We start from the raw sequence: 65,641 nt of genomic DNA, 5'->3' as shown, positions 1-65,641 counted from the left end.
AGCCTTGACTAACACTTATCAACAGGCTATAAAGGGCCCGAAATGAATGACTAGCAATGTGTATTTTTACTTTTACTAATTCATTTAAGGATGTACTTAGGTGATCTTAGGTAAAATCGAATAAATCAAGAACTTATAAGTGATACTATAAGCTGAAAGAGTATTAGCTAAGGATCAAAATAGCTAAAAATATTGATAGGTCATGCAGCTCCTTTTTGAGATATTTGATATAATAGATATGGCGGAAAAAGGCTGACTCAAACTTTTACCTTATATTTGCATTGGTATTATTTGGGTCTCAAATCAAAAGAAAGAAAATCAAGAATGACCTTTAATGAGTTATTAAGTCTTATATTAAAAGATAAACAGGTGTTATGAGGCAAAATATTTTACCTTGTTTCGTATTGAAAACACAAAGGAGTCGAAAAATCTGACACAAATTTCAAATCCTCACCTAAGTACATCCTTAACTTTTCCTTTAACAACTCTCTGCACTTATGGAGTCGATAGGTTTACAACGATAACGCCGATACGGTTAACGTAAATAGAAATATGATTTTTGGTAAAAAAAAAAATGTTTAAAAAAAAGATCATTGACACAACTCCTCGTCGCCAAATTTACCTCGACACTATTAGTTTTGTTTTACTAGTATAGTGGGAGATATTATGGAAATAATTGTGCAAATCGTAATACAAGCACGATATTGGTAAAAAGGTTGACTAAATGATAATTTAAAAAAATCACCGGCTGGCCATTTTTTCAAGATTGCCACAATTCATTTCGCAAATGGGGTCATATCGAATTGGCTACATTTCGTAAATCCCTGAAAGCTGTGTTATAGGTATAATACAATGTAATACACTTTTAAAGATTCTTTTGGTATATTTGAATATATTCACTGCAGCTGTTGAGTTAATAGCTTTTCCACCAGACACTTGATGTGATTACCGTAAATAGACGTATAACTATCGATGCAAACTAAAATAAAAGTTTAAAAAGAATCCTTGACAAAAAACATTTCTCTTACTTTTAAAAGAAAACATGTTGCACTATTTGAGGTTGTAAAATCGGTTAACTTAATACAAAGGGGACCACGACTACTCACAATACTTTTGTTTCACACATTCCACATTTTCTTTTCTTCATAAGATTAAAAAATAGTTTCTGTTTTATGGACAACAAAAAAAGACCCAACAACTAATAACTTGAAGTTAATAACGTTCAATAGGTTTCAAAAACAAACAACAACAATTTAATTTAAATCATATATTTTGATATTGTTCTTTAAAAGGATATTGCACACGATGTTCTGCAATGTATGGACATTGTAAAAGGACATGTTTATCAACAGAAATAGGTCTCACTGGACATGGGTGCTGTCGTCATAAAAAATGCTGTTACGGTAATTATTATTTAATATAAATAAATTTTAAATTATTTGTAAAAACAAATCTAAATGCTCATTTATTCAAAACGAAATTTTGTATGAATTGATAGAATATGAGTTAATTGAATGACGGTTGTTTCTGATGTTATAAGGTTTACATAATATAAATGTATATAAAAATAAACAGTTTTAGGATTGTGAAAGTCTTTAGCGCTTTTCCGAACTCTAAAGGGTTGTTTAACCTATATTTTAAAATACAAGAATATTACAAATATATATATAAATTTAGCAGATAAAAAAAACCAACAGGGACGCAAAGAAAATCAACTATGTTTATTTCAGACTATTTCGCAAACATTTTATGTCGTGCATGTCTTGTAAAATGCCACCTACCTTTTATATATTAACAAAAATGTTACTGAATATTTTTCTTTTTCACAGAACCTATAGCTTCATGTACGCCATCATGCCTCGGTATTTGTGAGACGAATGGATGTGGGTGTACACAATGTCAGTGTGAGTGTCATGCTAATTGTATTACGACCAACAGTACTACTTGTTGTTCAGACTATATATCAGAGTGTACTGATTTTTAAAGCATTTTCAATATGTATTGTTTATTTAAGTAACTGTTACCAAATTAATTGTTTTTTATAAAAGACATTAAAAAATTAAGTAATATCTCCTTTTTTCAAAACTCTAATTCCATATCTATACTTTTATTCTGTTTCGTTATATGCATTTCATTGGAGTTTCAAATAATCTTGTAGTTTAGAGATTGTAAATTTTATGTTGTTTAGTTGATATTTAGTGTAGTGATAGAAAGGTATATAGATAATATTTAGACTTTTATTTTTTTCATGGATCTTTTCGACATGTGTATTTTATCTGAATATAATAGAAGTTATGAGAAAGGAATAACTGACAGTGGGTTAAGAGAAATGGAGGAAAAAAATCAGACAACATCACACAATTGACAAAAGGACAAAGACCAAAACAAATAAGCACACTAAAAACTGTGTAACCCAAACGCCAACTCGAACAAGGCGTTGAATTCTGATGAATTTTACCTGGTTTATTTCTTAGTATTTAAATCTTTTTAAATAAGATAAGTAAATAGTGAGTAGTATCTTGGGAAAAAGGACAAAAAAATGAATTGCGTCAATTCCGAAAATGGAAAATAAAATAAAAAAAAATTAACCATATTTTATGTATATAGTCCTAATATTTCGAAAATAAAATATGTTTGGAACTTCATTTCTTCGAAAAAAGGTTTTCTTACATATTGTAGATGCAATTAAGTATAGCTGCTATGTCATCACTGTCATCCTTCGTTATGGTATGGTCTTTCACTAGTTTATATACAATTATTTTGACTTTAAAGAAGGCAAAATATTTCTAAAATTTTCAGATTGATGATCCTTTTTATGTTTATCGTTTGCCTCAGTTTGCTTTTAGACACAAAAGGGTTCATTTATACATCATGTACGCGTGTTAATATTTGTTTATATTTAGTGAACTAAGTCACAACTGCTCAGATGTTCTGTGCTTATATGAAATATGGTGATGTAAGAGTAGAGAGATATGTGACAGTCAGAGTCACTTACAAAAAACTCAAAAAGAAAGCATGTTTGTAGAAGATTGACATTTGATGAAAAAAAGATAAATATATACTGGAATACATGCATCTCTATATTTGAGAATACAGGAGGGACGTTCAACAACCCCTTCCAACCCCGAACTAAATATATATCAAAATAGTAAAACAAAAGAAAGCATGCATATTTCTTGATCTGATTTAATCATTTGAGATGTTTGATTTCGTTTCAAGATACACAAATAAGGATACAGAAAAAAAACAGGCAAGTCTCTAACCTCGATCATCACTAAGTTGCATCTTTATGTCAAAGTTAATTCTGACGCAATTATTTTAACCAATTGTTTTGACCAATGGTTCTGATTGCACGACACTCAGTTAATAATTAGCTATCTTCTTGTTGGTAACTATGGAAAGACGACATTTTGATTTTGAATGTATTAACATTTGCTATTGTAAATTTTGTATTCGTGTCTTTAATTGTTTGCTTATGTGCTTGGTCTATATGCCAGTGTGCTTGTTTATTAAATATTTGTTTGTTCTATAGTGATTGATAATATAAACAATGTTGACTGCCGTATCCCTTTTTTTATGACATTTGTATATATGAGGTTTGTTTGTTATGTGAACACATCGTTGTCAATATAATTGCATTTCATGCGACTGTTATACAAGTGAGAGGTTTAACTAGCTTTAAAACCATGTTTAATTCATCATTTTGTACATAAGGAAATGTCTATACCAAGCCAGGAATATGACATTTGTTCATTCGTTTGACAATGTTTGATGTTTGAGATTTTGATTTTTGCCATTAGATCTTACCTTTTTGAATTCGCTGCGAAGAACAGTATTTTTGTAATATTACTTTTTCTGTGTAGGTAAGAACCCTACTTCTAGATTGTGTTTATAGGAAACACAAGCCGTTCAATAGCGTTTGATTTCCGTACACAGTTGTTTTTGTACTGATATTCAACACACCAAAAAAAAAAAACTCCATTTAGACCTCTATGCAATATAGGAAATACAAAACGGTAGGCGGATGGCAAGGTAAGTTGAGATCACTTGTTTGATATCGAATTTTATGTAATATAAACATTTGTTTAAAACTAGATGTGTCAAAACGTCACGAATGGCCCCGTCTCAAAAAGTAAAAAAATCTGCAATTTCAATAACACATGTGAACATAAACATGATGGTAGTCTCATATATAAAAAATCAGCTCAAAATCTGAGGGAATTTAGAACAAAAGCCCGTATAACTGGGATTTTTTTTACAATTTTCAAAGTTGTATACCCTTATTTTTGGCAAAAATCAGCGGAGCTTGATCTGTGACTCCTCTTGGTTAACTCACATCCAAAAATCAGCCCAATATCTAAAGGTGTTTAGTTAAATGAATCCATATAACTGTGACTAACAACAATGTATCAAAGCCCAAAGCCCGTAATTTCGGCAAAAATTAATCGAGCGCAACGAAACTTAAACTGGATCTGTAACTCATCATGGTTAACTTACATACAAAAAAACAGCCCAATATCTTAAGGCGTTTAGAAAAAAAATCTTAATAATGGTTTATTTCGGAATGACGGAATGACGGATTGACGAAATGATGGAATGACGGATTGACAAAATGATGGAATGACGGACAAGGATAAAACTATATGGCATCGACAACTTCGTTGCGGGGCCATAAACAGACGTCAGTAGTTAACTGGTGATTTAGTCTTTTCAATCTAATTGACCTGAAGACACAACACAAGGCACCAACAAACATTTGAAAAGAAGTGAGACCGGAAACTTTTAAATGTTAGTCACCTCCTGCTGTGTATTCGTCACTTGCCATGCACATTCCTATTCAGTCAAGATATCGCAATCGGTAATGAGACACAATCGGTACTAACCAAAACGGTAAGAAAGACCAAATAAGTTAAACATCCTTTTCAATACTCTTTCCATAAGACTGTTTTAAAGAACCTCGTTATTTTGAAACAATTTCTTTACATATAATGTTTTGTGTTTTGGAAATCGTCCAGTTGAATTTTAATGTTCACTTTTGAAATCATCTTAATTTAGAATTAGGTCAATGTTTTTTCTCTTAAACTAGAGACTTTGTACTTTGAAAAATCAAAACAGAGAAATATCTAAACAATAACAATACTTCTGTGAAGAACGGAATGATATTGCCTTAAGGGTCATGCAACACATTTCTTTCTCGCCAATAGATATTCAAATACTACACACTACATGGTTTATTTAACAATTATATTGCTGCAATAGACATGCTATGATTTCACTTTTCGCATAATAAAATGTCTAGCCAAGAATGTTTTATAATAAACGAATCAAACAGTCATACTTGATGCAACATATATTTTGTACCAATCAAAGGCTGTGAGTTAGCTCCTAAAAGACAGGCGTTCCTTAACTGTTGGTTATGTCTATTTTGTTGGTTGTCGATTATACTTATGTATTCTTTGCTATAAATAAAGAGTCTTCGCTTGTTTCAGTGGATACTTTGTTCACATTTCAACTTATTTCATTCTTTGATTTATGTCCATTATATTTTTGAAAATTCCGAAAATTCCGGTAAACAGAGGTGGCATTCATACCCGCATTCAGGATAACATATTACCGTACAACTATATTCACAATGTATGTATATCCGTGGTGAATTTATAAATAATAGGCTGTTTCCAGGATTGACAGTCCAAATAGTTGAGCAATATTTTAATACTTTCTCTCTCTCATCTTTGTGTAATACGACTGAGGATAACAATTCGTCATGAATTGGTTCCAAAAAACATTATTATGTTTTATGTTGATGTTCATTCCCCCATAAATTTTAAGATATATTCATCAGTTCCAACTGATCTGCACGTCTAAACGTACTTTTCCGTCTTGAAATAAACGTCCTGTTATTAAAAGTTAGAAATATGATCGGATTTACCATACTGTTGAGTGGTGCGAGTGCTATAAGAATATCAAACCATCCACCGTAACCTAGATCTCCATACAGATTCAAAAGCCCGGCAAGGATAAAAGGCATCCAACAAACGATAAAAGCTGAAATGAAAGAGAAAACATGGTAATGCGCTGATTTAATGTAATATTTAGGTACAATCATACTTCATAAAAAAGTTTAAAAAAAAATACCGACAAGGAACAAACTACAATGTATACGTAATAACAAATCAAATTGACCGTTTTAAATGGAACCTTCGAATACATTCTTACACACATTTTCGTTTTTTACCAGTAGGTACAAACTATAAATGCAGGTATTTAAGTATCAAAAATATCACAATGTATATTAAACAGGATAGGACATCAAAATCCTCAAAAATTGAAGTCATCAAGTTAAATGCATCAAAACAATACAGTATATAGTTTTCATTCAACATCAACATCAACAAACAAATTGTACCATTTGAGAGGGTATGTAAAATTGTAGTTTCTTCCCCTTTATCGCTCTTGTATACTAGTAGACGTGAATGGAATATCAATTATAAATGAAGCATAATAACGTCAGTGAAGATAAGCCACATTAAGGCCATGTTTGCACTTGATCTTATAAGAAGCAGAACCTTTTAAAGTTAGTACTGATTTGAAATGCCTTAGACTGAAAAATATTGAAAGCACGATAGAATTATGCCTTCTAAAATTTGGAATAATGCGTCTCTATTGGTGACGAAAATGTATTTGTTCAGTAAAACCTAATAATAAATTATCATTTTAATGCGAATCGTTTAGAACGACACTTTTTATTGGACGATGGATTGCTAGATTTCTAACCCTACCAGTCCTTAACAAAGGATAGTCACCATGATTGTGGTTTTCGATTCTTTTGATTAAAATTGCTGAACAAAGTTAAAGAAAAAGGTCACATGTTATGCCTCAGAAATGTTTTTTGTGTCAATATTTCTAACATTCAGAAGCGTACGAAAAATAAAGATACGCCTTTTATTTATCGTTGACATCCGGGGTATACATATTCCGTCACATTGTTTAGATGACAAAGATGAAGTAACAGATTAGAGGTATTTTTATTTATGACATTTAAATGTAAAAATATTTACCAAAATCGAATGTATCTTACTTTTTTGCATTTTAATAATTATAACAGTATTTTGTTTTAAGATTGTTTTTAATTCAAAATAAAAGCTTAGTTTATAAAACCAAGCTTAAAAGACATTACAGTTATCTCCTATTGGTTGATATATTATGACTTACATGTTTTAGATCATTACCAAACTCAAATTACGGTGATGTAAATTTTTTCAAGGAAACTAAATTAATATCAGATAAGGGTACCGTGAGTGTATTTATCCCGTTTGAATTATGATTGACAGAATAATGCCATTTTACCAACGACGTAGAAATTGTCAATTATTTAAATACATTTTCAATACATAAGGAGATTGCAGGAGTTATCAGGTTACAGATTATCCTTTTGTTAGCTCAGTTGTTCAGTGCAAATTATGTACACAGACTTATTAATCTATTCTTTTCCTGACATTTTTTGTTATTGTAAATTTGAAAATAATGAAAAACCTTTATAAAAATCCAAAAACTTTAATGTTATCGATACCAGCAGTTCAATGCTAAATATAAATATATGGATTTACAAAATGGTTTATTAAATAAATTCGAAATAAAACCGGCGAAGCATTGAGGTCAATGACATAAGTTAATCATATCCGATGTTCAATCATTTGCGCAGTAATACACAGTGCGATGGAAATGTAGTGTTGAAATACCATTTTCTAATTCAATTTACAGCCAAGTTTGAATGTTTGTCAATAAAGTGTGATAAAGAAAAAAGAAAATACTATCTGAAAACCAATCCTGCGAGTTTATATGTCCTTTTATTGAATGAATTTGATTATAGTAAATTTTATAAGGAACTTTCAATTTCCTTTAATTTTGACACTCTATGATGATGAATGACCCATTTTATTTTAAAAGAAAAAAAATTGTTGACGAAAAATAAAAAGAGGAATGCTGTTATCGTTAATGGCAATCATCTAGCATTGTAAAATACGACACAAGGACAATTCGACAATACAATCTATGAAATAATGAAATTACATTTCTGTGGGGAAGGTTAATAAACAAGTATTTGAAAGACCCTTTTCATTCTTAAATTACGTGAAAAACTGATTGCATGGATATTAAGTTGTATGAAAGACGCCCAGCTTCAACAATAAAACGAAATGAATAACTTCTTTTGAATTTGATATGCAATCTAAAGTTATATCAAAATGATTTGCTAATCAAATGGCATTGATAAAATACTTAAGAATGTCTGTACGACGTCAAACTATCAGAGTTGTTTTCGCTGGTTGTTTTTGAATTGATTTTGCCAGGTTCATGTGACTTTTACCTTTTCTAATTTACATTATAATTCCGTAGTTCTGCTGTATTTATTTTCTTAAGACCTATATATCTACTACCATCTTGAAGTGGTCATGAAAAGACATAACCATTCGTACTATTTTGAGTTTAACCATTCCTACGTTGATATCATGGTTTGGTGTATTCTTTGGGATGGCTGCCAAATTGCATCAATAGTAATTGTGTACAGATACATTTGATATATAGATTGAATATGATATTCTGAATATGTTTTATGATGTCTAAAATTGATGTCGGTTCATATCAGTTTTTTTTTATCATGTGTGGTTTTAGAATGGCATGGTTAAAAGATAAATATATTTGTATTACGGAATAAACTGAATTTCATTTTTTGCATGATTTTTGTTCATTTACCAATGTTTTCTAAATGTGAAGTCGATCATCAAATTGATATGACAGTTAGAAAACAAGTCAACTTACTAAGGTTTCATTTATTTTTGTGGGTACCCATTTTCGTGGATTAAGTAAATCGTGCATTTTCGTGGATATTTGATTTCGTGGTTTTGCATTTGCAATGGTTGTTATTCGTTCGACATTGAAATTCAAAGGTAACCACCCAATCCATTTAAATAATAATAATAATAATAATAATAATAATGAATTCACAGTATTCACTAAACTATAAACTACTGTAACAGGATCGAAATATGAGTGACAATCATGAACCTGTTGTTCAACATGTTCGACGTGAATATCAAGTCGAATACGTTAGAAGTAGAACGATTCACGTACTTTGTTAAGTACAATTGTTTTGTTAGTTATATAGCAAGTTTTTATAAAAGAGGTTAATGATTCATTGGAACTATAATAACAATTATTTGTTAATGAAAGATTTGAAGTATCTTGCACATAGTATATGTCGCTATAATTGATGAACGAACTGAAAAAATTAGAGATACAAATAATATCTCAATCAAATTACATTCTGATGTATGAATACAGCGTTTGTGTATAAGATGTTTTGGCCTTGATAGCCTAAAACACTTTTCTGCTCTTAGGCGAGTTGTTGTCTCTTCGACATATTTCACATTTTAATTCTCATTATTATCAATGTATAACGCACATCCTACTTACTGATGCTGACTACAAATGTCATTATCGTACTTCTCCTATTAGCTTTGGAAAACACACGGCATCGACAATTGTTTGTAGCTTGCCTTATTAAACCTATAAAAACATAACCATTAATTTTATAGCTGTCATAAGAACAAATTATCAAGCTAGACATAGTAATTACTTAAATGCAGACGACGGCATACTTATATTAAATATTTAAAAAAAATCTATTTGGATTGGTTAAGATTGCGGATAAGACGGGAATACTTTGATCTGATACTGTCTCTATATAGTTTTATCAATCAAATAACTGCCTCGTGTAAAGAGAGTGCCACGCTCTTTGCACGTTAAGAACCCCTGCAACAACTCTTTGAGGGGTCCGTAGGTGGCCTGTTGCAAGGCAAAATTTCTTTCCCTATCCAATATACCCTCATTTTCCAGTGGCAGTCCAAATTTCCCCGACCATCATCCTAGATGGCCTCTATAACAACAACCTACCTATTGTATTTATTGTGAACTTGTTCCCGTTCTGAATATGCATGAAATATTTGCCACTGGACGTTTAGCAACCAACAATCAATCAATCAATCAATCAATCAAATAACAAGTAATGAAATAGATCCTTGATTTTCTTATTAGTTTGTTATAGACAAATTAACGGTATACAATAATCATTTATGGTACCAAAATCTACTATTTATAATATGTTTTTCTATAATCCCAACATCGTTTTGCTACGAGTATCAACTTTATCATAATTCGTCTTGATATACATGCAGATAATAGGTGATAACTATTGATGGGGTTTGCTAAGTTTTTATGTTGTGTTGTATATGCTGCTGTTTATATTTTGGTCGTTTTTGTTTTCTTTTTATGTCAATGTCGGTTTGTTTTCGAATCATTAGTATTAATATTCATTTGCTGTCTCCTGACTGTCATTTAAAAACTGTTCATAAAACGTGATGATTTAATTTTTTGTCACGAATCACGATTACTGTATAGGAACAATAGCTCTTACCTATTTCTGACAATCTTTGACCATGTTTTATTTGAAGTTTTTGACAAATGAAGAACATTATCGTACTATAACATAGTATAAGAACTAGTGATGGAATAAATAACAGGAAGGAAGCGTTGAGCAAGAGCGCTATCTGAAAACAAATGATCTTTTTGTAGAATCTGTCTTATTTTACACGACTCAAAATAATCAAAAATACTTCAAAAGACCAGCACTATATCAGTTAAAAGTTCAAGCAACTTAATAATTATTGGTTTCGAAAGGTGTCAATAGCATATGGAACACACAGTCATTTTTACGTTGACCATTCGTTGTTGGTTAGTCATAAAATTAATCGGAGACATAAATGTTTTCTCTAAATTGTCGTTTTTGGACGGACTTAGGTAAAATACAATAGACTAAACCCTTCTAGAACATACACTTCATCCAAATTGAAGCCCAACGAATCTTTTATTTTGTACAATAAAATCAAATATTGATGGCTTTTCTTTCTTTTATTCTTTAGCAATATGATTACGGTCGTTCTTCGACTTATACTTGTATATCACATTGGCTTTTTGTTTTGTTTACCGATATAGCTCTTTGACCTCTGTAAAGTAAATAAGTTGTTCAAATATAGAGTATGCCTATGCTTGAACTCATCGATATAACAGTCTTTACTGCGGCAACAGTTTAATTGTATAAATAAAATACTCTGCATGTTTTTATTTTGTTACATGATGTATATATATAATACTACTCAGCAGTGACGATCAAATCAAAATAGTTATAAAGCCAAACAAGTACAAAGTTTAAGAGATGAGAAAAAATAAATAAAAAAATGAAACTAATCTTCAAACTTACCTCTCGAATGCCTCTGAGATCAGGTGTACATATATTACATTCACAAATAGTAAATATTTTGGTCCAAACAAGAATTGGAATGTTTACTAAAAACGACAATCCCCATGGTATTGTAATCATCCATGTTTTGTATCTTCGTCGCTGACGGAGAATTGCAAGTGGATGTAACACACATAATAATCTGTCCACAGCAATTGTCACTATAAGGTATGTTGAGGCGAACAACGAAACATTACTGAGGTAAAACTTCAACTTACACATGGTAAGTCCTAACATCCAGTTTGAAAAGAAATGATTGATAATCAGAGGAAATATATGAAAAACTGCTACGGCGATATCTACAAAGAAAGATATATTTTAAAATAAGGTCGGTTATGTACTGTAAAACGTAAAATCGTAAAGATACTGAACGCTGAGGAAAAATACAAAACGTAAAGTTCCTTATACATTTTTTCTAAAATAGCAAAATCAAAATCTCAAATCTAAGGATTCTGCTTACAAATAAGCTTTTAATTAAGAAATACAAATGGTGAAGTTTAAATAATCACTTAGTTATTTTACCGAAGCCACCACGAGTAGGTGACCGTTACAGGATATTTTTTTCACAGATGATATCAGATATTTTCCTTATGTCGTAACTACGATTGAGTTTTTGATTGGGTTTGTGTTGCCTGTTATTCAGTTTTCTATGCTGTGTCTTTTGTACTATTGTTTTTCGGTTTGTATTTATTTTTAGCCATGGCGTTGTCAGTTTATTTTTTATCTATGAGTTTGATGCGTTTGAATGTCTATCTGGAATCTTTCTTCTTCTTTTTTCAATCTACATTATAAAATACCTGATAGAACAAGATGGAAAACAAATAACACAAGATTTGACTTCTTTCCTTTCTTTTGTAGTAAAATACACAATGACACATTCAATACTACTGTCACAACAAATTCTGTACAACGAATCCATTTAGCTATTTCCCATTCAATCTGTAAAACAAAATTGATTTCAAAAATGATAATGTATAGGAGTTAAAGAAATTAAATGAATTGCTTTACTTTTTCAGCCACTGTTAAATTGCAAACATCGTTAGTGTGAATAGTTGTTATAGCACACAGTGAATTATAGCAAATTATACCACATCTCCAAACAATTTTACCATATTTACCATGATAAATAAAGGTCGCCATACTCATACTAGTATATTCAAAGCTGATATAGACTATCAAAGCTGCATGTGCATAGCCTAGCGAAACATTTTAGGACCAGATATGCTCACTACATCTACATCAAAGTTGTCATTAGATTAAACTTAAAATTACATTGAAGCTTTGTATACATATCTGGCTTACCAATGTTTATATGCATGTTTGAGCAAACCTGGTGAAAACCATTAGAACGCAAATCATTAAAAATCTGAGTTGATTAATAGTGTTTAGTTTACCATTGTTGGCTACGCATAGTTCATTAGTTGTAAAGATGCTATGCACATACATAGTTTTTTTGAAATTATCATATTTGAACATTCTGATCATAAGAATATTGATTTCTGTTGAGAGTTGTTTTCTGGTATTTATTTTTTTAGCTTGAGACTGTTTGTTGCAATGAAGTCTTGACTGAGCAGTTCATTTCAGACAACATATATATAACGAATTGGCTTTCTACAGGTAGATATTACAATTTAATGTTAAAAAGAAGATGTGGTATGATTGCCAAATACACAACTCTCCACAAGAGACCAAAATGACACAGATATTAACAATTATAGGTCACCGTACGTCCTTCGATAAAGGGCAAAACCCATACCACAAAGTCAGCTTTAAAAGGCCCCGAAGAGATAATGTAAAACAATTCAAACGAGAAAAATAACGGCCTAATGAATGTACAAAAAATGAACGAAAAACAAATATGTAACACATAAACAAACGACAACCACTGAATTGCAAGAACCTGACTTGCAACAGGCACAAACATACATAATGTGGCGGTGTTAAATATGTTAGCGGGATCCCAACCATCCCACTTACCAATAACAATGGTGAAATAGTACAACATAAGAAATAACTAATGGTCTTGATAGTTTAAATGATCTTTATTTTATTCGTTTTCTCATAATTTAAATGTTTTATCAAACACTTCATATAAAAGATAAACATTGAAATTGACAACAGAAAAGGGTATTGCTCAATATAAAAGTCCAATATGTGTTTTGTAGGCTGTTTACTTATAATAGAAAAGCAATGGATATGAGGTATACATCAATGGCACTAAACCAGAACATACACACAAAAAAAAAACACAAATGAAAGGAGCATTTGAAAGTGAGGGCTTCATATCGGAGCAAAATACTCTCAACTCATAACTAATTTGAAGCGCACCCTTACACTCGACTGTGCGAATTTCTTAAGGGGGTATGGGAGTCTAAAATAAAAATGATAGAATTTGTTCATACTTTGCCAAAACGTTGTATCTATTGATACATGTTGAAAAATATAATAAAAATGATAGGTCACCGCGCATTTTCTCAAGCTACAGGACGGGACAAAATGACACATTTTGTATGGATTATACAGGAAAAAACACCATTTTGTGATTAGAAACTAAACAAAATGATAGAATTGTTAAATACTTCAGGAAAAGATAGCTTTCAGACACTGCTTTGAGAATATCAAAAGTAAAGATAGGGTCACCGTACGTTTTTTCCGGCTAAAATACAAAATAGGAAAATTCCATACAGAATCCTTCAGAAAATGCACTTTTTTAGAGTTACCTCCCCTTAAAATGCCAATTTAAAAAAACAAATAAAAACAACCAAAAATAATTAACATTTGCAAAAATATCAATATTTAGAAGTTATATTCTTATAAATTGGTACTTTTAAATGAAAATGTACATTAAACATCTGCATTCCTGCATCAAATTTTGCTAACTTGATGGAAAATCTGGACCTTTGATTCTCTGTTTTTTACAATCCAAGATGGAGGAAGACACCCATACCACCTTAACATAATAAAAGATACATTACTGTCTTTGAAAAATAATTTGGGCGGACTTTATTACATTTTATTCAACAATGAAAAGCCTGTCAGAAAGAAGATACTGTAAATTGGTATTTAAAAAAAAACGTCCCACGCAAAGTTGTAAAAATCAAACGATGTAGACTTTTATTTTGTAACTTATGTATTAAGTGCAAAGTGAAGAGGACTGGTGATCTATTATCTATGATCGTTTTTTAACTTTTTGCCATGGTGTTGTCAGCTTGTCATTGGCTAATGAGTTTTGTATATTTTATCCATATTTCACAGTGTTGCAAAGTCCCTAACTTCAAATACACTAGACATACGCTAATTATCAATATGTTGCAAATAAACGTCATTGAGCTTTCGATGCAGAAAATATTTGATGTGAATAAGCTAATCAAAGTATCAATACAAACTATATATCAAGGTGTACTTACATTACCCCTCTAATGTTTGATTCTAAATATCGAAAGCGATTGACAAACACAGGATTCCCAACAATATTACCGTCTTTTAATATGAGGGCACGGTTCTTAATGCAGAAAGCAAAGGTCACAAATAAACTTACAGGAAAATTTATCATAACACCACGAGTTCCACAGAATGATTTATTATCCGATATATTCATTGATGACATTGCAGCTGTTTTCAACTGTAGCATCTACAAGTAAAAATTTAAAATCGTATAAATGCCTTAACCATTGAAGTTAAAATAAATATTCTATATCTCAAAAGAGAAAGCGGATACGACAAGTAACGGATATCTTATCTTAACTTTATCGCTCACTCAATCTACAAAAAGCAATTTAACGTGAAATTTCAAGATTACCGATTGACAGTTATTAGTTCTTTTGAATGTATTAACAATTTCGTTTGCAAATAATCTATATCCAATTTGGCAGCAGTTCAATCACATATTAGGAATACAAACATGTTTGCATTGAATATGTTACAATCATGTTTTTATTACAGAAAAATTAAAATTATTCTTTTTTTTTATTTCCTCCAAAAATCAAAGTTCAGAAATCATCATAAAAAGAAATTGGAAAAAAAATAGTCATTAAAAATAACTTATGTATCACAAATAGTTAGCTATAGTCACATGAGTAATGATTGGTGTCATTATAAACTGTTGTCAAAGTGATGTATTTACATCGGCACACGATTAACAAGCTATGTTATTATATTACGCAACGGTTTATTTACAAGCTGTGTACCTATTAATGTCAAAGTTTTTACATAGCATCCTGTTTACTTTTATTTTTGTATACTTGTTAAACATGCACTGTATTTCCCGGTGAATTACACAAGCTGTAATGGTATTTTTATAAATGACACATCAATGTCATAAAGGCACGGGTATCCTGGTGTTCAATAGTCATAAATCGATTAAGCGAAAACCAACCAAAATCGAGGTCAACGCACCAACTATAAAAGTAAAAACAAAAGAACAACCTTAACATTAAACTGCAATAAAACAAACGCAAACATACATAGAAATGGATGATATAACAACTGCTATATTCCGTACTTGGCACAGGACATTTTACTTATACAAAAAATTGTTTAACCCTAACCCTTGCCCCATTTACTATTTGTAATCAATAGGACTTTATAAAAAAAAAAAAACATTATCGAAAAAACTACATACATTTTCATTATAGCTACTTTTGTACTTGACTACTAGAAATTTTGAAACCGATTGTAAAACGCATGTCATTCAGACAGTCAAAATACTTTTCAGTTACAATTGGTCTGTTTGTAGTGGGTGTTTTTGTTAGTTACATCATGTTATTACGTTGAATTATCATACCACTGTCTCGGTTAAAAAGGAAGGCATTTCCGCTCCCCAAAACCCCGATCAACTCCGTCACTGTTAATAGGAGTACGTCCGAAATCACCAACGTATTTTCAAGTAGTTGGTGTTGAAAGCTGTCGGTATAAATTGTTCTTCTTGTATTGTTTCAGTATTATCAAGCCATTCGTTTTTGTTATCCATATTCGACATTTTTAATATAGTCCAGGATGTTTATCAGTTTTCTCGGATTTTATTCTTTATGTTATGCCGTACAGTTATATGCAGTTTTCATAATATCTTCCGGTAATTTTGTTATCATTTCTACGAATATTATGTGTTAAACGTTTTTTAAAATGGTTTTACACTAGTTCTTTTTGGGCCCTGAATAGCTTTTTGATTGGTGTGAGCCATGGCTCCATGTTGAAGGCCGTACATTGACCTATAATGGTTTACTTTTATAAATTGTTATTTGGATGGAGAGTTGTCTCATTGGCACTCACATCACATCTTCCTATATTTATTGAATAACGAAAAGTTAACGATGCCAATTTTAACATTTAAGAATATTTACAACAACAAATGTAAGACACATTACATATAGTTTTGTTTAAATATTGAGTACAATGGAGACATTGTCAGTGCATATTTTGTTTCACCTTTTCCTTATTGCTAAACATGGATAAAATAGTTTAAGCTTAACATGGTTAAGTTATATTACACTTATCATAATTTATAGACAAAGGTGAACTATACGTAATATGTAAAACTTATTATGACAGGAGAATGATACATTATGTAACTAACCCATTACTAGAGAACAGTGACAATTCTTTTCTATATTTTCTCATATTCTCAATGTATATCTCATCATAATAGGATTTGTATTTTTGATACAAAATTAAAAAAAGAAGCTCAACTTGAACTGACTGTTGTGTATGACTTAAATAGAAAATAATGAATATCTAAAATTATCGCAATAGAGATGTTATTATGAAAATATATTCTTCAGACCATGTGAAGTTTAAAAAGTACACAATAGCTGTCATGTATTTGTCCTTGATTAATTGTCCATTAATTGACCAATAATATTCCTATGCCATTTACTTACTTTCTACAAGGTTAGTATTTGCGACTAAAAAAATGTGTTAGTCTAGCATTCACCTATACGTGTAGATATTTGCAATCAATTTGTTACCAATTCACACGGTTAACTTGTAATATGATACTTAAAAGTTCGGAGATTGGGAATTTGATGTCTCAGTATTCGCCTTTTAAGAATCTAAAGGCCTATGGGTAATCTCATTGTTCGTAAAACCATAATGAAAATAGCTTACGTTATTGGTTGAATTTCAATTGTTTATCACGTTGTTAACCAATAACAACGTTTTGGTGTACGCTTTTGGAAATATTACCCAGAATACATTAGATCCTAAAACTAGAGGCTCTCAAGAGCCTGTTTCGCTCACCTGATTCTATTTAGGATTTATAAATAATATTAAAAAATATAAAAGATTGTAACAGATACTTATAATAATGTTATAGGCCAAATTTGGTTTAATATTGTTATGTTTGGTTTCATTTCATTCAGTAGTTCTCTTAAAGAAGACAGTTGTATGTATTTCCTATAGGGTACCATGTTCAACTAAGCCCCCGTATGGCGGCCATCTTGTATAATGGATCGGGTACAAAGTAACAACTCTTAGTCAGCACTTCATAAGGAACATTCATGCCATGTTTGATTTCATTCCATTTAGTGCTTTTCTAAAAGAAGACATTTGTATGTATTTCCCATAGGGTACTGTGTTTAACAGAGTCCTCCCGCTGGCGGCTATCTTTGATGATGGATCGGCTACAAAGTAACAACACTTGGTCAGCATCTCATAAGGAACATTCATGCTATGTTTGGTTTTATTCTATTCCGTGGTTCTCTAAAAGAAGACATTTGTATGTATTTCCCATACGGTCCTTTGTTAAACTAAATCCCCCGCTGGCAGTCATCTTGGATGATGGATCGACTACAAAGTAACAACACTTGGTCAGCAACTCATAAGGAACATTCATGCTATGTTTGGTTTCGTTCCATTCAGTGGTTCTCTAGCAGAAGAGAAGAAGTTCAATATGTAAAAAGTTTACGACGACGACGACGGACGACGATGGACGACGGACGCCAAGTGATGAGAAACGCTCACTTGGACCTTCAGGCCAGGTGAGCTAAAAATGTGTATACGTCATCCGATCAGATAGTCAGATGACGAAAAAAAGTACGCATCTGTAATCATATCAACTGTTACTGTTCAATATACTGATACATTTATTGTCAGTTACATCACATCAATGTGGTAAATTTATATAGAATGTACACGCATCATAGCAATGATAGGAAATCATATAATTGTAATATGTTAGCAAATTATGCCAAAACGACAATGCAACCTTAACAGCGTACATATTACAAATTAATGCGAAGTGGAAGCAATTTCACTTTCCGATTTTTAAACTTTCAAATAAATCAATCATCATGATTAAAGATAATAGATTATGATTTTTACTTACCTAAATGCATTTGCTTCTAGATAAACAATAACTTGTAAAACCTGTGTAACTTCCTTCTGCTGAAATAAACATTAACATAGGTATCATTTGATTCACCTAACGAGACATGTCGTTTTTTTACGATTGTTATAATTTATCAAAAACAACAACCGATAAGCAACATGTTGTCTTATATAATTAATCATAATATGAATATGGGTTTGTACAATACTTATATACAAAAGGTAACACCAGGATACATATAAACAAAACAAATGTTTTAATTAATACAGAATTAAACCAGTGTGAAAAAGTCTCTTCCAACAACTGGCTTTGTAGACAATTTCAAAGCTGAATTATAACTAAAAGATGCAGAATGTATTAATCCATCCTCCGAATTGCCTTTGTTAAATGTAACGTTGTCACTTTCAAGCGAATAACGTCATAATTAATACATTACCTGCTTTGTTTGACTGTGCATTTATTTTCTTCATCTTTTATATAACAAAACAAGCTGTTTTAATCAACAAATCTAATCAATACCCAACTGGAATTAATCTGTCTTCAAAATATTTGTAAAGCCAATCTACAGATTAACCGAAAGACAAAGAGAAAAAAAAAACCAACAAGTTTAAAATGTTGTACGGCAGCTATCCAGTCTCGTCTACAAGATACTCATAGATGACGGTTTGAACAAAAAGTAATACAGTACGAATTTGGAGAGCATAGACTACGGGGAAAAAAAAAACTCGCGTCAGACTTATTCAGAAATCAACTTGATATCTACTTTTGGACAATGTGTATAATAATCAATGCAACTTAAAAAAAATGTATTTTCATCTTGCATAAATCGAGGGATTTTAACAGAGTGATTTATATAGAATTAAAATGCATCATTTGACAATTGAAATGATTGAAGACAGAATTAATCAAAAATATGTATAATCTCTCCAGACGACACTGTAATACTCTCTTATACTGACATATTCCTTGTCTCAAGAGTAATTACTCATGAGTGCGTGTTGAGACAGTATTAATGCACTTTCAAAATAGTTACCAAGCGCGTCAAGTTGTGGAAGTCATTATATACGTAAAATATTGAGATGCTTTTGATGGGAACATATGTTACAAATCGATTAAAGAGGCATGTGATTTAATTTATTGGACTCAAAAAAATCAAATTAATACAAGATATACTACCGAACTATAATTGTTGTAGTTTGACAGTAGATCAGTAAATAAGTAAAATTGACCAGAGACAATAATACACGCCATTCTATACATATTTAAAAAAAAAATACATAGTTCTTTGGTTGTGTAAAAAGTCATTTCATGGATTTTTTTTCTTAATCTTTTATAGTTTCTCCAATGTATGTAACTTGTTAAAATGCATTACATAGTTAGCAAGTGCAAATAGAAAGATATCTATTGGACATTGTCTAACCGGGCATTCTTGGGGTTGAATTTTATGCTGCATGTTCAATGGTGTAAGGGAGGTGTTAAATAACAAAGCTATATTTAAACTCATATGCGTTGTCAAACCGCGAAACTTGACGAAAACACTCAGTCACAAAATCAACAGCAAAACTAAGGACTTAGACAAACCCTAGCTTAAAAATAATAAAAGTTAATGGTTCCTAGCTTTCTTTGTTAAATATTAAACATGCATGTGCAGTGTATTTAGTACAACTATTGCCAAACCTGTTTTAAGAGAGAAAGACAAAAAGTGGTCTTTAAGACAGTTGGGCTGTTAGAACAGATTAAATTTATAAGCTATGTTCTACAGAGGGATCAAAAATGCGTGTTTTTAACACAGGTGTTTGCTCAGTGCAGGTGGTCTTTTAAGCCATTTTGACTGTATGTAGAGACAACCCAATAATTCAATCAAATAACTCATTGTTAGAGAAAGTAAAATATTTTTTAAATGAATACAATTAAAACAGCCCTAATATAACCAAAACGGCATATGTCATACTGGTGACGACGTTCTAATCATATAAATCGCGTGGTCTGTATTGCTTTTTAGCCCGGTTAAATATTGAAAAAGGCCGTATCAGCCCAAGGGCTCATACAGCCTTCTCACTTCCGTTGTCGGAATTTTATCAGTTACGTTTCGAAAAGTACAAATATTACAACAATGTCATCTGTTAAATAACAACAACAAGCTATGTCATAAGAGGTGCAAACGTTGTCATTTACAAGAGTGGAAGCGAAAGCAATAATGAACAATCAACCGTTAACAACTTTAATATGCCAACATTTGACATGAGAAAAATCAATGGTATATTGTACAGGGCAAACATATGGTATGGCACATTCAATTTTCATTTTAATGCTAACAAACCGCAGCAAAAATTTGAAATGACATTTGTTTAAAACTAAAATTGTTAATCAAATTGTTAATGTTACACAAACATTTTACTTTGACTTTTCTCAATGTTATTCAAATAGTTTGATTAAAATATTTACCGCAATTTGACAGTTCATACACATTTGTGTTTTGAAATATTGGCAACTCATCATATATCAATGATATCATACATGTACATGTTACTCCAGATTCAAAGCAAGTCATTATTAAAATCATTGACCCTGTAAACATGTATTGTGCATGTAATGCATGATTCATTGCCAGTCCGAAATTGAATTATTTGCCCTATATTCACATCATTGCCAGTCCGTATTTGGACATATTGGCCCTATATTCACATTTGATGTATGTAATACAGCATTCAGAACAAGTATGAATTGAAAAAGTTGGATTATTTAATAAAAGTGTTATTAACTGGCTGTTTCTGTATTGGCACTGGTATAGATTCTCCGTCAGTTGTTTTGACCCTCGACCCTACGGGTCTCGAGGCCAATACAGCAAACCTTGTATCTATGCCAGTGCCAATACAGAAACAGCCAGTAAAAACACCATAATATCAACAGATAATAATGGGTGAAAACATATAGTTAAAGTTACACGATCAACCTTATTATGTTAGATTGAATTTCAGTTGGAATTATATGGTTTGACATACGCGTGAAACTAACGTGCCGCTCTGTCTAATTGGTAATTCCTTTAAAAAGAGCATTTGAACTTCTATTTAATTCAAATCAATCCAGTTGTCAATGATATATATACCAGCAACAGTAATATATATGAAAAATATTAGATCCTTTTAGATTGAGTTAACATCAAATAACAGAAAGTTTTGACATTGACATAATAATAACGACATTAATAGTATACCATTTATAGAAGGGTGATGCTAATTAGATTGACAGGAAAATTATATTCTAACGTGTCACTTAGATATATTAGATAGTGCTTCGTATCCTTGCTAATATTGATACCAACAAGTCAATATTTATGAAAAATAAATGATTTGGTATTATTGGCCTTGACACAAAAACCCAATAAAATTCAAATGAAGTTAATTTAACAGTTAAGCACAACGGTACAGCCAATTAGAAAGCCACATATCGTAAAGCCAACTAAATTTTTTTTGGAAAAGTAAATTTTATAACAATTTATTAAAGAAAAATATCTGTTGAATAAAATTGAGAATGGAAATGGGGAATGTGTCAAAGAGACAACAACCCGACCAAATAAAAAACAACAGCAGAGGGTCACCAACAGGTCTTCAATGTAGCGAGAAATTCCCGCACCTAGAGGCGTCCTTCAGCTGGCCCCTAAACAAATATATACTAGTCCAGTGATAATGAACGCCATACTAATTTCCAAATTGTACACAAGAAACTAAAATTAAAATATACAAGACTAGCAAAAGCCAGAGGCTCCTGACTTCGGACAGGCGCAAAAATGCGGCGGGGTTAAACATGTTTGTGAGATCTCAACCCTCCCCCTATACTTCTAACCAATGTAGAAAAGTAAACGCATAACAATACGCACATTAAAATGCAGTTCAAGAGAAGTCCGAGTCTGATGTCAGAAGATGTAACCAAAGAAAATAAACAAAATGACAATAATACATAAATAACAACAGACTACTAGCAGTTAACTGACATGCCAGCTCCAGACTTCAATTAAACTGACTGAAAGATTATGATTTCATCATATGAACATCAGGCACAATCCTTCCCGTTAGGGGTTTAGTATCATACCAATCAATTATTCTTCAAAATAAACGATCTTCAAAGTTCACCTGTATGATTAGTTGTATTATTACCTTATAAGCCATATAACTTGCTTCGCGCCCTTACTAGACTTTACTGACCCTTTATTGATCCGTAGAGGGTCACTAGAGAATAGTATAACGACTTATTTGCACAGCACTTTCCCGACCAACTATTCAAATCACCAAAAAAATATTATGTCCAAATTTACAGTAGATGTGTGACGTCATGATACGCTTTGCAATCTTACTCAAACCCACATATTCACAACGATCACCACGATGCATCGTCAAACAGATCGCAACATTAACATTTGCCCAAGTTTCGGGATAGGAGTAATTAACAGCCAAAGAACTTACTATATACGATACATTTTACACTTTTTCGATTACATGTGTGACTTCAAGTAAAGACGTGTTGCAAGTATTCAGGTAAATTGAAGGGGAACATACTATTAATGGATCATTCTTTTGCAATTTAAAAACCTGCTAATCATTTCATTTGAAAAATAAATGTATATATGCGTATACAGAGAACAGATACATATTTTATTACAAACAAAAAGGAAACAGTTAATAAATCAATTAAATGAAAATAAAACCACTTTAGTTTGCCTAGAGTAGTTGTTGTAATGGAAAACATTACTGCACTCTTCACTCTGGCTTCTGAAGCATTATAAATGAAACTTATATCAAAACACAGTGTTGATAATAAAGTATACATACAAAACAAATGAGCTGATTAATAAACATGTTATTCAATTTCTTAAATTATTCTGAAAAGAAAATATTCGATAACTAACGATCAACAATAGTAAAATCACAAAATACTGGACTACGGTAAATATTCAAAAAGGAAAATCCCTTATCAAATGGCAAAATAAAAAACTCAAAAATATCAAACGAATGGATAACAACTGTCATATTAACAATGGTAACAACTCAACTTCAGAATGCAATATATCCGTTAGATGCGTATAAGGACAGTTAGCCCAAAATTGAAAAAAAATTTCATGTCCACGATTTTGAAAAAAACAAATACATTATATGACTTTACTAAAACATGGACGTTAGGATACATAATAATATCTTAAAATGCATAAGATGAAAAGGAATATGATTTGACAAAAAAGCTTTTTCATGTAACAATGATATCATTTTGTCATGTTTTATTATGTATATGAAATCTTCATCAGTGAAAAAGGGGGGGGGGAGCTACATACACGTTCAGTGTGCACGGAATTTTGTCCCCAGTCGATTTCAATTGTTAACGTAAAACATGTATTTACACGTCAGTTCAATTTATTTAATCAGTTTTTATGGTTGTCTGAATTGGAGAAAACTGAAATCTACTGTTACGAACAAAAACAAACAAAAGGGAAGACAAATATTTTGACACATGCTGAACCATTAACACAGTAATATACCAAACAATCACATACTTTTGAAAGAAGGAATAAAGTTTTAATGAAAATATTAATTTAATCTATTCCTGAGGTAAACATGGTAGAAAAGCCTTTGAAATTTAACAAATCAAAAGTTTTGTCAACTGTTGATTTATCAGTATGATCATATCAATGATATTTCATGTCAGCACAGAAGTGCTGACTACTTGGTTGGTGAACCCACGGGGATTAAAAGTCCACCAGCAGTGAAATCGACCCAGTGACCCAGTGGTTGATACATGTAAGGGACTTTCCGTCTTCAATTTCAGGTATTGTTTGGTATTTTCGTTATATTACTTTTATTATGAATATTGAATTAATTACATTCATGAAACCCTTTATAAATATATGAAAGAGAAGTAGTTAATAATCAAGCTGATTGCTGTAACTCGTGCAAACAAGTGAGTTAATCAAACGGTTAGTTATTTGAGCATTTTCACTAGGTAACACACTCTAGCTTATCATAAGAAATGAACGGCAATGGTTATCATGGATTGACTTAGATTTCTTAAAACATAAGAACAAAAAATGAAAAGAAAAAAAAAATTGTAGACAGCGAATTCATTCTCATCAAACAGCCATCGTGTGATTCCTTTTAAGTCATTGAGGTCATATAATATACTGGAAATTCAGAAATTATCACGTGCATTTATGATTACGATTTCGTCATTTAAACTAGTGCTATTAGAAATTTTGCGATAAGAAATTTGTTTTCTGTTTAACTCATATAAAAGATTTCAAAATGCGAATTTAAATTGTAACCCAGTCGCATTTTTGCAATAATAACAAAATTATCGCAATAACTTCTTAATTTATAGTATATCTCTTGGACAGTTGAGTTTATGGTTAATTGCATTTTGTCAAACATAATATCCTATGAGAATTTTACAACATTTGAAGATATTGGAAAATAGTTGTGTTTTCGTTAAAAGATACTAAGTTGAATCACAGATCATTATGCTGTTAAATGAATTATCAGATTTCAGATTTACAAATAAATACTGCATCATATCTGCAATCTTATCATTGTATTACTGACAGATCACTTGTGTAAAGCCAAATCGTGTGCATGTGCTTAATATTTCTATACATTAAAATGAAAAATGATCTGCAACCAGTATCCTGTTTGTGGAAGTCAACATCTGTGACAAATGACGTAATATAGTTCATTTGATCGAATATCTAAAGATGAAATATGCGTATATTTGACTCCATGTCCTCGAGGGGAAAACTTATTACTTGATTGGGATATTTCTAATTTATTTGATATAGCAAATTCAGTAATACTTGTGTTAAAACTGGTAAATAGGTAAATTCATTTCTTAAATTTGCGTACACATATCTCATACGCTTAGACTCGGTAATTCGGTTTTCACACATATATATCTAGATTTCGCACCTTTTCTCTTGTCGAGAAATTTACTGATCAGATCGACACGTATATTTTGCATTCATGATATGTTACTACATACAGTTATCTCTTTTTCTGATTGAACACTTTTATACTGATTTTACATGATCAGAGTTGTCACAATTAATTCATATCAAACTGATCAGTACAACTTCTCATCCCACAATGCTTTTTGTTTTATTTACGTAATATTAAGACAATCTTTATGTTCGTATGATTATAGCAAAGAAGAACATACATGTAACACGTGTAACCATAGAAATACGTCCATGTAATGTTGTCTTATTGCTTAAGCTTGAATTTGTGAGTAATAATATCTCACTTCATATATTTTTTGTAAGTATACTAAATTGTATTGAAATATTTTTAATTTTAGTTGTATGTTTTGTGAAACAAGGGTCTTGAATATTCACGAAAGTCTATCCTTGGAAGTACAGTCTCTAGCTTTGTAACGGTCACTAAACACGTAAAGGTGTTTTACTAACATTTTGACCAAAAAGAAAAAAAGTAGCTCAAATGAAAGAAATTTCATAAAAGAAAATATCATAGTGCGTCAACAGACAACATTGCGTAACATGATCGTGTCCTTCAACGTAACACCAACATCAGTGGTATGTTAAATTGAATTCCTGTGTCAAGTTTGATTATATGGGTTACCATACGTCTTAAATTAAAGTGCGTGATATATCAAATTGTTCTACCTTCAAAAGGAACATTTGAACTTTTGTTAAATTCAAAGCATTTCGGTATACTGGCAACACTTATAAATACATGAACCCTTTAAGATCCTTTTAAATGAGTTAATATCAAGTGACAGTTTTGACGTAAATAGAAAACATAAAAACAATAGTTGTATTCAGTATATAGAAAGCCCATGTAAACAAGAATGACGTATATTATTATTCACTTAGAAACTGCTCGTTGTCATTGCTTGAGTTAATATCCACAATTCAAAGATACAATACTGTTTTTCAACAAAACAAATACTCCGTCGAAAGGGGACGATAAATGGCTGACCCGTGTTAAGAGAGAGCCATATCTCTTGCACGTTAAAGACACCCTAAAGATTTCGAAAAAGAGCAGGCTAATGCCGTTACAAAGCAGCACTCGCACCCGCAAAGTGGAAATGGATTAATATAAGTTGCAAAACGTATTTCCCAATCCACTATTAATAAATATGTTTAAACTAAAATTAAACTTACAAAACAAATGATCTGTAACGTCGCTGATGAGTCTTGTGTAGACGAAACGCGGGTCTGACGTACTAAATTATAATCCTGGTAATTTTGATAACTATTGTTACGTTTTAGCTTGAGCTAAAGTACCAAACTATATGAATAACTAAATACTTCACTTGTCCTGTTGCATGTGTATATTTAAGTAAAATCTTAATGGAGGTTTGCGGGTTAACTTAGCCTGAACTAAGATAGATAATGGAAAGAGTTGTTTGCTTTTTTTTAAAAACAAAAAATGACGAACAATTCTTCAAACTCATTTTTGTTTTAAATCTAGAGCGTTGACACAAAATCAGATATCAATATTGAAGTAATCTAAAAAAAAAAAAAACGTTTGTTAAGAATAATTAGATCGTTCATTTGATAAATGTAAATATACAATTCATTCTGTCAGACATTATGACCAACCACAAATGTTTTCCCTTATGTTTTCTTTAATCATTGTGTTTCTAAAATTTATAAAAAAATCAAATGCTAATTTGCGGAATAGTCGCATTACAGTCAGTCTATATCAATTCTTGAAATGAACGCTGACGAACTACAATGTTGTAGAAACGATACGTATCAGAATATTAATGTTTCATTTGATCAGAAAGAATCAAAATATACAGAGCAAAACAAGGGCATCTCAGTCCTGAACAGAAAATGCTGCAACAACCACCTAGAGTCACATCTGAGAAAGATCAAATATATGTCGGAATGTTCCAAGAAATTCCATTGGAAGTCCAAAATAGTGGATATTCAGATCAAGCTACATGAAAAAATTTATCATTCAATTTAAGGATGTTTGCTCCTCTAGTTTTTGAATTTTTGACAGATTTTCGGAATCCTCTGGTTTTATCCATGTATTCCATTAAAATATTTTGCCAACTGACCCCTACTCTTCTTTTCATACTTTTATTAGATCAAGTTTAAAAAGCCGTATTTCAAAATCTTATAAAATTCTTGTTTTATTTTCATAGTTTTTGAAACAAAAAAGGTGCCAATGATAAATGTATGAAAAATCTAGAGAGAATTATTTCCCGCCAAATTTTCAAAGTCTTATATCTCCAAAACAAGCACTTGAACCCTCCATTGTTTTCTGCTTTTTTGTTTGTTTATTAATATACTATCAATTCATAGCAGTCTTTTAAAAAGCTTGTTATTTTTTAACAGAGTTGCGAACATCCTTAAACAGTTAATCATTACTTTATATTTTATAATGAAACTAGTAAGACGTTCTTTGACACCAATTATACATGTTATAATTACATCAACTTTATATACCGTTGTTTCTTTAATTTAGATTGATTGTCCAAATTTTCATATTGATCAAAACTAGATTTTGTTTGACCTAAAGTAGTCAATAAAATGGAATTCAATGATTCTGGCATACAGGCGAGAGGTTAATATAGCAATCAAACCGGTTTTTATCCACTAATTTCTACTACATTAGGATATATGTGAATTAGGTCAGGGATATGACATTTGTTTACCATTTGTTTGACGTATTTGAGCTTTTGATTAAAACCAGTTGATAAGGAAATTTCCGATTTGAATGTTCTATGGAATTTGGTATTTTGTTTTGTGACTTTATACATTTTTGGTGATCTTTATGTTAATTTGATTCCCTGAAACTGAAAAAAGTGTTTAGAACCATATAAAGACAGCAATGTACTAAACAGACAACTGTCAAAAGAAATCTTGACTCGGTAAGTGGTCACAAATCACAAAAGAAAAGACTCCTGAATAAACAATAACCAAATTTCCGGCACAAGATGGTCATTACGATTAGCAGTGTCTTTTCAGTGAGCTACGACCAACATATACACAATGTATGATAATAATACACTGAAAAACGAAGAGCTGATCAAAACACGAAAATAAATGTGTAGCAAAAGTCGGGCAAGGAATCATAAAGATGCATGAATAAAAAATAAAATCACAAAAATACTGAACTTAGAGGAAACTCAATTCGGAAAGTCCATAACCACATGGCAAAATCAAATAACAAAACGCATCAAAAACGAAAGGACAAGAACTGTCATATTCCTGACTTGGTACAGGCATTTTCAAATGTAGAAAATGGCGGACTTTAAGATACACTTCAGATTCATTAGTTTTGAAAATTAAAAGTTTGTAACAACAAATTTTCATAACACAAAATCGGTATTTGCCTTAAAGAGTTGAAATGAAAAAATAACATAATAACTAACCTGTTTGTACACACTAGCTCCCTTCTGTGTGATTCCTTTCAGAATAAAATCTATGATATAGTTGAGCATTTTTAAATATGCAACTGGCATATGTAATAGTTTCATTTTTCAATCAACTGACGTAAAAGGTGATGGATTGTATCATCATGTTTATATTCTACTTAGATTTAATTTTTATTTGAATTCAATTTCACTTTAATAAAGAGTTGTGCTGTATTCAAATCAAAAGTATAAATACGATATGGCGTTATAAATTGGCTACATAAAAGGGATTGCTGTACAGTAATTGAAAGCATTTACACAACTGGTGTCATTGACTTTATGAGGCCTGAATGCTTAAAATAAGCAGCTAATAGAAAAATATGTTACATGATTATTAAAGTGCTAGCGCTTTGTTCAGCGACATATTGAGACCTAAAATAACAACTGATTTCTCAAGAAATAAAGAGTTACGGAATTCGTGCTAATTTTGGTATTGAAAAAGATTAAAATTTAATATCTGTGTTAATAAATCGACACTTTTAGCAAAATTAACCTTAATTTAATCGTTGTAACCAAATTATAAATCCAAAAATGAAAATAAGAAAATTTTGTTTTAATTGTCAATCATACAAAAATTGACAAATTGACCAAAGAACAAGGATGGATTTAACAAATGCAGGTAATCATTCGTCGTTCGACAACATATAAAACGTTTGTTCTACGCTAAAAAGCTACGAAAGGTTCTGTTAACGAACTTGTTAATTATTTATATTTCCAAATTATTTTACATTCCATCATTACACATAAAATGGTGAATATAGCGGTTGGGAATGAGGACGGAGAAAAATATCAAATCATTAATTTAAAATGAAGACCTTGTCAATGCCAAAAAAATGAAATGTTAGGTGTGAACGATTCCGAAAAAGGTTATTCAAGTAAATTGCCTGTAACGCACTACATTTCTTAAAATTTATTTCGTTCAAGTGATAACCTTCATTAAAAAAACTCCCACTGGTCGAGTATTAATACAAACTTACGTTCAAAATCGAAGTCATTAAACGTTATTTAAAATAAACTGCATAAAAAACGGAAGTTTGCACTTTGGTTTTAAACAACGTAACATGAGTTTATTCTCAATTATGGCCAGAAGAAATGACGATGCACTTGTCAACATCCTCTCATTAACAAAAAAAAATCATTACCATGGATTAAAAAAGCTACAAAATATAAATCTTGAACGCCAAACGCCTTTTTACTTCTGTATATTCTACTTATATTGTTTAAGGCAAAACTCAATTAGTTAATTAATTGGAATAACATATATGTTCATATGCTTATTAATACCAAAAACAAAAGAAACAACAAACGGAAAAAAATACCACTAAACAAAAAAAAACAAAAAAAAAACGCCACGACCACTGATTGTAACAAGTCATTTAACTAACTGGAATGCCATGGTTTGGTGAATTATTTATAAGGTAAATTCACAAAAATACTAAATTCCGATGAAAATTCAAAACAAAAAGTATCTATTCAAATTGCAAAATCAAAAGCTCAAAAACATTAAACAAATGTCATATTCCTGACTTGGTACAGAAACATTCTTATGTAGAAAACCGTGTATTGAACCTCGTCTCATTGGCACTAATACCACATCTTCCTATATCTATATTATAGGCGAAAATGTCAAAAATACAGCAGTCTATTATGTGTAACAAGCCCAATCATAAAATAAAAAAGGAAACCCTCCCCCAAAAAACCAACAAATATGTAAAAAAGAAGCACAGAAAGGCATGAATATTTTAAACGCATTTTGTGCGTTTGAACAGCTTCTATCATGTCTATGGGTTTAACTTAATCAATAACACTCACCCCCCTCCCCGACACCCCCCGGGAATTCGGTAGCTTATGATGTGTTAATACCTGTGAACGTATGGAAATATTCAATTAATTAAGCACCTAAAACCTAAAACCTAAGTCGACCAGAAAACTGCATTTGTACGTTAGATTTATCAACAATAAAAAAAGAATGTTATAAATCCATTAAGTACTATATTCCTCAACTTCAAATAAAATTACATAAAATGCATTTTGACAGCATCCGCCTTTTTATTGCAACAAAAATTTAGGTTTTCCCTGTCGTATAACACAGCTGTTGTAGTTATAGATAGCGGAATTCAAGGGCGGTTCCGACAATCTCATTCGTGTTTACTGCCAAGATAAATACTATGAGATACAATAATTGAAATAGATCTTCAGACAATCGAAAAAACTAACAAATAAAGACATTGAAAGAACCGCAGTATATGTTTGTGTGTTTTATAGCGATATACCTTGTACCGTATGCATGCATCAATCAATAATTATTAAGATTTCTATTCAGATAAGGCTTATGTATCCATTGGTTCTTTATAACACCCTGGGGTGTTATAGTAGCAGTAAAATACAATGATAAGCTTTACTTAGAACAAAAATATAGCCCCATACCCCATAAACTTAATATTTACTTGACGTAAATCTAAATCGTTGTTTCTTTAAGCAAGTATTTCAGTATCAGTTATAAATTTTCACATAGACATTTAAAGTTTCTTCCAAACACGAACTGAAACATACCATATCGCATTATTTATAAAGAGTTATCAGTTACATTGGACTTTAATCTGTCACGTTGGGAACTATAATACAACGTTATTTTTTATATTAAACACCGGCCTGAACACGGATAAGAATATTCTTTTACGATATTGTCATTTTCTATGAAAATTGAGATGTACCGGTAAAACAATGCTTCAAGTGATAAGATCGGAGGTATGTGCCCACGATATATTACACGATTGGTTTGCTGTCCCATATGTATTTTATCATAACAATGAATTAACAATATATATACTTCAAGTATATTACTAAAGAACGTATTTTTTCCATAACTTTCAATCCACAAATTAATTTTACAAATTGAGAATGACAAGTGGCCCGATTGTCAAACTAGTAGATCTTCTAAAAGTATGCGCATTAAGATAAACAAAATGCATATTTATGGAATGAACTCCAAACATAGAGAATGGAGACTGTTTCCAACTGGCAAATAAAATATTTTACAAATCTTATAACAAATAAAAACAAAACAAGACGTTAGGATTAAAGACAAATCGGCAATATTATAGTCCAAATAAAGATGACGTCTTGAAAGGCTAATTTTATTTATATATTTTTTTGCTTTGACGCCTACTGCGACGTCATAACGCTAAAGGCATGTTATTACTTGGATTTGGTTTGATAGGGCAATATTGTATCCAATAATTTCCAAAGAAATGATAAAAGTTTCAATTCCATATGAAGCAGACGACAATCTACTGCTTTGTTTTAAACGTTTAGCTGTTTCACTTAAGGAGAGAATGACATAGATTTTTGCACCAACCTCGGTAAAATTGGAAAGACACAGATTTCAGGGTAGTTAGTTTTAGTTGGTCATCACATTCAGGTCCGTCAAATTTTAGATATGCATTTCAAACAGATGTATGTTCTTCCTTCACTTACCAGCTTTATGTGATCAACAAAATAATGTCACATAACGCATATCCATATAAGTATAAATAATGACTAAAATTCTCAAATTCATGTAAAAAGAGGAAATTACATAAACAATGATAAATAATACATCCTTAAATAGGACTTGTAAACATTTTTCAATAAAAATTTGACATTACAGCATTATCAAAAACTCTAACTGTTAAATTCATTTGATTTATATGAATATAATATAAAGGAGTATTCGAATAAATTTGATTGCGATGATGAATCTTGTTCATTTTTAATTCTTAAAAAAACCCCGATAAGCGATTTAATCAAATAATTGCCTTTGGGCACGAGAGAGTATGCATTACAGAGACATGCTTTTTTTCATTTATCAATACAACATAGCACACAGAAAATTGATGAAAATTATATTGGCGGGGAAGTACCTCTAACATGGTTTGGGTTATTGTTTAATACTAACAGTTTTCTCCAGTAGCTTTTAAGAAGATTCTAATAGTCAAAGTTCTACTTAGTTGGTATCACGTACTAAATTCGCGTAGTTATTTTCATATTTATCGTAACAGTTCACTAGCACACTGTGTTACTAATATAATTGGAGCTTAATAACAGTTAGGTAGACTTTGGACGACAAGGAATAGTCAATTCTCTTGGATGGATCAAGCATTATTTTCGTGATGGTACTATCGAAAATGACAGACAAGTACAGTGATGATCACACCTGTGTGAATACTTACATGCAGTATACAAATTATCGTATTGCACAAACCTTCATGTTCATCTAAAGATATGTATTTTACAGCATCAATACAAGTTGGAATGGATTCTTTTAATTTCGGTTTTGTTAGTGTCTATTTGACTTGACCTTTTCAATTAATGTCTATTCATGAGAATCATACATGATAATGGTAATTATTTTCACTTATTTGATAGCAATTACATTGATACACAGTTAAGATAAATAAAAGACAAGACATGTTTGTTTTGACAATATGCGTTTATTTTACATAGTTTGCAAAAAAAAAGTTTTGTATCATATCACGATTCGTGTCGTATTCCATAAGTCATATTGACATCAAGGATCTTAATGTAGGATATAGATTTTTGCTGGCATCTATTAATGCAATATAAAACTAAGATAAGATTTGTAGTGTCGGATTTGTTGTCATTAACGTCATCTTGATATGTATAATTAATGAAGAGGGATCGACAGCATACACTCTTATCTTTTTATACGATAAAACTGAAACAGGGTCTTACATTCAATGAAATGCATGATATTAAGATTGACTGCTATGTAAATCTGATCTTGATCGATAATTTGAAACAATACAACATTTATATTTTGAAAGGTTATTTTACTATATACATGGGTGACAACTTTGCAGGTATTTTCTCCTTAAATATTTTCTATTAATAATAATATTCTAACAAATAATGTTACGAAGTACGAAGAAAATATAAAGATCTAAGACAGTTGTATGTTATAAATCAGTTTTATTTTTCGTAATTTGTTTTATCATAAAATCGGTCCTTTATTTTTGGCGGGGCCTTATAAAGACGACTCTGATGTAAGGTATTTTATAATTGTTGAAAGAAGGCCGAAAGTTGATTAGAATTATCGTTTACTACTTCATTATAACTGTGTTGGATGGATGTCTCGTTATCAATCTTACCACATCTCCTTATTTTCATGTAGTTTAAGTTGTCTAATGCATTTTACATATTGCAGGCGATGATGTAACTGAGATCTCAATTTGTTGAGTTAAAATCCAGTTTCGGAAACGAAACAATAATGTGACTCCATGAAAGTTGAACAAAATACAAATGTTCGTGCATATGCAACTTGCAGCATTGGGTTGCATTTGTGTTAAAACAGTGCAGAAGATAAAATGAAATAACTCTTGTTAACTTTTGCAGTATTCGCTATAGATAAATCATGCTCCCAATACATATTTCCAATATAAGAACTGGAAGAAACATGTACAGTGATTAAATTTCATTTAAACAAGCATAACAGAAGGCACAACCGCATTTTGTAGTTACCAAATTGTGTCAACTGTGCCGGTAAATCATGTACTTACACTGTTAGATCTAATGTAATAATAATTGCATCTGTAAAAATAACGATTGAAAAACTAATATGACACAGGCTGATAACCAATAACACAGATGAAATAATTGGAAATGAGACTTGTGATTCATAAATAAAAGTTAACACCACAAGTGTTTGAAACAAAAACGTAAAAATATATCAGATATACATGACAAATCTTGAAAACAAAACTGTGAAGCACTTTTTGATGGGTAACAATTACCATGATAAGTCTAGTAACAATTTGTCCTAACAATGTTAAATCAGCATCACAAATCTTTATACCCCAAACTCTCTTCAGGACAATGTACAATCAGCCTACCGTGCGTGTATTTAGACTGAAACAACATTTCTTCCTAATTTGGCTAAAACAAAAATTCTTTCTGTTCATTGTGAAATTACTCTTGGTCTTCACGATAATATGTACAACTCTTGTGCTGTTGGGTTTTTAAAGCTATTTCTATCAGTTGTTTTCGAGGTTACTAGTATCAATCGTTCTTTTATAGAATGTCGGCCATTATTCTGAAGTAAATGGTACAACATTTAGTTGGTATAAACTCATCTCCATATGAGGACGCAACACATCGCTATAAGTTCCGTTCTATTGACATTCATCTCATGTCTAATGTTTCTCAAGGATCTGCCCTAGGGCCAAATCTCACTTGTCATTTGTCAATACAAATTGTCGAAATATTGAAAAGCCCTAACACGTGCTATCACTCGTGTTTAAACTACCTGATAGTTTGATTGAATATATCAAGGTGATTTAAAGATTTTAACTCTAATATATTAATTTATGAATTAAAAGGATCATGAGTTGAAAACTGGTCAATCGTTTTGATTATACGCTAGTAATGGACAAGAAAATTTGTTTTGAAATCCGGTTTCAATTAAATATAAAAACATTGGACGAATTAATGCATGTATAACCAAAAAATAGTTTTCATTTACCGCTTGAACCTATCGATGCCAAAGGAATATTCTATTGTGTGATTTTACACCGAAAAGAGATCTGAAATCAGAAAATTATATGATTTCAACAACTTCAATTTAGAAACTTAAACGTATGAGAAACATATATGTGTCAAAGCAGCCGTCGTTCTTATTTTAACTGAATTACGAAATATACATGAAGTGATTGCATGTTTTAAGAGAGAGACAAGACCATATTTATATATATATTCAGATGTACTACATTATGTACATATTACTCTTATTTTTTTCTAACTTATATATCTCTTCAACTTTGTACTTTTTTGGCTTTATAAATATTTTGATATGAGCGTCTCTGATGAGTCTTATGTAGACGAAACGCGCATCTGGCGTGCTAAATTATAATTCTGGTACCTTTGATAACTATTATAATCGTGAAAATTTTTGATTTTTTCTCTCCTTTTTTTTCGTACAAATGTATTGTCTTTTTATTTACCTAAAGCCGCAGTCCAACTAGACCACGATCGAACCACGCTCACCGCGATCTAAAATAAATTTAGATCGTGGTGGGGTCGCGGTATGAGCGGCATAAACATGTTAGTTTTCGTTGCTTTCACGATGCTACTACGTCCTAATTACGCTTCTACAACGATCCCGCTACGATTAAACCACGTTCTCACCACGCTTATTCCGCGACCTCACTACACTTATAAAAATCTTTCTACGCTCTTCACGTTCTCACTACGACCATAACACGAGTTATCCGATTGCAACACAATCTTACTGCGATTATAGTACGTTTCTACCACGATTATACTACGTTCCTTCCACGATTATACTACGTTCATACCGCGATCTTACTACGTTCTCAGCAATGCCGTCAATATCGTGTCTCATATTAATATAGTTCCATTTCTTCTATTTCTGAAACAATACAGTCATGCCACCAAAATCAACTAGAACACGTGGGCGTGGTGGTAGGGGTTGATGTAGAGGCATAGGGAGCAAAGTATGAACGCCATACTAAATTCCAAATAGTACACAAGAAACTAAAATTAAAAATAGTACAAGACTAACAAAGGTCAGAGGCTCCTAAATTGGGACAGGCGCAAAAATAGTGGGGTTAAACATGTTTGTGAGATCTTAACCCTCCCCTTATACCTCTAGCCAATGAAGAAAAGTAAACGCATTACAATACGCACATTAAAATTCAGTTCAAGAGAAGTCCGAGTCTGATGTCAGAAGATGTGACTAAAAAACAAAAAACAAAATGACAATAATACATAAATAACAACAGACTACTAGCAGTTAACTGACATGCTAGCTCCATCCTTCAATTAAACTGATACTATACACATAAGTAGTATAATACTTGTCATGAAGAGATGTCGGAACGACCAATCAAACCTAAATTATTACCTATTGCTGGTCCATAAAGCTCAAATGACGATATTTTAGTGAAAGATAGCAGAGATGACACAGATGTGTCAATATATATAGGAAGATGTGGCATGAGTGCCAATGAGACGACTCTCCATCAACGTAAAAATCTATAAAAGTAAACCATTATAGACCAAGGTACGGCCTTCAATACGGAGCCTTGACTCACACCGAACAGCACGCTATAAAGGGCCCCAAAAAATACTAATGTTAAACCATTTAAACTAGAAAAACCAACAGTCTAATCTATATACGAACGGGAAGCATGGTTGAGCCGTTAGAGCAAATGGATAAATACATTCAGACAAACAAAATCTAGGGATTTTTTTTTATATATTGTATGTGAAAATGACAATAAAAATGATGGTCGTAGTTTGAACGTAGTAAGGTCGTGAGAAGAGCGCGATGAGGACGGCAAGGGCGTGTTAGAATCGTACTATGGTCGTGAACAGCGTGTTAAAGTCGTAGTAGTTGGGTCGCATTGAGAACATGATGGTCGTAGTAAGGTAGTGATAACGTCGCTGTGAAATCGTAGCTCAATCTCTCCGAATAGAATCACACTTTCGCTACGCTCTCACTACGATTGTACAGCGACCTTTGCGATCTCACTACGATCTTACTGCGCTCTCACTACGCTTCTACTACGCCTATATATCGCCACGACCGCACCACAATTGTTTTGAACATGTTCAAAGTTGGCCACGCTCTTCACGATCTTGAAGACCTCACCACGACCGTGGTACCACCTTACTGCGACCTACTCGATCGTACCGCGATCATCAAAATTTGTATTTTTTTCACAGATCGTAGTGCGATCGTGGCCTGGTGGGACTGGGGTATTACCAATTGTTAAATTTGTTTTTCCCCCGATAAATGTTTCTCGGATTTTTGTTATATGAAAGATATTTAAAATCCGTTGAAACTTCATTTTCATCTTTCTTCCCTTTCATGAATGCTACCTACCGAATTATACTATTTACTGGATTTTGATAACATGAGCAACACGACAGGTCCATCATGTGAAGCAGGATCTGCCTACCCTTCCAGAGCATCTGAGATCACCCCTAGTTTTGGTGGGGTTCGAGTTGCTTATTCTTTATATTCAATGTTGTGTCATGTGTACTATTGTTTGTCAGTGTATTTTCGATTTATGAGTATGACGGTCCCTCTGGTATCTATCGTCCCTCTTCTACAGTTTTTAACATGACTTTTAAATGACAATTGTGTTATTGGTAAGAACATATGGTAATCTGATTGATGTAAAGTACTATCATGATATTATCTATCACAACATAATAAGTTTAAGGGTACGCATATATCTGTCAAATGAACACGTTTTAATGTAATTGGAAATCAATTCAAACGAAAAATCAACAACATTCTCAAAACTTACTCTTATCTGCTTTTGTTATCATATTTTCTCTGACTTTTTAAATGTTGTACATTTTACGAATCCGTTAACATCGGTAAATCAAACTTGCAAATTAATCTTTTATATAGCACAACTATTTTGTAGCAAATTACACATTTAAAAAAAAATCGGTATAATATGGCTCTGGAAAAAATAAGACATATTGGCCTACTAAGCAATCAGTTTTTAAATTTGTACTTGAAGAGAAATATGTCGTGAAAAGGGTTGAGAGTTAGATTTAAACTTTTGCACAATTTTGTACACCGTGTTACCGTGGAAAGTGGAAATTATTTGTTGAAAGTGGAAATTATTTGTTAGAAAAAGGAATTTAAATATATGACGTCTTGAGATACTTAGCCAAAAACTGAAATATAAGAACACATTTCGAAGAAATAAACTTATATTTACTACGTCATGTTGGGATATGCATGCACCGTCACTTCAGAGTTGACATTCATGTTTAGAATAACTAAACCGAGTTAAGTTTGTTTGACATTTGGATAGAAAAAAATCGACAAAAACGAATGAATCTTATAAGATATCCGATTGAAATTATCAAATCATATTTCAAATCATTGATAAAAGAGCAACACGTTTGCTTCAAAGAGTAAAAAATGGTACTTACCAATTCCAAAGCATCCAACTATATATCACTGACACAAACTGCTTGGAATATGTCTAGAACATTAACGTATGAAATTGATTTTCGTGGTCATATCTCATTATTACCTACGCATTGTTTGTCTTTATAAAAATCCGCAATGAAAACTTTGACAAATAAAAGTATCAAGCAGTCAACATAAAACGTAACACTTCGTATATATCACACGTGTTAACATGACTAAAAAAATCTCAGTATTTTGCAATCTTTTATTGATATTTTCGAAAGTAAGTGTCGTTATAACATCCATGTAATTACGTATATACTTTAATAACTGTAATTAATTGACTGTATTTGTTCCATGTCTTCTCTTGCAATTATGTCTGATGATATTGGCCAGTTTAAGATGGATTTATTTTCCTCAAACTAAAATAAAAAGACATCACTACAATATCACGGAATTAAACAGTGATATACAATTGAATATGTGATAGAAAACAAAAATGAATGTAGTAAGTTATATTTTGATTATCAATTGTATTGACAACAGATAATTTTTATATAGTATAATGCATATTAAACACAGCTTTATTCAAGTCCTCATACTGTAAAATAAAATACGGAAAAGTAATAAAAACATCATTTACATGTTACAAACTTGTGAGAACATTTTTAAATCAACATTTAAAAAACGAAAATGTACAAGCTACTTACAATATTCCAGCACTGAAATGCATATTTCAAATGTTTGTGTGATTATGTCTTTAGCAATGGTATAGTTTAATGTCTCGGAGACTATCATACATTGAGATGTTTAATTTATAAGAGCATATGTCTTCATTCAAAATGAATGATGATACATGTGATACTTTATATCCTGCTGAATCCAAAAGTGTCGTACTACTCATGGGAGTAATGCACTTTACATTTCTCCACAAAATCTCATTTCCAATCTTCATTTAAAATAAATTGAGGAGATATTTTGTATATGCAAATTGTCCTTTCAAGATCTGTTAAAGCCTTTGAACAATTTATTGTTGGAATACCAGTAAATCATTCATTTACGACCTGCAACGTGCTTTACATAATGACACACATCAAATCATTACTATGTATAGATTCACTGAACAAAACATCATAAACAACAAAATGCTGAGTTAGTTTGGTGTGACATGCAATTATCAAACACATTATTACAATATGATGTTTGTTCGCGTCAATAAAACATGAATAACTGTTGTTATTTTTAGAGTATAAAAGATAACTAGTTTCTGAGATAGATAAATTAAGCAGTATCAATCTTTTGTTTTTGTTTTCGAATGTCATCAACGTTGGTTTACTGCATTGTTTTGTTTTTGAAATTTTTAAAGTTTTGTAGTATAACTTTGGTAAATTTTTTTATTCAAATGATTTGAATTAGCGGTTTGTTTTTTACATTTGTTTAGCTGTTTTGATCTTGAAAATATTGGGTATTGATAGGTGTGTGTTTATCTTGTGTGTGTGTTTATCTGGTGTGTGTATTTATCTTGTATGTGTTCTTTAGTTATTTCTTTCTTGACTAATAATTTTTAATGTGTTTTTTCACGACCGGATTTGTTATTAATGTTCAATAAAAAAATCTATTGTAATCGTTAATCAGCTGTAATTGATTACAATTTTTCAAGTAATCATTGTAATCATTAATTAGCCAAAAATCTGATTACATGTAATTCAATTTAATCAATTACTTTTCAAAATACCCTGTAATCATGATTACTTTTTGATTACATTCTGATTACAAAAAAAAAATATCTTAGACTGTGATATGGTCAATAAATGAACCTTTTTGTTTTTCTGATATAATCAATATTCAACATGTTAAGATTGGTTTACTTTATATTAGCATGTTAATTGAAGTGTATACTTCAGTAAAAAATAAACTCTTACAGTATTGAAAAGTCACTGTTAGCCTAAGAATAGACATATAGTACTCTGGCCTTTTTAAGAGATATTATACATTTATTCACAATTTAAAGATGTACATATATTCATTTGATAACTGTCCAAGTAATACTTTTCTTTAACCCTGAATTATAATTTTTTGTTAATTTTGTGATTTTAGTCAACTTTGAATTAACAAGTAGGAAACCAATCAAAGTTTGTTTTTATTGCAATTAGTATAGTTGTTGGACAATATTTGATAAAAGATTAATCAGACATGTGAAAATTTATCTAATTAGCACAAACTAAATTAAAAGTTGGACAAATATCTTGTTACAAATAACCAAATTTTTGTATGTGTTTGGACTGGAAATGTAAAATGCAATGATTTTTAGTACTTAAATTTTGTTTACAATTCTATTCAACTTTTACATATTTTTTAACTGGTAACTTTATTTCATCCATATTTTAATTTCCATAAACTGCATCTTGAAATACATGTAAAGTCTTTAAAAGGTTAGAAGACAAACAGCAAACTTTTTATAAAGCTATATTTTATTGAAGTCAAAATAGTTCAGAGATCAATGATGATAAAGTGTAATGGGTCATAACCAGTGACACAATGTTCATGTATGTATGTAGTAAACTTTTGTAGTTAAGAAAATAGATGAAGTTTGAAGTTATCATTTTATAATATATATCAACAAAAATGCTATAGTTATATTAAACGTTTATTCATTCACAATGTTTTATTTTTTTAATTCATTGTAATCAGATGTAATCATGATTACTTTCCCAATGTAATCATTAATTTAATCAGACACTTTCAGAAATGATGTAATCATTAATGTAATTTAATCGTACAAATGACAAAGAAATTGTAATTTAATCAACTACATTGAAAGAAATCGGACCCATCTTTGCTCATAACAAAATGACATTAATGGCCAATGTTAAACCATTCAAATGGGAATACTAACGGTCTTATATATATTTATATATATATATAAACGAGGCATGAAAAACACTTATGAACAGCATTAACAAACGACAACTACTTAACATCAAATTCCTGACGTAGGATAGCTGTAAGCAATTGCCGCGGGTTTAAACTTTCTAATAGGTATAAACATTCACCCTTATTTGAAAAAAGTAGTGTAAAATCACAACATAGAAAGACACACTATAAAAGTCCGCAAAATAAAATATGTTCACAGTTTGAGAAGCAGCAGATACTTTTAACTGTTGTATATTATCAATTGTTTTATAGCAAGACGGTGTGCGTCGTATTTTTGTCCCAGCTTTTAACATGTAGTCAAAAGAAAGATAGTTTGGTAATTTAACGTTGATACATGTATCACTATAACCAACATGCAAAATCTCACCTGAGTAATTTGAAACAATAAATCATCATTCGAAAAGACTTTTAAACAAACGGAAACTTAAAAAAAAGTGGAATCGTCTAATTTAGATGGGCACCAATTATTGGACAATGTCAATGATTGATTTAAGTCAACAAGTATTCCAGCTTTTATCCTTAAAGGAAAAAAAAATAATAAAGCCTATCCCTTTAAATCATCATTGTATAAATGTTGATTTGCAAAGAACAAAAACATTGATCAAAGATCACTGTTCGTAAATACGTTACCTTATATTAACGAATCTCGTCTCGAGAGAGTATCATACAGATGTGCACAGAATAAGATTATAAATAACGTTGGATCGAAAGACAGTCTGAACTTTCTGTACCGTTGAAGACAAAATCCAATAACATTCGTAAATACTTACAAGATTATATCATCCATTTTTTTTTTAAAAGACAATCTCCGATCAGGGCTGTAAAACGATGTTAACTGTATTGAACATATCATTCTGGTGTGGATAGCGTTGCCTTTAGACAAAAAAGCATGACATTTATAATTTCAATAAGATTCATATATTTTATAGAAATGTTTATCTTGAAATGTATCATAATAAAACTTAAAGTCGATTTTTGACTTTATTGGAAAAAGAAAATACAATATTTAGGTACATGCACTCTTTAAGTTACAAAACCTATAATGACCACGCAAGACAATAATTAAACAACATTTCCCTTGTGACACTAGTTAAAAAAATGTTTTCAATTTCGTTCCTTAGTCAATCCCCGATTTTATATAGTTGATATGAAGAATATTTGTTGCTTTATACTAACACAGCTATCCTATTAAAAAAAGAAAAATTGTGAATTTTTGCGTAAAGTGGTTTGGTATTATAGTGCAACAGTGTATTGCGGCTTAGGGGTCTTGTTTTGTAATAGTTAGAGCTAAAATGGAATGTAGCATAGTTTTCCCGTTCCTCCCTAATTCGATTTTAATGACTCTTTACTTCATATAACTGATGTTTCATACGTTAATTGTGAAAGAAATATAAAGTATACAAATTTCAGCCTTCATTTAAACAAACAATAATTTGCACTTATCATATATATATATTAAGTTATATAGTATAGTAAATGTAGGTCACTGCAATGCAAAAACGTAATATTCTTGCTAATGTTTACATCAAAGTTAATACTGTACCATGAACGGTATATTATTGTGATACAGACATACCTGTCAATTTTTGTTTGTTACAGAGACAAGCAGCAACCAATACTAAAACTGAAAATGAGTTTCAAAGTATATATCAGTCCTATGTGTGGAAAAATGTAAAACTGGAATGACATAATAGACATGATAGATGTGTTACAAATTTGTAATGGCTATCACTGTGACTTTTTGTGTAGCATATAGCATCAAACAGAGAATACCACTGATTTCTTGTAACTTTGTGAGGGTGAAAGATATCGGTACTCTTTTACAACAATAACGTTTTTCCAAATACTGCTCGAAATATATTCTTAAGTATGAATAATATTTTGACCGATACGATCTGGAAAGTATTATTCGTAAATAAAGGCAACAGTAGTATACCGCTATTCAAAACTCATAAATCCATGGACAAAAAAAAATCGTGGTAACAAACTAAAACCGAGGGAAACGCATCAAATATAAGAGAACAACGACACAACATTAAAATGTGACACACACAGAAACGGACTAAGCATTAGACAAAATCCTTTGAGAATAACAATCAAACAAGCAGCAACCAATAATAAAATGAAAATGAGTTTCAAAGTATCTATCAGTCCTATGTGTCAAAAAATGAAAAACTGGAATGACATAATATACATGATAGATGTGTTACAAATGTAAACAGTCATTAAAATCGAAAAAAGGAAGAACTGGAAAACTATGCTACATTCCAATTTAGCTCTAACTATTACAAAACAAGACCCCCTAAGGCGAAATACACTGTTGCACTATAATACCAAACCACATTACACAGAAATTCACAATTTTCCCTTTTTTAATAGGATAGCCGTGTTAGTATTAAGCAACACATATTGTTCATATCAACTATATACAATCGGGGATTGAATAAGGAGCGATTGTTTTTTAAAATTGAAAACAATTTTTTTAACTAGTGTCACAAGGGAAATGTTTTTTAATTATTGTCTTGCGTGGTCATTATAGGTTTTGTAATTTGAGAACTTAAAGAGTGCATGTACCTAAATATCGAACTTTTTTTTCCAATAAAGTCAAAAAGCGACTTTAAGTTTTATTATGATACATTTCAAGATAACAATTTCTATAAAATATATGAATCTTATTGAAATTATAAATGTCATGCTTTTCTGTCTGAAGGCAACGCTATCAACTACAAAATGATATGTTCAATATAGTTAACATCGTTTTACAGCCATGATTGGAGATTGTCTATTTAGATGTTACAAAATCCTATGAGAATAACAAATATAAACTAGAAGTTGCATATGTTTTGGTCTTTTAATTTTGTCTTTATACACTTAAAAAAAATTGACGACCAGGTTCGAGTTTTAAATTTTGAAGTTTGCATTTTTTATAAATATTTTTTATAAATATGAGTGTTTCGACAAAATAGTTTGTTATATAACTGTTGGTTATAAATTATCGCAGCTTCAAAACATTCGTGTACTTTATATAAAATATTCCTCACTTTAGATATTTTAAAAATGGAAAACAACACGTTTAATAATTTATTGCGTCCTAAGCGCTTTTCTGGATGTACCTTCACCAGGAACGCTCAAAGCCAAACATTTACATGATTGGATTGACAGGATAACTCTGACTTAAGACTCTATACCTGCTATATGATACTAGAAGTTAATTATCGTTCTGATTATGACATAAGTGATGTACAAGCGTAACTCGTGAACAGTATAAGGTTGCACTTTGTAAATACAGCTGTTTCTCAAACCACGCCTCTTTTGGGGAGAACTAGAGTATTCATAGAAAATTAATTTTGTTTACATACTGGTTCCCAGTTATGCTCTCTGTGTTCCATCTCATAGAGACATAAATTGGGAATGTTACCAGTTAGTATACATGTGCATATTGTTTACATTGAAATCTGTGGTAACCCGTCCTTCGAGGTAGGGGTAGTTAAGAAAATTAGTGTTAGTCTAAACTCTGAAAAGTTCAGGGCATATAAACGTTGAAAATATGCCGCACAGCCCTATATTTTGACCTTTGAAAAAATTGTAGTGCATATGAACTTCAATTCTAGGATAAGATTTTTTTCAAAACTTCAGAGGAAAAGTGGTATAGTTTAAGCCGTAAAAGGAGTTCATATGGAAAATAGGTGTATTTTGATTAACATCGATGACATTGAACTATATGTCAATGTCAAGGGTATATTTCAGGGTTATAAATTTTGACCTTGAAATAATTTTAACAAAAGAGCATTCAATGTAGAAACGTTAATTGGGGTTTCGAAAGTACTTTGGTTTGCATTATATTGAAATGATAGTGATATGGAAGGATCAGTACCGTAGCATAACAAAGCTTCTTTCAATGAAACTGTATCAATATATAACTTTCAAAATGTCAATTTCTGATCAGTATTGGATTGTATATATTGTCCATGTACTTTGACTAAAGGCAAATTAGGTTATTGTTTACACAAGATAGAAATAGAAATCAAATCTAAACGAGAAGCCATTGTTATAGTGTTTGTTTTTTCCTATTCTGTTTTTGTATGAACTATATACGCTCTAATTCCTAATCATGAATTGAAGTATAGATGTTTGTTGTATTTCTTATCAATTCTACCGATCCTTTTTACATCTTTGTCAGTCTTTAAATGTAGTCCATGTACTTTGACTAAAGGCAAATTAAGTTATTGCTTACACAAGATAGAAATAGAAATCAAATCTTAACGAGAAGCCATTGTTATAATGTTTGTTTTTTCCTTTTCTTTTTTGTATGAACTATATACGCTCATATTCCTAATCATGAATTGAAGTATAGATGTTTGTTGTATTTTCCATCAATTCTACCGATCCTTTTTACATCTTTGTCAATCTTTAAAAAAATAACTCAATATATGATATTATCTTCATTCACAGTAAAAATATAGTATTTGTAATCGACGACTCCTTTTGATACAAGGTCAGTGTTTTAAGATAACATTTTACGATTCTACTACATTTTTTTTTCTTAATCCGGGAGTGCAATGCATAACTGAACATGTTACATCGAAGCACATGGTTCCTCTTAATTTATAATTCAGCAGTGGTTTAACATTATTTGTTTTTTTATGTTATGGATAAATTGCCATATTTTCCTTCATACTTCCACACTTGTGACGTTTCATATGTAAGCAAACTGGGGTTTTTGTCTTGCATACCAACTCTTATGGTTTAAATTAGTTACCATTTTAGGAAATTGCAAAGTGGATATAAGAGAGGCTTAAATAAATCCGAAGATATTGACGTGTTTTGTACATATATTTATGCTTAATACTGGTCAATGACATGTATGGCATAATGATAAAATCAAGACTATAAATTGACAGCCAAGTCCTTTAACCAAAGCCAAAATTGAATGTCATTTTAAACAATAAATATGTGCAAAAAATGTTCTCTTTCTTCAAATTTATCACATGAACATTTTCTATTGTATGTTTTAAAAAGAATATATGGTATGATTGCCAATGAAACATCCACACAAGAGACCAAAATGACACAGAAATGAACAACTATAGGTCACCGTAGGGTCTTCAACAATGAGCAAAGCCCATACCGCATAGTCAGCTATAAAAGGCTCCGAAATGACAATGTAAAACAATTCAAACGAGAAAACTAACGGCCTCATTTATATATAAAAAAAAAACCAAAAAAAAAACAAGTGAAACTGCGAGCTACTGCTCACTGATGATACCCCCGCCGCAAGTGGATAATATTAATAGTGTAAAAATATGCAAGTGTTCGGTAAACAGGAAGTTGTCGAGGGATGAATCTGAAAACGCATCACACGGTATATCTGACTTATATAAATCCTGAAACCAAATTTCAGAAATCCTTGTATTGTAGTTCCTGAGAAAAATGTGACGAAAATTTTCAACTTGGCTATCATGTGTAAAATCATACAAGTGTTCGGTAAACAGGAAGTTGTCAAGTGATCAATCTGAAAACGCATCACACGGTATAGCTGACTTAGATAAACCCTGAAACCAAATTTCAGAAATCCTTGTATTGTAGTTCCTGAGAAAAATGTGACGAAAATTTTCAACTTGGCTATCATGTGTAAAATCATACAAGTGTTCGGTAAACAGGAAGTTGTCAAGTGATCAATCTGAAAACGCATCACACGGTATAGCTGACTTAGATAAACCCTGAAACTAAATTTCAGAAATCCTTGTATTGCAGTTCCTGAGAAAAATGTGACGAAAGTTCATGGGACGGACTGACTGACGGACGGACTGAAGGACGGACGGACGGACTGACGGACGGACTGACAGACAGAGGTAAAACAGTATACCCCACCTTTTTTAAAGCGGGGGTATAAAAACGAAAAACAAATATGTACCACATAAAAAAACGTCAACCACTGAATTACAGGGTCCTGACTTGCGACAGACACATACATATATAATATGGCGAGGTTAAACATGTTAGCGGGATCCCAATCCTTTTTCGTTCTTTTATTTTGTTGAGGGAAGTTTTTTCGTACGGAATGCTGTCAAATGTGTTGTTAAGTCATTCAAACTTTTAACTACTAATTATATAATTATTGCATGTTTTAATATCTTTGTACGAATCCTGAATCGTTATTTTGTTATTCTTCAGTCAACAAAGTGTATTCATCCCAATTTTTGATTCGAGCGTCACTGATGAGTCTTTTGTAGACGAAACGCGAGTCTGGCGTATATATAAAATTTGAATCCATGTATCTAGATGAGTTTATATACTAATATAAAAACAAAATCAAAAGTGAATTTTTAGTTAGTAAGCAATGTTTTTTACCAATTATTTTTCGTTTCCTTTTACTATATGTTTCTGTTTTTAATAGGATTTATTTCGAATGACAAAAAATAATTGATCAAATATTTAAAAAGAGGACTGACCTTACGGTTATATGAAGTATTATGTTGTGCTAATGGGGTTTCAATATCGTCTTATATGAATATTACTTACAGTATTCCTTGAGGAAATCCATTTCCCGGGAATTACTCTGCTCTAATGAAAAATATACGATTAATCTGTCAACTTAGCGGATATCGTCTTGACAAAATGAACACATATTACTTACTTGCTATGTTTTCTTCCTTCTTTATAATTAACAGATATGACACATTGCTTGTGTAAATCGTAACTGTACTTAAGTAAACTCATCATAGATACCAGGATTGAAATTTTGTATTTGCGTCTGACGCGTGTTTCGTCTAAAAAAGACTCATCAATGACACTCGAATCCAAAATAGTTAAAAGGCCAACTAAATTACGAAATTGAAGATCATTGAGTAAGACGTTTGCTTATTGGACATTGACTGTTTACGTAACTGGCGGAAGAGAACATCGTACTATGATTTTAAGTATAATTGCGCACTGTGTACTGTATTGTTTACGCAATGCACAAATAGAAATGTGCAAACCTTTCAATAAAATAGAGACATCTTTTACAACACTCTTCAAAATAACAAGAGCACCTTGATTCCTCTTATGATTCCTGAAATGCATTTCCTTTAATTAAAATTACTCTTTAAGTGTTATTTACCTCAGCATTATTTATCATTTGTTTCACGCAATCATCGTTAAATGTAGCTAAATCTGATGTTTGCATTTATTATCTCTAATGTAAATAAAACAAAGCACACAATCCTCTTAAAAGAGAGGCGAAAGTTACCAGATGAACATTCAAGCTAATAAGTAGAAAATAAAATAACTACGCCCCGTGTACAAAAGAAAGAGGAAGACCAACAGACAATCAAATAAATTCAACACAACATATATACAACAAAGATACAAGGTACTTTATGTAGAATGCCAGGCGCCTGTTTTGTCAATATAATATTCATATTATGGACACACCATTCAAATAGTTTTATAAACTTTGATACATAAACTAGTGTTGAAATCAATTGTCAAAGTTTAACCATTACTTAGTTCAACTTTATGTTTGATATGCCTCATAACTAAAATGTATAACAGTTCACAGAGGCTAGGAAGACACAGACAGATTTTGGTCAGTTTTGAATTTTTTTTTGTTCCATGATAAAGTATTTTGCGTATGTACATTTACATATATATTTGTTTGTGTTTACCGCAAGGCTCATTCTTAGTGTTTAAACAATTTGAACAAACTTCGACAATGTCGACGTTATTAGTTTAGTTAGTGGAATTGCAGATATTTTCGTTTTGCAACAATGGATCAGTTTATTTTGGGTTTTGAGTTTTGGCTGTTTGGCTATGAGTGTTCCTGATGATGGTCACTCCAGAAAAGCGCTTCGGCGCATTGAAATTATTTAACGTATTGTTTTCAATTTTATATATGCTGATAATTTGTAAGTATGAGTGTAATGTTATTAGCAATGCACATTAATACGGAACTAGTTGTCGACAATTTACAAATAAGTTTGAAAATGTTAAATCCTGTCCTTTAACCTAGGTCAAAATCCTTAAATAAACGTAAACATTGCATCCGTTAATAGAGATATTGAGGTTTGTAATGTCCAATAGGAAAGATTGCATAAGGTAAGGCAATTGTAATTAACCATAACTTAAATCGATTAAATCGATTAAGGAGACACATCAAGGTGATAAATATCCTAACACAGAAGTGAATGACAAATCAAACCAGAATAAGAGATTGGGATGTTTCTAATAGGATTTATATCGAGCTATATTATCTAGCAAATGAAGACGTTTTTTATATAGAGCAGACCGTTGGTTGTCCCGATTGAATGTTTTTTTTCATTAGTAATTTTGAGGCCACAATAAGCACTGATCATTCAATACATTTAAATAATGTCACGTAGTTCATATTCTTGACAAGATATTTCCCGTGTCAAGTATGTTCATTATCAACTTTCTATACTTATTCGTATACTATAATTTAATTAAGAGAACTTACAATGCTAAATCTACCAACTTAACCCAGACACGTTGACGTATCGGATGTAGCTTTTATTATATCTGGTAATGTGTTAGTAAACAATCGCTACAGACTGTTTTTTCCATTTTTGTCTTTTCCCAGTTGTGTATTGCATGAACGTAAGTGTTTTTCTTCTGTTTTACTTTAAGAATAAAGTATCTTTAAACTTTGATATCTAAATTGAGGCATACTTGTCACAGTTAGGTCATATTTCTATTAAGTAGAAAGTAAAAACACAAAAATACTAAACTCCGAGGAAAATTCAAAAAGGAAAGTCCAAAATCAATAGGCAAAATCAAAAGTCCAAACACATCAAACGAATGGATAACAACTGTCATATTCCTAACTTGGTACCGGCATTTTCTAATGTAGAAAATGTTGGATTGAACCTGGTTTAATAGCTAGCTAAACCTCTCACTTGTATGACAGTTGCATCAAATTCCATTACATTGCCAACGATGCGTGAACAAAACAAACATACTCAAAGAGTACAAATGTCAAAAATAGGGGTACAGCAGTCAACATTGTGTTATCATCTTAATCAGTATAAATTTATTCCACCTTTTTATATCGATGTTTGTCAGTAAGATATGTTCAATTTCCCCGACCTTTCCTTTGCTTTATTCAATTAACATAGGCTTCTTTGTACTGTGATCATAATTGTTTATTCCAATCATATCAAACATCTCGTGTTCCAAAAAAAATAATATTTACACACCGTAATTTGAGTTTTAGACACTAAATAAATACACTAATGTGTAATAAGTTCGTTCGCTACTTTATGAATGTATGCATTCAACGTATGCGATTGTTTGCTTCTTATGAACCAAAATATTTTGTGGTTATTGCAGTTAATTGCTACTTATTTGTAAGCATCAACATACTGGATTTGTCTTTAAAGCAACTGAATAACATTGAATTTATTGGGAGGAAATAGCTTAAAATTCCTACTGTGGATTAAGCTGAACATTTTCTGAAAGACAGTACCTGACTAAATTATTCATCAAAACTTTTCAGATGTTTTCAAAATGAATATTACCTTTTTAAAGACTTAAATTCATTTGATTTTTGGGTCATATCCGTGCTCTTCAATTTTATACTTAATTTGGTTTTCAAACATTTTATTAAGTATTCTGTAGGTTAAACCAGCGATGTAGAAAAAAAATGTATAGTGAGGTACGTTCATAATGAAATTGCATGTACGACCTCTTTTCGAAACAGCAATTACTAATTTAATGAAAAAGACTATGGGGACTACCCTTATCATGATTTTTGTTTAGCTCATTGCGGTTTATAAGTATTATTGTAATTGTTGTTTGCATTGAATGTTCCTTTGACAATTTGATTTCTTGTTATCAGATAATTGCTTCGTCCATGTTTTTGATTAAATAAAATCACAATTCTTAACATTTTTTTAACACCTAAAAAGATAAATTAAGTACTACAAGTTGTTTATACAATGAAAAAGAAAAATATGTTGTTGCAAAATCGAAGCTTGCTTGGAGAAGGCAATTAGTAATTATGAAAATAAGAAGATGTGGAATGATTGCCATCTCCACGGAGGGCGGTCTTCAGTAGGATAAGTAGTCATTATAATCTATTACAATTTCATTGAGTCACTCTCTCCTCCTCCTCCTCCTCCTCCTCCTCCTCCTCCTCCTCCTCCTCCTCCTCCTCATCATCATCATCATCATCATCATCATCATCATCATCATCATCATCATCATCATCATCATCATCATCATCATCATCATCATCATCATCATCATCATCATCATCATCATCATCATCATCATCATCATCATCATCATCATCATCATCATCATCATCATCATCATCATCATCATCAATCATCATCATCATTGTGTATATTTAGATATTATTCGTGAAGGTATCAACTTCTACTAGACATTATGAACTTACTGTATGACATTAGTTTTGGAATAAAACATGATAAATTAATGCATCACTCCCTGCCTTATAAATACATAATCCATAAAACATAAAACAAAGTTAGGGAGCTTCTAGGTCATCAATCTTTTATGAGTAATTTGATATGATATTGTACTGAAGCAATTAAATAGTGTACTGTATAATTTTCAGAGAAGACGTACATTGACAGCCTGACTTCTAATATTAATGTTTTCTTAAGTGCTAATCATATCAAACAATCATCTTTATTTAACATTATTTGATAGGTTTAACGGAAAATCAACACAATTAGGAAATCAATGATATTCTAATGTATTAAATTGGATATGTTGGAATCAAACGGTCGGGGTCAGTTCTTTAGAATTAACAGATATGACAAATTGCTTGAGTAAATCATATCTATACGTATGAAAACTCATCATATATAGATACCAGGATTGAAATTTTGTATTTGTGGATGACACGTGTTTCATCTATTATTGTTGACATAACCTTCAATTAAGTATACACCGGCGAATAACAACAGCAATTAATGTTTTGAGGTAAAATTGAGCAATGCAAACTGCGTACTGATTTTGTTTATTTCTACAATTTCAACCACTGCAAACAAGACATTTGCAAACCTTTCACGAAAATCTAAAGAAAGGATATGGATATATATCACAGCACAATTCAAAATGACCAGACAGTTCCCTTCACTTCTCAAAACTTTAATTTTTTGATAGCAATTACAAGGTCTTTTGATCTTTAATAGAAATAGAATGTCCACAAAGGCAACATAAAGATATACATTTCTTCTTCCAAATAAGACAGACATATACTATTTTGTGTTTATAAATTTCACATTTAGTCAAAACATAAATCTATATATTTCACACAGTTATACTCTATCATCAAATCATTTCCATCTTAAAAAAAAAGGATAGTCAGCAGATAAAAGGTAAAAGGTCACACAATCTGCAATGCCTGAATTTTTCATTGTAAATGCAGTGTTTATTGTATAATAATAAACCAAAAATAGAACACATCGTAAATGTGTGTGATTCAAGGTTTAACGTTTCTTAAGTCACGTTTAATAATTCTTGTCAAATATGTTTGATTTGGTGATATCATATTCAACAACAATACATTTCACAGCCAATCAAAGTTGGAACACGTTGTTGAATTTTTTGTACACATGCAAACTTCAATGTTAAATAATTCAAGAAATTAATGATAGTGTTAAACAAAACAAACTAACCTTACATTGTAATAACATATACATGATATACGCATGCAATCACGTAATATTTATACAAGAAAAGAAACATTCTTGTCAGATAAAATACATTGCAGGTTAATAGCATTTAATAATGTGTTCAGAGTTTAAAATTATGTATTTATTCACAAGAACATTATAGATTGATGAACAAGTGTCGATACTGTCAATTGATATCAAATACTGTTTTGATATAAAGTGTATTTGTTCTTTCGACAATTATCAATGTATTTTTTTCACAATGTTAATCTATTCCATTATTCTTCATGATTTTGAATGTCTTAAACTTTAAACTGTGTCGTAAGACATACGATAAAATAGTTGACTATTTTAATCAAGCAATAGGTCAGTTTCTTATATGATGTTTGAAAGCATGAATGTAATGCTACAAATTGAACCAAGAACTAATGCAGAATATTACGAGACTAGTTGTCGAGAATATACAAATAAGTACTTTAACCTAGGTCAAAATCCTTTGATAAACGTAAACAATGCATCCGTTAAGAGATATTTTTTTTAATGTCAAATAGGAAAGACTGCATAAGTTTAGGCAACAATTATTTACTATAGTTTAAATCGCGCAAAGAAGACACATCAAGGTGACAAATGTTTTATTAGACGTGATAGAAAAGTCGACACCGCTGCTGGCGCTCGTGGTGGATGGAAGATGAATACGATATGATGTGGGGGTCATCTCCAAAAGTATAACTACTATTATGATATCAGTTTTTATAACCTGTATGACCACTGAAACATTTTATGTAAATAAACAATTCAATCATTAATAACTAAATGTTAATTTTAGAATAAATGACGTGGGATATAATAATAACCATACAGTCATGTAATTGTAATTATTTGATTAAAGAATGCAAAACATAATAAAACAAGTAGGTACTTCTTTGCCTTTGATGGAAAAAAAGGGGGAGGCATGTTTTTATTTTAGTTTCAGAATTAAGAAATTCTTGCCAAAAAATAAAGGAACAAAAGTTTTGTCCCGCTTTATCTCCCAATGAAAAAAAACATCGTTTTACTATCATTCTGGAACGATTTGAAAACAAAGATCAGAATAAAACAATTTATTTTGGAAACTAGACACAAGTTCATCTTTTACACAAGATGAATGCTCGATGACTCATTTTAAATGCAAATTTGGGATTTTTTGGTCACGTGTCTATTGACATACGCATTCAGTTGCATTGGTTCAATACAAAAATAATCTCAGTTTGTCTCTCGACATGTTTGCGGCACACAATTCAACTATTTGATTTAGTTCGTTCATTTGATGTCTCAAAAAAGTTCCAAACGACCCTGTTTATCTTTAAACGTCTGATTGCGTGTTCTATATACACACGCTCAGCGTTTCCTCCTTAATTGATGTCTCTTATATGGCGTACTAATTTGTAGTCAATAGACTATTGACCCACTGAACTTGAAAATGATTTGGGTTCTAGATATTCATTAGGGTAAGTTATGTCAAAATCGAGTCTAGAGTATTAACAAGGATATCAAATAAATAAACAGTCTTACAGTAAACTTGACCTTTGACCCCGTAAATTTATACTAGGATTCTAGATACTCTTGAGAACTAAGTATTACCAAGTCATGTCAAATTTCTAGGACGATTGAATATAACGTGTTAACAAGGGTGTTATGGACGAAAGTTGACAAACGGAAGGAGAGCTAGACGGTATCGTTACAAGATCCTCTCCAATTTTGTTAACGAGAGGATAAAACCCATTTGAATTGAAATGCAGACACATGTTATTTTAAATGATGGCAATTGGATTGGGAAGTTGGCGGGATCGATGATTGACGCGAATGGTTTATATGTATTTACATTAATGAAAGCCCGTTATGGGGTATACGATTGTAGCTTTGGGTAACGATGTTACTGAAACTAAAGTTCTTTTTTATGTCTTGATAAGTTTTTATTTCTTAAGTCGACACAAAGTACTAATATCAGTTACTGAACGGTAGCCCAAAGTAAATAACAACATCAGCCGAATGTTTAAATGAACCTTGAATGATTTAGTTGTTAGAATGACTTAGCTAGCTTTCGGTAAATGAAAGTTGTATTACATATATCAAATGAAAAAGTGAATCAATTGTCAAGTGTGATAGTTGATGAAAATTATTGAAATTTCAAAAACTTTTAATACAAAGAGAATATTTGTGGACGCCGCCGCCGCCGACGACGGAATGTAGGATCGCTATGTCTCGCTTTTTCGACAAAATTCTAAGTCTCGACAAAAATGTATCTATAAGACCTTTACCTGCCCTTTTTGTAATCAGTTTTTGACCACTCCTGCCTCCTTTAATGAGTATAATTGTTTAAGATTAAATTCATAGGTATCATACTCGCCTATCCATACGGGTAGAAAAAACAAACGCAAGCAGTAGTGCAGACTTTCCTAACACGTCTAATACAGAAGCAAATGACAAATACAACCAGTAAAAGACATGAAAATGTTTCTAATAGGATTGATATTTAGCTATATTATCTAGCAAACGAATACTTATTATTGTTTAACAGTATTGTTTGCAATGGTTAAACAACAGGTTGGCATTATTTTAAATAACGTGTTAAATATTTTGCAATTAAAGGCAACAGTACGATATCGCTGTAAAAGAAGTCATAAATCGATTTAGAAAAAAACAAATCGGGTTACAAATTAAAACCGAGGGAAACACATGAACAACATGAAGAACATAACAGAACATACATAAAACGATTTATTTTGATAGCAACGGTCATATTCCTGACAAAGTACAGGACATTATTTAGAAAACAATGGTGGATTGATGTTATGATGTTGGTAGTATCATGAGCAACACTATTGAACGAGGAAATGAATAAATAAATAAAGAGTATTACCAATTGAAGGATGAATAGAAAGTCACAGTTTGAGTAATACAGTTAAAGGGGAGGAATAAAATATATTTGAATTTAAACATTTCGACAAGCAAAACCTGAAGTTTGCTTGATAAAATGCAAACTAAGTTGTATTTTGTAATTTTAGAGGTAGTTTTACCATTACCATTAACTCCAAGGTATGGTGAGCCATAAAAGCAGGTTCAACCAACTATGTTTTCTTTAAATATCCTGTACCAAATCAGGAATATGGCAGTTGTTGTCAAATAGTTAGTTTTTATGTGTGTTGAATTGGCGTTGGTTTTGTTGCACTTCAGTGTATCTGTTGTTTCTTTGTTTTCCGTTTATAGTTGATGTGTTTCCCTCTGTATTAGTTAGTAACCCGGATTTTTAGTCTCGCAATCGATTTGAAATTTTTAATTAGTGGTAAACTACAAAAAATAGAACATAAAAAATGAACGTTTATAGATGTTTACGTTATTTTGATGTATCAACTATTCCTCTGATAATTATGTTTCTTTGTAAAAGACAATTGCTTGGACGTAATTTTAATGAAAAACAAGAAAAGACACAATAAGCACTGATCATTCAAAACATTTAAAAAATGTCACGTAGTTCATGTTCTTGACAAGATATTTCCCGTGTCAAGTTTCTTCTTTATCAACTTTCTATACTTATTCGTATACTACAATTTAATTAAGAGAACTAACAATGCTAGATCTACCAATTTAACTCTGACACATTGACGTATCGGATGTAGCTTTTGTAATATGTGACTTCTTTTTTTAAACAATTGGTACATGTACTATACTGTTTTGCGTTTTTATATTCCTAGTTGGTATTGTATTTACGTTAGTGTTTTTCTTCTACGTTAGGAATAAAGTACATGTATCTTTTACATTTTGAAATATAAATTCAGGCATACTTGTCACAGTTAACATAACTAAAGTCGTATTTCTTTACCTAAATTATTCCACTGTTTAATATCGGTGCGTTTTAGTAAGATATGCTCAGTTTCTCCGACCTTTCATTTCTTTAATTCAGTTAACAGATGCTTCTTTGTAGTTAAGGTTTCATAAACTGTGATCATCCGTGCTCTTTCACTTACTACTTCATTTGGTTTGAAACATTTTATTAAGTGTTATATCGGCTAAACCAGCGTGTTTAAGTTATTATTGGTCAATGAATAATAAACTCTGTTTAGTATTGTACCTTCAAAATGTAATAGCACGTATGACCTCATTCCAGAAGAATAATCATTATTGTGATAAATAGTACTATGGGGACTACCTGCATCATGAACACGATGAAAATAAATTAGCTCATTGAGGTTTATAAGTGTTGTTGTAATTGATGTTTGCATTGCATGGTCCTTTGATAATTCGGATTCCTGTTATCAACTAAGTACTTCGACACAGTTCTTAATTAAATAATACTGCAATGACCTAATGATATGAACTGCAAGAAATTTTAGGCTTTGGTTTATTCCTAAAAAGAAGATGTTTATTCAAATAAAAAGGAAAAACAAACATGATGCTGTTACAAAATCGAAGCTTACTTGGAGAAAGTAATTGATAATTATGAAAATAAGATAATGTAGAATTATTGCAAAGGAGACACCAGAAAACAAAAGAAATAGAAATTAACAACTGTTGGTCACCGTATGCTGAGTAGTAATTATAATCTACAACGGTTCAGCTCTTATATGACTTGTAATAATCTGATAATAGAGAGTGAAAAGAAAATGTAAGATGCTTATTTGTGTCGAAATTTACAAATTATCGTTCCTCTATTATTTTGTGTAGGTATCAACGTCCACTTATAAGACATTGTAAACTTACTGTATTACTTAAGTATTGAAAAACATGTGACAAACTCTAAATAAATAATCTGTAAGAGATAAAACGAAGTTAAGTAACTGCTAAACTATAGGTCTACAAAACCTTAGTGGATATGATATTATATCGGAGCAATCGAATAGTGTTACTCATGGTACTGTATAATTTTCATAGAGACGTACATTGACAGATTGACTTCTCACCGGAAATGTTTTCTTAAGTGCCAATCATATCAAGCAATCATCTTCATTTAGCATTACTTGATTGGTTACACGGACAATCAACTCAATTAGGAAATCATCGATATCGCAATGTATTTAACTGAATATGTTTGAATCAAACGGCCGGGGTTAAATATGTTAAATTAATGATGAAATTAGATAATTGATTTTGGGAATAGTTATACAAATATATAATAATAATGAAAATATTCCTAATAATTAGTATTATCATATACTTTACCAATACGTAAACAGAGAAAGAAGAAGGCGCTTTAATACAATGCTAAGGGAGAGTTGTGCATTCATATTTTTGCAATCAATTTTACGCCTGTCATATCAATATTGATCCGAAGATATCTAACAACAAGCCGTTGATACGTCGGAAGAAAAAACAAATAAATAATAGTTGCTGACTTCCAAGGTTGTTGTACATAGCACCAGTGTCCTTTTGTCAGAATGAAAAACACTACAATTCACAAATGCAATTACTTCAAATGATTACTTATTAAAGATAACATTGGAACAATACAGCCTCAATATATTAAAATGTCATTATGGTGTCGAATGTTGGATCCTAATAAGATAAATGTTTTTTCACCACATAGATTTTGCATGAATATCAGATGCAATTCGTTCAAGTAATATAGAGCTAAAAGGCATTCTTATTATTAGAACATAAAAACTTAGCGATAACTAATACTTTTGCAATACTATATATAAATAACATTGTTAGAAAAAGAGAACAATAAGTTGAACTTCGAAAAATAAAACGTCTATAAAATATGGATGTTTCCAAATACAACTAGGACATTTTGACTGTAATACTACGAAACGAAAACGATGATTTAGTTAATGTTAAAACTACGTATAAATGTCTCTAATCCAATCAAAAGGTAAAACAAAATAGACCCGGAGAGCTAGAAAACATAAAAAAACACCGAAAGAAACAAATGATACTTGTCTCCTATGGGATATTCTGTAACGAGAACATTCTTATATCTTACAAGTTTCATTCAAACACGTTCTAAAAGGGACCTTTTATCAAAAGCATACTAAAACGTATATCCAAATACCAAGTCTAAAATACATTGCTAACAATGCATTTAAAATATTCATAAGAATCGCGTGTGTATTTTAGTCTATTCGCCATCTAATTATCAATGGAAATTACATATGCTTTACACGTAGTTATTTTTAGTCGCGTAGTACGTCACGTTGTTAGAACCGGTTTGGTTTTCGCGGGTAATATATAAAAAAGGATCATGTTTTTGTTTTCAATTATCGAGGTTAGGCGGTGACCACGTTGACTTCTACTACAGTGTTGACATATTTACAGTAGTGTAGACCTGTTGTGCAATTTAGGGAGATCAATTGTATATGAACTAATTATGATATTTTTTTTTTTTAGATATTCTGTAAGGCCAGTGTACCATGATTTTTAAAACAAATTTTGGACGTTACGTATTGGCATTCAGTGAATCCTATGTTTTTGTGGACAGTTAGTTAACTGATGATTTAGCTTGTATAATGTTTAATAAAATGACATGGCAACCGTGCTGGACAAAATCAGATATGTGTATCTTATTTCATACCAAGAATGATTATAGTATACAGTTTGGGTTTGAAGACGGTTTCAGAAATGAAGTAGCAATGTGCACATACAAACTTTATGTTCGTTTGAGCAAGTGAATTAGAACCGAACTCTTAACGATCAGAAAACCAAATATAAACACAAATAGTTATATAGATCGACAGCCAACCCAACTCTTCTGTTTGATTTTATGTTTAAGGCAAAAACCAAAGTTTATTATTTTTATTATCTGTATAAGAATGATTGTTTGTGGATTGAATCAGTCAACGAAATAGTCCACCTTGGTCTCACTTTCAATGTTGACATTATTTTCCTAGCAAATGCTGATCAGAACTTAAACATGCGTAACCAAACTGAAGGTAACATGAATACGGATGTTTGGGGGTCGAATAAGTCGGTGGCAAATTATCATTGTAGCAGAGATATTTATTATCTTCGTTTCACAAATTTAAACCAATAACCAAAAATGGACTGCTGAAATCAAATTATTGTTTAATCACTTTTATTATTGAACTGAACTGAATTTATTATTGAACTGAACTGAATTATGTTCTTTTTTCATATCTTGTAGCTTATGCCTCTTTTAACAAATTCCGTTTAGTAAATTATAAATATTTATGCATAAACCGTAGGTTTTTTGCTGTTACATTGTGTGGAGCAATTGCATTGCGTGAGTGTAAAAGGTAATGAAAAGACATGCATAACATATTGACTCCTCACGGGAAGTTATTTTTAAAAAGGCAATCAAATTTAACGATCATCTTGATTTATCCAATTCAATTGGTTTCATGGAAAATCACCTAAATTAGAAAACCATCAATATTACAATTATTGAATTGGTGTAAATTGGTTAGGTCATGATATCATTTGGTGGTGCACTTCTTTTTTTTTTGCTACGGCCCTTTGAAAATGACTAATTTTGAAGATTTTCCCATTTTTCATCGATTTTTACCTTTTTTTGGGCTATTCTCCTAAAAAAAATCACCGTTCCACAATTAAACTTTTTTTCATACTCTCTACACAGATGGAGTGGTAGAATCTGAATATTTAAAAAAAAAAAAAAATAAATAAACTATAGGTAGGTGTTTATATGAGAAATTTTTATCATAATTTGACACTTTTTTGTGTAAGGAGTAAGTCAGGTAAAGGCTGATTTTGGACTTAAATTGTATGTTCATCTAACGAAATATTTTGAACACTTTTGAGTGTCTATTTCAATTGATTCAGTTAGTTTATGTGAAATATTTTAACTGATTAACTCATTTAAAACGCTCCAATTTAAGCTTGAATATGAAAAATCCCTCAAATATGCAACAAATCGTCACTTTTCAGATGATTTTGTCAACAATGAAAGTGGCCGCTTCAGTTTTCGTTCTCAACCTTTATATGTTATATATTATCTTTAAATTCAACTTACATTTCAATATTATGAATGAACACGGCCACTTTCATTTAAGGTGTAATACCACCATTGATTATCCCTTATTAGTCTTTGTTAAATTTGCACTTTTCAAACAAATGTGCAGAATTTATCTTTGTTTCGAATAAAGAAATACTTGGGATGAGTAAAGTTTTATCCTGTCTAGTACTATTGAAAAAAAATCACATAACATTTCATTGTATATAATCTGTACATCATTGGAAGTTAACCAATCAAATTCCTCCCCTTAATTTATCTGTGTACAAGGTTAAGTCACCATGTAACCTCAAGATTACAAAACTTTCTATAGAAATCCCAAATAAAAAAATACCCAAATACCCAAGACATATGTTTATGACACAGAAATACTTTTACTGCAATAAAATGTAGGTTAATAACCTACAACTGTCAAATTCAATGAAATATCTTTTTAGAACTACTTTCGTATACAACCGGATGTGACTTACCATGATATGGTGGTATTACAACTTAAGAAGACAACCGTCTAAAATTTAACTAGAATGCGAAAATTGTGAAGATTTCAGTAATTTAGCATGTCTTAATGATGTTAGTACCCGATATATGTGCATCGTATTGTCAAAAAACAGCCCATATTTGTGTAGCAGGAGCATTCTACTTTCTAATAAATAGCTTAATTATTACATTTTCACAATTTTGTAAAACTGCTATATTTTGGGGCCAAAAGGGGTCTTACTGAACCTTCTCCTTTACCATACTGTAAATTTTGTATTTTTGTGATTTTTATCAGTTTTTAGAACAAAATCCATATAACTTCAACTTTTTTGTTATAAATAATTGAAAAAATACATATTTAAGAAATGTGAAAAGACCAAAATGATATGGGATGTACATGATTCCTGTAAAATCATTTTATGTATCCCTCACCCATTATCTCTAAATTTTGGCTAAAAATACAGACTTGATTGGCCGTAAAATTTGAAAACTGGATAACTCAAAAACCGTTCATTGTAAATACAGTTTTTTTTCACATAGTTATATTTGATTATAATTTTTTTTAAATTCATTGATATTTTCAACTTGTAGCACATGTTTTGGAAATAATTCAAGAACGAGATTTCAACGAGACTGAACGAGACTGAAAAGCCAGAAGAATACATCCTTAAGGCTAAAATGAGAAATCAATTTGTAATTCCTGATTTCAAGCTCATTGAACTTCAAACCATTCGCCTCGGTTCATTGTAAAATTAAGACCACAAATACAAATTGCTTGAAGGGGTAACTGATAGACAATAACAATAGAATCAACGTTAAAAGTTACTTTGTTCTGTCAAATGTTGTATCACAACAAGATGGCTCGCAGTTAATAGCAAATGTTATATCTCATACTAGACGATTTTGTATAAATCTAATTATTCAGGAAAAATAAGCAAGGCGCTCTCGTATTTTGCTTTCAATCTGTTGCTTACAGTCATTTTAATTATTCACGGACACTTCCGCTGCAGTTCTATAAATTATACGTATCGTTCTCAGAAAGTAGGTAAACCATAGTAATTATATTGCACTTTTGAAAAATAAGTATCTTCCAATTTGTCTGTATTTGAAAAGATATTTAAGAAAGGAATGATGTTATTTTATCTAGAAATAACCGACAGCTTCTCACTATTTGAATAGTAAAGAATATCAGTATTTCTCTTATTTCATTCCGTTAAAAAAAATTTCTAATTTTTCGTACAATAAGTGCGTCCTTAAAGATAAACAATATTTAAAATAACATAGTTTTTGTTCAGTCGGTTTATGTAATTAAGTTCTTTGGTGTTAATACAAATAATGTCAAGCCAAAATTTTACATCATGAAAATCTTTCACAAGAATATTTAAAAAAAATTACTTTAGATCAAAGTTGATATTCAGTCATTTGTGAACGAAAAGCGCGTCTGGTGTACACATTATAATCCTGTTTTTTTTATGATTTGTTTATTATCTACTATGTTACATCCTTTATCATTTTTGTTTTGTTTTTATGAGAACAAACATACACACGAAACGTGATAATATATATTCATTGGGTGTAATTTAATTTAAACTCTTATAATTTAATTTTGGATGCAATGCGTCTTCTGATTTGCTGACGCTATTTTGTTATGAGCCCATAGACATAATTTAGTCATGTGGCCGTGACGTCATCAACGTTTTTTCATGGTTTTCTGCGGTTTAAAATGGAATTTAGAATTAAATTATAAGAAATGACTGTAATATTTTTTCTGTCTATTCGAAATAACATAAAGAAATGTGGTGCACACTGTTAAATAACCCGCTACGCGCGTTATTCAGTGTGCACCAATTTTTTTATGTTATTTCTTCATAGACAGAAAAAATATTACAGTCATTCCTTAAATATGTCTTATCATTTGTTTTTCATCTTCTAGAAAGTCCGACAATACAAAACAAAACTATTTGCATATGCTGGTATAGTAGGTGGGTTAAGAGAGCCTCAACATGATCATGCTTACCTTGTTACATAATTGATATATCTATATTCATTATAGATTAACAGAAGTATAAGTTGTTGGTTGGTCAACACACTATAACAGCAAGGGAACATTTGGAATATTAGTTACAACTGTATTCATCAATTTATCTTTACAAACTTTACACACCATAAAATAACTGTTCTTATAAAAGTATAATACTTATTAAACATTCAGTATTATCATTAACAGATTGAAGTATTTGATAAAGCTAACTTACATTTTTTGTTGTAAGTTAATATTAGCCAAATGCACTACTGTTAATGGTATGCTATCGGCTGTGCTTTTTGATACAATTAGTTACAATTGTAACTGAATCACTAATTAAAAGTTATCAGGAATCACTAGAAATATATCTGTAAAAGTATTGGTGAACTGTTAATACTTATATGTTATCATGTAAATGTAATAAGAAAAGTATGACTATTTTACACTTTAAAAGCCAAAAATGATAACAAACATTTCATTACAGGCCTGATGTCACAAATAAAAACAGTGAAGCGTCAAAGATTTAAACTGCTGATCAACGTTCCAAGGTAAAATGCCCATATACAACAAGTACAGAGAAAACAGCCACACGCTGTCAGAGTTCTATATTTCACTACTATGACAATATGTTTGAGATAAAGATTAATGTATACTTTATCAATCTAGACTGTTGTTATTGATTTCTTCTGCCAGATATATCAATATAGTGCTGTTCGGAATTGCGTCCATATGTGGCTCTCTTGACCCGTAAAACGAGGTCACGCAAATCTTACTAAAGTATTCTAACGTGAATAAAAATTTATGTGGGATATGATGCAAAATGGAAAGCCTTCATACATCTCAAATTCTATAGTACAAACAATTCAAAAAAGTAGTCTACATAAAAAAAATATTAATCACAGTTCAAAAATCGTTCGTAATTGTGTCCGGTGGGCTACAATGTTCGTTCGAATATTCTGCGGAAAAAGAATAGAGAATCCAATCCATACAAGTAGAATAACAATGAAATATCCATGCATGTATAAATGCGTAAAGTAAAAATTATGAAGGGACAGGTAAAAAACGTGGAACGAAGTAACGTCGACAAAGATGTTGATATCCCATGATATACGAATGTTGTTCCGATGCGTTGAATAACCCTAATTTCTATCCGCCTACTAATTAAAAAAATAGCAGACTTGTCCACAGGTCTGGTCAGAAGCAGACCTGTCCACAGGTCTGATCTGGGGCAGACCTGTCCTAAGGACTGGTCAAAAGCAGACTTGTCCACAGGTCTGGTCTGGAACAGACCCGTCGATAGGTCTGCAGCAGTCATAAAAAAGCGGACCGTAGGTCTGGTCCACCGTAGACGAAGTTAACTTGCTGGTCTACTTAAAAATTCTCAAATTAACTTAAAAAGCAGTCAACAAGTGAACTCTAAGTTAACTTTTGTCAAGGTTAGGACCGCACCCATCTGTAAGAAATAAATAATGCATGCTATACTTTATTGTAGTTATAACTTATGATGGTATTATATTCATGATCACTTTTGCT

The 65,641-nt window shown here is 31.1% G+C and overlaps 1 protein-coding gene across 2 annotated transcripts; it reads right to left on the bottom strand.

The window, feature by feature from the left end:
* Positions 1-5,216: 5,216 nt before the first annotated feature.
* On the bottom strand, positions 5,217-39,367 carry LOC139502770 (mesotocin receptor-like). Of its 2 annotated transcripts, none has more exons than XM_071292351.1 (8): positions 39,084-39,367; positions 18,675-18,733; positions 14,892-14,984; positions 12,151-12,292; positions 11,315-11,652; positions 10,472-10,604; positions 9,472-9,564; positions 5,217-6,045 (listed from the first exon to the last, which is right to left on the bottom strand). In XM_071292351.1, the coding sequence occupies exons 3-8, from the start codon at positions 14,982-14,984 to the stop codon at positions 5,825-5,827; spliced, it is 1,020 nt and encodes a 339-aa protein (XP_071148452.1). In that variant the 5' UTR covers positions 18,675-18,733; positions 39,084-39,367; the 3' UTR covers positions 5,217-5,824. The 2 variants fall into 2 exon arrangements, with proteins under 2 accessions (XP_071148452.1, XP_071148453.1); XM_071292352.1 differs by lacking the exon at positions 39,084-39,367 and adding an exon at positions 29,064-29,991.
* Between the last annotated feature and the right edge of the window lie 26,274 nt (positions 39,368-65,641).

The sequence above is a fragment of the Mytilus edulis genome, chromosome 14 (genome assembly GCF_963676685.1).
Source record: "Mytilus edulis chromosome 14, xbMytEdul2.2, whole genome shotgun sequence".
NCBI lineage: Eukaryota > Metazoa > Mollusca > Bivalvia > Mytilida > Mytilidae > Mytilus > Mytilus edulis.
Note: the sequence above shows the minus strand (reverse complement) of the source record. Positions and strands in the feature narration are given on the sequence as shown.

Excerpts from the sequence above, each read along its gene's own strand:
- LOC139502770 (XM_071292351.1), bottom strand. The coding sequence starts at position 14,984 with ATGCTACAGTTGAAAACAGCTGCAATGTCATCAATGAATATATCGGAT. Across the intron at positions 12,293-14,891 it reads GTGTTATGATAAATTTTCCT|ATTGAATGGGAAATAGCTAA; the intron begins GTAAGTTTATTT and ends TTTGTTTTACAG. Across the intron at positions 11,653-12,150 it reads TTTCCATCTTGTTCTATCAG|ATATCGCCGTAGCAGTTTTT; the intron begins GTATTTTATAAT and ends CTTTCTTTGTAG.